The 72,089-nt window shown below is 41.2% G+C and overlaps 3 protein-coding genes across 3 annotated transcripts in view; all 3 read left to right on the top strand.

The window, feature by feature from the left end:
- Positions 1-6,130: 6,130 nt before the first annotated feature.
- Positions 6,131-8,966, top strand: LOC130069425 (macrophage mannose receptor 1-like). The gene is made up of 2 exons (XM_056233300.1): positions 6,131-6,535; positions 7,606-8,966. The coding sequence occupies exons 1-2, from the start codon at positions 6,163-6,165 to the stop codon at positions 7,986-7,988; spliced, it is 756 nt and encodes a 251-aa protein (XP_056089275.1). The 5' UTR covers positions 6,131-6,162; the 3' UTR covers positions 7,989-8,966.
- Positions 8,967-42,490: 33,524 nt separating this feature from the next.
- On the top strand, positions 42,491-51,839 carry LOC130069422 (C-type mannose receptor 2-like). The gene is made up of 5 exons (XM_056233293.1): positions 42,491-42,538; positions 43,191-43,229; positions 44,710-45,093; positions 45,337-45,690; positions 50,556-51,839. Exons 2-5 carry the CDS (start codon positions 43,193-43,195, stop codon positions 50,909-50,911), a joined length of 1,131 nt encoding a protein of 376 aa, XP_056089268.1. The 5' UTR covers positions 42,491-42,538; positions 43,191-43,192; the 3' UTR covers positions 50,912-51,839.
- A 17,833-nt stretch (positions 51,840-69,672) lies between these two features.
- LOC130069410 (C-type mannose receptor 2-like) overlaps positions 69,673-72,089 on the top strand; it is a 30,219-nt gene continuing 27,802 nt past the window's right edge. Inside the window, exons 1-2 of the mRNA XM_056233277.1 lie at positions 69,673-69,732; positions 70,874-70,912. Of these exons, the coding sequence (XP_056089252.1) occupies positions 70,876-70,912 (37 nt within the window). The 5' untranslated portion in view covers positions 69,673-69,732; positions 70,874-70,875. The remainder of the gene's footprint in view (positions 69,733-70,873; positions 70,913-72,089) is intronic.

Below are 72,089 nucleotides of genomic sequence, written 5' to 3'. Positions count from 1 at the left end.
TCAAAAATGTAAAGGTAAAAAGTGTCCCAGTAATCAACTATAGGTGGCAAATATTGCCCCGTAATGATAAAGATAATGTGTGTCATCAATCAGTGAGATGTGAGTTTGAGATCTGAATGTGTCTCTTCTCAGCCGTGGTCAGTTTGTCTGCAGGCGCTTTGCGTCAGTATCACTTTGTGAATCAGGAAAAGAGTTGGACTGAAGCTCAGACACACTGCAGAGAGAAATACACAGATCTGGCCACAATCACTGACACACAACATCAGACCGACGCAGAGCGGGTCATAAAGAGTGTGAACCCTGATCCTGAACGTGTCTGGATCGGGCTGAAGAGCACAAACACATGGATATGGTCTCTGAATGACCCCACGTTCTACACAGCAAACGAGTCCCAGTACAGGAACTGGGCACCAGCATCAGAACAAACACAGTATAAAGCACAACCAGAAGGAGATGGAGACTGTGTTTTTATGAAGAAGGCTGATGGACAATGGCATGATGTAAACTGTAGTTCCACAAGGCCATTCATCTGCTATAATGGTGAGTTCAGCTGTAAGATCACAACACACAGATATGTGCTTTATTAAAGACCATATTGAGTATTTTCATGTACAATAATAATAAAACACTTTTAGTTTTGAATTATGCACCATAATTGCATTTAGTGGATTTGTCTTTTTGTCCTTATGGTCTTGTTTCTGTAACGAATCACAGAGACGGATGTAAATGCAAAAGACTCTTTATTGAAGTGTACACAGACACGAAGGTCAGACACTAGCACAGGTGAAGCTCTCCTCAGGTTCAGGTCAGGCGATCAGCGCTAGATGGTAGGTGACACAGGGACCTCGGTGAGCGACTGGTGCTGGTGATATCCCGTGAAGACCCAGTGAAGTGCTTGGTAATCCAGTGCAGGTGAAGAATCCAGATGAGACGAAGTACACAGGGAATCCACGATCCAACACGAACACGATCCAACACGAACACGGTCCAACACGAACACGATCCAACACGAACACGATCCAACACGAACACGATCCAACATGCAACACGGGAACACACCGGGGAAACCACAACGATCTGACAACATGAGACACCAGTTACTGAACTTATAAAGAGACAAACGGATTGAAACCAGCTGGCGCAGCTGATCAGCAGTGATCAGTGACCACGCCCACAGACACACACACACACACACAACAACACGCGAGACGAGAGAGAGACAGTAAATTCATGAACCGTGACAGTACCCTCTCCCCTAGGAACGCCTCCTGGCGTTCCCCGATGGCCTTACCTGTCGATTGTATCATCGATAAGGGAGTGATCCAGAATGTCTCTAGCAGGAACCCAACTTCTCTCCTCCGGACCGTAACCCTCCCAGTCCACCAGGTACTGAAATCCGCGTCCCCTCCTTCTCGAGTCCAGAATACGATTAACCGAATACGTTGGTTCCCCATCTACGAGACGCGGCGGGGGGGGAACCGGGACCGGCGGATTAATTCGTGAATGAAACACAGGTTTGATCTTTGACACATGGAAGGCGGGATGAATTCTCCTGTACGCAGGAGGAAGTTTGAGGCGGACTGCCACCGGACTAATGATTTTGGTGACAGGGAACGGGCCGATAAATTTGGGAGCAAGTTTATTAGCTACGGACCGGAGAGGAATGTTCTTAGTAGAAAGCCACACTTTTTGACCCACGACGTATACGGGAGGCTTCGACCGGTGGCGATCGGCTTTAGCCTTGGTGCGCGCCCCCACTTGGAGAAGAGTCTCACGGGCTCTTTTCCAAGTGTGGAAACACCTCTGGACGAAGGCGTGAGCGGAGGGGACCGCGACCTCGGATTCCGTACTAGCAAAAACTGGTGGCTGGTAACCTAGACTACATTCAAACGGAGTGAGGCCCGTGGCTGACACTGGCAACGAATTGTGGGCGTACTCCACCATAGAGAGTTGCTGACTCCAGGAGGAAGGATTCCTGGAAACCAGACATCGCAACGCTCTCTCCAAATCCTGGTTGGCTCTCTCGGTCTGACCATTGCTTTGGGGGTGAAAACCCGAAGAAAGACTGACCGTCGCCCCCAGTAATTTACAAAACTCTTGCCAAAATTTGGACACAAATTGGGGACCCCTGTCGGAAACCACGTCCGTCGGGAGGCCATGTAAGCGAAAGACGTGATCAACGACAGTTACCGCTGTCTCCTTGGCTGAGGGTAATTTAGGCAAGGGAATAAAATAAGCCGCCTTCGAGAACCGGTCCACGACAGTCAAAACGACCGTCTTGCCCTGGGAGGGCGGTAATAAAATCTAGCGCAATGTGGGACCAGGGTCTCGAAGGGACAGACAGCGGTTGGAGTAACCCATCTGGGGGTCGATTGGAAGTCTTACCAGTGGCACAGTCCGAGCAAGCCAAAACAAAACTGTGGATGTCACGAGCCATTAATGGCCACCAGAATCGTTGTTTGACCAAAAAACTGGTGCGATTGACCCCAGGATGACAAGCTACACTGGAGCAATGACCCCACCGAATGACGTCGGACCGATACCCCTCCGGCACAAATAAACGGTTCGGTGGGCAATCGGGCGGAGGCGTTACCCCTTCTAAGGCCTTCATTACCTTCGATTCGACCTCCCATCTGAGAGTGGAGACCACTAATGTCTCAGGTAAAATACACTCGGGAGTAGCCGGGCGTTCGGATTGGTCAAAAATACGAGATAAAGAATCGGGTTTGATGTTCTTAGAACCCGGGCGGTACGAGAGAGAAAAGTCAAAACGTCCGAAAAAAAGTGCCCACCGAGCCTGCCTAGAGTTGAGTCTCTTAGCGGTTCTGATATATTCTAGGTTCTTATGATCGGTCCAAACGATAAAAGGTACCCCTGACCCTTCTAACCAGTGACGCCACTCCTCCAGTGCCAACTTGACTGCCAACAACTCTCTGTTGCCAATGTCATAATTACGTTCGGCAGGTGATAAACGATGAGAAAGAAACGCGCAAGGATGCATCTTGTCATCTGAAGGAGAGCGCTGGGATAGAACTGCTCCTACCCCCACCTCTGACGCGTCGACCTCCACCACGAACTGACGTGATGAATCAGGGGCAACGAGGATGGGAGCCGAACTGAAGCGGCTCTTGAGTTTGGTAAATGCAGCCTCAGCTGCATCAGACCACCTGAACGTCGTTCTGGGGGAGGTCAAGGCAGTCAGAGGTGAGGCTAGCTGGCTGAAGTTGCGAATAAAACGCCGATAAAAATTGGCAAACCCCAGAAACCTCTGTAGGGCCTTACGGGAATCTGGACTAGGCCAATCTATCACAGCCTTAACCTTGTCAGGATCCATGCGCATTCCCTCAGATGAGACGATGTACCCTAGGAAAGGAACAGACTGTGCATGAAAAACGCATTTCTCCGCCTTGACAAAAAGCCCATTCTCTAGCAACCTCTGAAGCACTCGTCTGACGTGCTGAACATGTTCCTGGAGAGACGATGAAAAAATCAAAATGTCATCCAGGTAGACATAAATGAATTGGTCAACCATATCTCTCAGCACGTCATTGACGAGTGCCTGGAAGACCGCTGGGGAGTTGGACAGCCCGAAAGGCATGACCAAATATTCAAAGTGCCCCCTAGGGGTATTGAACACGGTCTTCCATTCATCGCCCTTCCTTATGCGAACCAAATGATAAGCGTTACGTAAATCCAATTTTGTGAAAATGGATGCTCCCTGTAACCGCTCGAAGGCTGAAGACATCAACGGCAAAGGATAAGTATTCTTTACCGTGATGTTGTTCAACCCCCGGTAATCAATACACGGTCGCAGAGATCCATCCTTCTTTCCCACAAAAAAGAACCCCGCCCCCGCTGGAGATGAGGAAGGTCTAATGAATTTGGAAGCTAGAGAATCAGAAATATATTTCTCCATAGCCTCACTCTCTGGAACAGAAAGTGAATATAACTTGCCTTTAGGCGGAGACTGACCTGGCACTAAATCTATGGCACAGTCATAGGGACGATGAGGAGGAAGAGAAGCAGCCCGAGACTTACTGAACACTTCCTTCAGATCCTGGTACTCCTCGGGCACGTTAGACAAATTCACTGCCTCCTCCTGAAACACAGACACAGGAACAGACGAACACGCTGACACAAGACAAGACTCATGACACGCATTACTCCACATGGAAACAGAATTGTGACCCCAATCAATTCTGGGATTGTGTTGCAGTAACCAGGGGTGACCCAGCACCAAGGGTGCTAGTGGAGAGTCCATGAGAAGAAATGTTATTGTCTCAGTGTGGTTGCCAGATGTTATGAGTGTGATGGGTTCGGTAATGTGAGAAATCTGGGGAAGTCGTTGTCCATTGAGAGCATTAACGGAAATCGTGTGTGTGAGCCTGGAGATGGGAAGATGAAGACGTTGAGCCAGTCCAGAGTCCAAAAAATTACCTTCAGCTCCTGAATCCACCAAAGCCTCAGTGTCGTGCGTGTGAGTCGCCCACCTTAGTCTTACCGGAAGGAGAGTAGATGATGATGGTGATGATGAAGTCTTCCCAGCGGAGATCCCACCCGATAGTAGCCTCATTGTTACTACCGGGCTCGATCTTTTACCGGGCAAGCGGAGATGAAGTGGCCCGCTTTCCCACAGTACAAACAAAGTCCCTGGGACCTCCGCCGTTCTCTCTCCTCCCGGGAAAGCCGAGCTCTGCCCACCTGCATGGGTTCAGAATCAGAAGAGGGGCTGACCGTGTCCAGATTGTCGACGCGCAGGGTCTCCATGCCGCGAAACGGGTTCCTCTGCTGAAAGCGGCCCATGCGATCCAGTCGTGCGTCTACTCTTAATGCCAGTTCGATCAGTCCATTAAGGTTAGGGGGAAGGTCCAGCATATATATCTCCCTCTGGACACGATCAGCCAACCCATGCAGGAATTGGTCCCACTGCGCCTCCTCGTTCCAACGGCACTCTGCAGCCAGGGTGCGGAACTGAATGGAGTATTCCGACACCGAGCCGTTACCTTGGCGGAGCTCAGCGAGTAGTCTGGCCGCCTCCCTACCCGCTACCGCCCGATCGAACACTCGTCTCATCTCCTCGGAGAGTGCCTGGAACGAGGAGCAGCATGGATCACGGTTCTCCCACACCGCCGTTCCCCAAAGAGCCGCCCTCCCAGACAACAGGGTGAGAACGAAGGCCACCTTGGTCTGTTCCTGGCTGAACGTCAGTGGCTGTAATGAGAAATGCATCGAACAACGAGTCAAAAAGGCTCTACAGTACTCTGGTTCACCTGCATAGCCCTCAGGCGTGGGAAGACGAGGTTCACGTTGCTGGGGCGGCTCCGGTGGAATGGGTTGAACAGGCGGCGTGGGTGGCGCAGTGGGAGGTATGAGTTGTTGAAACCTTTGGGTGAGCTCGGACACCTGTGTCACGAGCGCTTGAATCGCCCGACCTGATTGGGCGATGCTCTCCTCTTGATTATCCATCCTCGAGATGCTTCGAGCGGCGAATTCGTCCCAAGTCGTGGTCTCTGCTACATCCATAATAATGGTCAGATCGTTCTGTAACGAATCACAGAGACGGATGTAAATGCAAAAGACTCTTTATTGAAGTGTACACAGACACGAAGGTCAGACACTAGCACAGGTGAAGCTCTCCTCAGGTGCAGGTCAGGCGATCAGCGCTAGATGGTAGGTGACACAGGGACCTCGGTGAGCGACTGGTGCTGGTGATATCCCGTGAAGACCCAGTGAAGTGCTTGGTAATCCAGTGCAGGTGAAGAATCCAGATGAGACGAAGTACACAGGGAATCCACGATCCAACACGAACACGATCCAACACGAACACGGTCCAACACGAACACGATCCAACACGAACACGATCCAACACGAACACGATCCAACATGCAACACGGGAACACACCGGGGAAACCACAACGATCTGACAACATGAGACACCAGTTACTGAACTTATAAAGAGACAAACGGATTGAAACCAGCTGGCGCTGCTGATCAGCAGTGATCAGTGACCACGCCCACAGACACACACACACACACACACACACAACAACACGCGAGACGAGAGAGAGACAGTAAATTCATGAACCGTGACAGTTTCTTTGTCCTTATATTTTCTTATTTTTTATGCATTTAATTTCTCTAATATTTCACTTCATTAGACAAATGTCTTTCTCTTTTAAAGCCAGCAGTAAAACATGGGTCCCTGTAAATGTGACACAGAATTGGACTGAAGCTCAGAGTTATTGTAGACAGAATCACACAGATCTGGTCAGTGTGAGGAACCAGAGTGAGAATAATGAGACTAAGAAAATCATAGAACAAAACCTAACTACTGCTGATGGAGCCTGGATCGGTCTGAACAGACTCTGGGTTTGGTCAGATAACAGCAGCTCCACATTCACACACTGGCTCACTGGTGAACCCGACAGCAAATCTGGAAGAGATGATGTCTGCACCTCCATTGATATCAAAAACCACCAAGGACGATGGGTAGATGATCCTTGTACAGGTCCTTATCCCTTTGTGTGTTATGACGGTAAGTAGACACTCACACACACACACACACACACACACACACACACACACACACACACACACACACACACACACACACACACACACACACACACACACACACACACACACACACACACAAGTGTGAAACAACACAAACTCTAAATCACAGAATGAGTGCACTACAACTTTAACCAACACTAATCAGTGTTAATTTGTGTAAAAAAAAAAAAAAAATTCAGACAGAAACTAGACGATAACTAAAAAAACGTTTTGAATGATGAATAACAAAAACTATGACGACAATCTATTGACATTTTCATTAACGAATAAAAACTAGATGCAAATGTTAGGTAGGGCTGTTTTTGGGCAGAGATCCAGTCAGAACTGTGTTAGCTGTAGATGCTACACTAGAACACCGCGCTGATCGACCCGGCGGGACACGAGTTGGCATGAACATGAAGCAAAAGAATCCGGTTTGTTCTAGCGTGTGACGCAAACAAGCGTTAGTGTTTCCTTAATGTGATCTGCTCTATTTGGGACAATCATTTTTAGATTTAAATAAAAGCCTAAACTGAATCTGGATTAAACCGCTCGATTTATATGATTAGTTTTATGACGCTATAATGAACGTTCTGGATCATTTCAGTTTTCACCTGAATTTCCAATGGAGGGACAGAAATATCTCAGGTTTCATTAAAATATCTTAATATGCAGGGGTTTGGAACGACACGAGTGCGAGTAAATGATGACAGAATTACATTTTTTTGGAGAAGTATCGTTTAACTAAAAATGTTTAATGTTTTTGTGGTAACACTTTAGTTTAGGGTCCAGTTCTCACTATAAACTAGTGCTTATTAGGATGCATATTACCAGGATATTGGCTGTTTATCAGCACATATTAATGCATTATTCTGCATGATCATATTCTACATCCCTTGATCCACCCAATTCCTAAACTTAACTACCTTACTAACTATTAATAAGCAGTAATTAGGAGTTTATTGAAGCAAAAGTCGTAATGAACAGTTAATATAGAGATTTGGACCCTAAACTAAAGTGTGACCGTTGTTGTTTCTGTTTGTGCTCCAGATAAACTGGTTCTGATCAGACAGAATCTGACGTGGACAGGAGCTCTGAAATACTGCAGAGATGAAGACATGGACCTGGTGTCGGTGGACTCGCCGGAGATCCAGCTTCGGGTGGAGAACGTGTCCTCGATGGCCTCCACCGCTCACGTGTGGCTGGGTCTCCGTCACTCCTGCGTGCTCGGCCTCTGGTTCTGGGTCAACGGTCAGACCCTGTGCTATGAGCGCTGGCATCCGGGTCACGGCACCGGGGAGGAGAACTGCATTACGACAGTGAGATCCGGAGCCATTCAGACCAGCAACCAGACCTGGATCAGCCTTCCTGAAACTGAGACACACAACTTCATCTGCACCAAGGGAGAGAGAGAGTCGAGTGACGGTTTATGAAGATTCAATCAAGCCCTTTGCCGTCACATTATCTCCATTTAAAGTCCATATAACCTTCACTTTTCTGAGATCAATTCATGTGGTGATGGATTCAAACATTTACTGTGTTTTCTTTCATTTTGCTCTATTGGTGTTTTTAGTTTAGTGCATATTATCTAGTACTTTCCATAAAATTGCATGTGATTTTCCCTTATTTGTTAGTCGCTTTGGATAAAATAATCTGCTATATTAATAAATGTCAATAGATAAATGTAATGATCTCATATTGATTAAAATATATTATGGAATATTTGTACTTTTAAAGCACAAGCATTAAAATGAACTGGTGAAGGTTAAAATATGTTATCTTAAATAAAATTGTGATCTACAAATGTTTACAGTGGCATCAAAAAGTATTTGGACACTTTAGAAATAATAAACAATTACAAGAGAAAAGCTCTAGCATCATTTGAGCACAGATGACACTTGGTTTGATATTGAATTTCATCTAGTGCAATGAAATACAGATATTTTCAAGTGTCTTAATACCTTTTGAGGCTGCTGTACTTCCCTTCCATGTACCCGTTAATTTGGGGTATATAATTACCCAAATAACTGTCTGTATTAGGGCTGGGTTGAAGATATGAATTTCTTGATTTTAATCAATTCTCATTTTGATGAACCAATATCGATTCATAAATCCCCGATCTTTTCAGTTGATGCGTGAACAAAACTTCACTAAAAATTATTTGTAGCGAAGAAGAGATTTGTTTTCCTTTGATAAAAATGTACCAAACCTGATATTTTTTAATTAATCGACATAGAGATTGGAATTGAATCAAATTGTGAAATTTATGTCGATACTCAGCCCTAGTCTATATTTACATACATTTTGAATGTCAGTGATTTTCTTCTTTGCTGGATTTCTGTACTGGATTTGTCGGTTTGTGATTCATACTCATTTCTTTCTGAGAAAATAAAGCTTTGGAAGAAATTTCATTTGTCATTGATGTCTTTTGTCTGACTGTCATCTTGTGTGAATCTGATCTATTTTGTCGCATGCTTAACATTTATTCTGACGTCTGAAACTGAGTGTTCTTTAAGATCTTTGAGTTTGCAGCACAGATGCATGATTTCAGAGATAAACACATGATGTACAGGCAGGCCAGCTGACAGTCTTGTCTGGGCCCGGGACAAGATAATCTTAGATGGGGCCCCCCCCACGATTTTTTTTATTTTTATAAAACACCATATACTTTTACCCAAAATGAATAATAAAAACACGTTTAAATGGGTACATTTTCTATAAATGTCTTCATTTTCTTTTCTGACATAGCCTACTGCAGTTCTTGTTAAAACACACTAGACATGCTAAATCTGTGCATTTTGGGCACTTTTTGTGTGAAATCATATTTATTTTTTGTCCATCAAAAGTGTGCTTTCACTTTTAAGCATGAGCAGCGCAGCAAAAATAGACTCGGATCTGACCCATTATCTGTTCACCGATGATGACAGTGATGCATTTCAGCCGGCTTTTTATTTCTCATCTACATAAATAGTAGTAAAGCTAATCCAAGGGCTAGAAATCAATGAATTCTTTGCTAATACTTCCTCGTCATCATGGAGAGCGCAGTTCGCACCGCTTTCTCCTTTCCACAAGCGTTTGCTCTCCCGTGGCGTCTGTCGTTGCTATGCAACAATGAACTTAGCCGCGCCTGTAAAAACAAGCGCCCTGCGTCGCTATTATGAGCTAATATCCAAAATATTTCCATATGTGGCTCTTTTTTTTCATCCTTTCTTATCAACAAGTGGATTTACAGCATACAGCCACCACAGCAGCAGCACCGCCGGTCGCCATGTCTCAGCGCTTTTATGAAGAGGACGCAACTGCACGCGCTTTAGGCATGCACGCGCATCCCGGGTTTGAGAAAACCTGGTACCGTGGCGTGACGTTTAAAAAGAAATTTGTACCGACTTGGCAGGGCCGGCGATTGCTATAGGCGAACTAGGCGGTTGCCTAGGGCGACAAATGTGTTGGGGGCGCGGGCGCCCTCTAGTGTCGCCCCTGGCCTACTTCCCATTAATCATAGAATTAGAATGACAAGCGAAACAAAAACATGTTTATTAAACATGATCATCCTAAGGCGCCGCTTAGCCATACGTTTAATTACTTGTCAACCTGATTATTAGATTGAATGAATGATTATTGTCGATCATTTCCTAAAGGGGGGCGGGGGTTAGTTGCGTTACGTTACGTTCTCTGGTTACGTTAGGCGAGTGCTCAGCTGCTGCGCGCGCTGATCGAAAATGAAGCGGTCTAAACCCTCTGGTGCACAGGGACGAAAACGGAGAAAGCATCAAGATAAAAAGAAAGCCCAGTATAGAGGTAAGTCTTCTCATCTCAGCCATTAAGGTGTCAAATTTCTGGCCATCGGGACTACCGGGAGATTCCCGCGGGCCGACGTGCTTTTTGGGCCAATACATATCTCATACTTTTATTTTTCTATTTTTGTCTTAATGCGCCATAAACTCGTACATCGTGGCCATTCGTATTGTATGTTAGTGGGGGTGGCTTAATGTGGGCGCAGGATACTTTAAAGTTACTTCTAAATTACTTTTTCAAGTATAGACATTTGTAGCCTACAATACTCATGAAAGTTTCCTTTATTTTTCAGTGCATTTTTTTTTCAATATAGCCTATGGCAATTACTGTCATGGGATTAATATTATATCTATTATTATGTAGTAGTGTAATTTAGACAGACACTGTAATTAAAAGAGGTTTGAATTTTTCCTTGTACAATTTGCACACTGAATATGGTTTGCAGCTTTTAGTTTTGAACTCTCAAAGTGCACCAGATTGATGAATTTAACATTAAAATGCACAAAATTTTCTTACGGGGAAATACCCCCGAAACCACCTTAACCATGTAGCAGCCCAATAGATTGTATAAATAGTAGGCCTAGTGGTGGTAGTAGTTGTAATTTATCTACTAAAAGTTATTTATGGTCAGATAAAATATAGTTGTACAATGCAACTATGATACTATGATATAAATATCCTTGAACGTTCTTTGTAGCATTTGTATGAACAATTTATTGTTTAAGTTTTTGAGTAACTATAAGAGCATGTTTAGTTCAATAAATACTTATAATGTTTTAAAGGGGTGGGTGGGGGGCCGGCCCTGCGACTTGGTACCGAAGTGCCGGGTCTTTGACAACACTCATAAACATTGCCTGCGCTGTTTCTTACCTTGCTCTACGTTGACTTTACTAACGTTAGTTCCAGCTTCACCGTCACCACCTTTTTAAAAGGGGGTGACGGGGTTCTTGACCACTATTTCAAGGACAATTAGGAAGAAAACGAATAAAAAGCTTTTATGTAACTCAAATATTAGATATTTTTTCAACAAATATGCCTATTTTATTTATTTTTTTAACAATTATTCCATAATTTAATGAGGGCCCAGTTCTGGGCCCCCCTCCCTACCCTGGGCCCGGGACAACAGACCCGTTTGTCCCCCCCTGTCGGCGGGCCTGTGTACAGGTACCCGAGGGAGAATGAATCAGGACGTCCCGTAAAGACTAGATCGGCTGGAAGGGTCTAAAGCTTGAATGAGCTCACAATGAAGGTGAAAGTGACTGGAAGTATTTATGTTCATTCTTGTTTATGTAATAATTTGGCTTTTCATGGTTCAAAGCAAATAAAATTGTGTTGAATGTTTACTCTGCTCTTTTCCATATGGGAGTTTAATATCAGTAAATTTGAGATATAGCCTAGCATAAAATCAGGCCACAATACTCATAGACAAGTGAAATTACTGAAGGAAAGCACAATATAGACCATTTCAACGGCTATTTGTAGATAGAAGGAAGTGACGTGTTTGGCCCTCAGAAGTTTCCGGTTAGTTAGCGCGCACATTCGAAACAACGGCGGGAGGCGCTTTATTTACTCTTTATATACGGCAATTGTGCGATAATTTTCTTATTCATGCGAATAAAACATGTCAAAATTAAAATTAGGAGCATGTTGTTCAGTGGTTGGATGTTCTCTCAGGCCCGGAACTAACTTTAGAATCAAAGCGTTTAGATTTTCGATATGAATTCGCGCCTGGATTGCAGCAGTGAGAAGAATGGATACTAAGCAACAATATACAGTGTACACATTTGGTACACGATTCTGGTAAGTAAAATACTTATTTTTTTCATTGGATTATTTGTATTTCTCTACTTTAACTGTTTAAGTATGATACAGCATAATTTAAGCTAGCACTGTTGGTCCGACCGTAATTGTTTACATATTATGCACCTAGCATTTTGACGCGTGCGTAGTGAAAAGGGGCAAGTTTTTATTTCCTTTTTTTTCTTCTAAATGTTCTGTGGGCTGTAATTAAGTAAGTTAGGAGTTTACTTTTGTTGTCAAGCTGTCTAGTCAGTTGACAACTGCAGAATTGTGTGCAACAGCTAACTGCAGTAGTTTACAAAATGTAAAGGTAAACATTTTGTCATCACTTATTAAGCTTGGCTAGTGTTAATTCCAACATTTACTGATGTATTACACAATAATAGCATTGTTTTTTTTTTTTTACATATTGTGCATTAACCAGATTAAGTAAAATAATTGTTTCTACTTTTGTCTTCAATAGGAAAGCCATCATCTGTAATTTAAGACGCTTAACACTGCTACAGGGAGACAGCTGATCGTCCTGCAGTGCCAAACCACATGTGACCATACAGTGTGTGCAGAATTATTAGACATGTTGATTTTCTGATCATATTTTTTTTCCCAGACACATTTTTACCAATTCCAAACCACATTAATCTTGATATCTACTATTCATTTTGTATTTAATCATATACAAGTGATATAATTGTTTATGAAGGCTGGAAATGAAAACACCTTATATTCAGGTGGATAATAATGGATAATTATTAGGCATGTTTTCTTTTACAGATAAAATAAGCCAAAAAAAAGAGATTTAACTCAGACTGAAAAGTCACAAATTATTAAATGCCCATGAGAAGGATGCAATACTAGGAATTGCAGTTAAGGCTTGACCCATTGGACAGTGAAATGCTCATTGGGTCAGAGGAAAACAGGTGGAGAAGAAAAGACGCATGTTAGCTGTAAAATAATTAACGTGAAGAATTAAGCGTGAAACCATCAGGAACTCTTTAGTCTCCAGCGCCGCCATTTTCCAGAACTGCAACCTGGAGTCTCCAGAAGAGCAAGATATCAGGATCTCAGAGACTTAGGGTAGGTAAAGAATCCTAAAAAATGATGCCCTCTTAATAAGAATCACAAGCTGAAGTTGGTAAAATACATGAAGACTGTTTTTTTTATAGGCCCTATAGACAGACAGATCGAGAGTGACTCTTGACGGACCAGCACCACATCCTCTTGTACCACTGTTTGAAGAATTCATCTTCCAGAATCTGGCAGTAAGTTTTGGGAGTTAATTTTTAGTCCATCTCCTACCCTGAAGTCCGTTTTGCAGAGATGGACTAAAAATTAACTCCCAAAAGTTACTGTCAGATTCTGGAAGATCATGTATTCTACTACACTTCAGCTAGTGATTCTTATTAAGTGGGGGTCATTTTTAAGGATTCTTTACCTCTCTTTTTTGGCTTATTTTATCTGTAAAAGAAAACATGCCTAATTATGCACACCCTGAATATAAGGCGTTTTTCATTTCCAGCCTTCATAAACAATTATATATCACTTGTAAATGATTAAATACAAAATGAATAGTAGTTATTAAGATAAATGTGGTTTGGAATTGATAAAATGTGCCTGAAAAAAAAATATGATCAGAAAATCAACGTGCCTAATAATTCTGCACACACTGTATGAAGCCCTAGATGTTTTGGAAAACTTGAGGATTGATATTGACCCCCTTTGTTCAGAGACTCATAACTCCATTTCTGTTTGTTAAAAAAACAAAAAAAAAACATTCTGTGAAATGTTTTATGTTGTTGTCTCAGTTGTTGAAGCATTTTGTTCATACAAGTATTTACACATAATAAGAAATTTGCTGAAAATAAAAGCTGTTGAAACTTAGAGGATGTTTCTTTTGTTTATGTATTTATGAATACATGCAGTAGTCAACATTTGAAGGAGACCTAACCCTTTCATCAAAGTTATACATTAATATTGAACAAACCCCATTCTTGTCTTAGGACAACTTTGATTAACTTCTTTGATCCACTTCAAATGTTGACTACTACAGATGAAACTCAAAACATTAGAATATCATGCAAAAGTGATATTGTGATATAAGTGAAAAAAATTCAACTTAAAAGGTGTCAATAATATTGTGAAAACATTTTCATAATATTCTAATTTTGAATTCATAAGCCATAATCAAAATTATAAACAAATAAAGGCTTGAAATATCTCACTTTGCATGTAATTAATCTATATAATATATTAGTTTCACCTTTTAAGTTGAATTACTGAAATAAATGAACTTTTGCATGATATTCTCATTTTTCAAGTTTCACCTATATACATACACACACACAGCAAATCTGTATGTGACTATTTGAAAACCATAAAAGAACATTTTACCTTCAAGGACCTAAAAAGTGTATTCTGTGTGTTTTATTCTTAATTGTACAATTATTAATCTGCATGTATCTATGTTTCTCTTAAATGGCTAATACGGGCACTAGAAAATAAAGACAGCCAGCTTTAAATTGCATTCACCTTCTATTTATTTGTGACCACATGAATGGCTCAGATAGGACATTTAAACCCTCGCACACCGTTCCACAGCAACAACTTCACCTAACTAAACACACACCCTTGGAAACGTATGAAATGAGTAATGGCATATAGCGATTAGTTTACTAGCGTACATTTAGCATTCATATACATGGATGTTCTGTAAAGCTGCTGTGAAACGATATGTATTTTGAATAGCGCTGTACAGATAAATATGAATATTTGCAGATATACAGACTGACAAACCCAGCAATGCAAGTGAAATGCCCACTCGTAACCTCGTCGGACAAACCATAAGTACGTTTTTGACGCTATTTTGACTTGCTTCATCTGCACCAAACAAGACAGGTGTCATCCACATTGTACGAATAAATGTTCCCAACCTTTCCGCTAAGAAATTAATTGTAAGCATCCAGACTGCGATATGCTTTTATCGCATTTCTCGACTCTCGTGTACACGCAAGCAGCCGCAACACTAGGGCTGTCAACTTTAGTCGTTTAGTCGACTAATCGGTCGATGCCGTCTTGGTCGACTGACATTCTTATTGGTCGACCAGTTGTATTTTTTTTTTTTTTTTTTTTTTTTTACCAATAGAAAGATATTTGATATTTATTCCTTTATAAGCAGTTATATATTACTGTATTCTAAATATAATTAGCCTATGGTTTATCCCCAACTTTAAATGCTTTAATTTAGGCTATTTTGTAACAGCGCCACAGTTTAGCGCACACACATAGAACACTCGGTTCCCCCCTGTGGCTGGCTGCGCTGCTGCTTCGTGCTCAGTAAGGAATATAGGTAGTTTAGCTGTATTCATTCAGTTATAATGCTACTTGTTTCGGTTTTTATGTTTTTATACACTATATGTTTTTATCTCGATGCGGCGTGGACGCACTTGGAAAAAAAAGAGCGCGTTGCTTCCATCATGAGCGCGCACACCGCGCGCCTACATTTGAAATCGAACTTGAGCGCGCAAAAGACGTGAGCAGGTCCTTTAACGGCTTTATCATGCTGACTCAATAGATTGTGTTTTCTTGATATGTTTTTGTTTTTATTTGTACACTTGATGCATTTGAAAATAGCCTAAATAATGTAACAAAACGAAAATAAACCTATATGCGGTCCTACAATACAGCCTATTATTATTATAATAGGATTGTTTTTTAGGCTCTTTGGTTTTTTTTGTCTGTTTGTTTTAAAACTCCTAGATCGGCTGGACAAAAGTTAACCCATAGCTTTGAAAGACAAGTAAAGAAGAATATAGGCTACAGCCTGTAAACGAGAGCTTTTGTTAGGATTTTTCATTGTGGCAGATAGCAGTTATATTTTGTGTAGCGTGTGGTGTGGTCAGGTGCGCGATTGTGACTGTTAGCCTACTATAGACCTAGGACAGAGCTCCTAACTTTGCAGTTAAAAAAAAATCACTTAATTTTAAAAGAATTGTATTATTATTATAGTTTTATGTATTTTTGATGTTTTTTCGTTGTTGTTTTATAAATGCTATGACAATTGTTAAAAAATGTTCAATCAAAACATCGTGTCTTTTTTTTTTTTTTTTTTTTTTTTTAGTCGACTAATCGTTGCGCAGGACAGGACTTTGGTCGACTAAGGATTTCTTTGGTTGACTACAGCCCTACGCAACACGCAATCAGATGATCCGTGGTTAGACTATTCAGGTAAAAAGTTAACGCATCAAAGTCTTAAAAGGGTCATCAATTATTTTAATCATCATTTATTTTCACTTCTTGGAAATACTTTAACTTGCCTTTTTGCTAGACTTAAAAAGTACGAGCTTGTTTTCACCTATGGTTTTCACAGATCCGTGGTTCTAAAATGGCGCCACCGGAAACGATTCAGGGCCAGACATGCGCAGTAGCATTCCAACGCGTTTGTTATTGTTTACGTCCTTGAAATGGTCTATACAAGCATTTACTCTTATCTTATGTCTGATATGCTGAAAACTGCTATGCTAATGCTCAACACACACAATCAGGAACTACACTGTGACGAAAAACGCAAATGACATTAAAATCTGAGAAGGTCAAGGTCAGTAGTTTTTTGCATCCCTGGATAAATAATGTCTGTCGTTTAACATTTTTTATCATGAACAGTTGGCAAATATTTTATTGCATTCTCATATTCAGAAAGATTTGGCAGGGCAAGTAAAAATCTGAACCTGTGTTATATTAAAGGCACAGCTAGAACAGATTCTTTACTGTCATTGCTTAATACAACAAAACCCACAGTTTAACAGGAAAGATACTAAAAGCTAAATGTGACTAGATATAATGGTTTTAAGATTGTTTTAAGTTTATTACAATTAAAAGTTTAAATGTTAAAATTGTGTAATGTTGAATGGCTATAATTAAGAAATAAATGTATTAAGTAAAGAAAAAAATCTGGGATTATATTATATATATATAAGAAATTACAAATCTGTCATTAAAGAACACATACTACTTACTATTTGTAACCATGTCCTTTTGTATTGTGGAATCCTATTTATATCTTGGTCGTTTTATACTTTATTGTTGGGGCATTAACGGCACTTTGGTGCAGTTTTTATATACAGTGCTTTATAAATGAATGATTGATTTTATGAAGATTGATGATCTTCGCTTCACTCTCCATCCAGTAGGTGGCAGAAATGCAACATTAAATGGTTTGCCAAGCCCCATTTAACAAACATGAGGTTTCACTAGTAGCTGCTATTATACTGTAAAATGACTTTCATACACTGCTTTTCCACATGATGCATAGAACTAGAATAATAGATGTATATTAGTAAACAGGTCTCAGAGCCACAATGGGATGCCCCTCTCGTAGGTCTGCGTCGAACGGTGTGGTACGAGTTAGATGACAGTTTCCTGACACATTGAGTAAAATAATTCAAAGTAAGGGCGGGGGGGGGGGGGGGGCACATTACGAAATAAATGCTTTTCTCCAAAACACGTTGGCCATAAATAATTATTGGTAGCCCTAGAACTTTTTTATAAGTAGAATGTCTCTGAAGTATATTCCCATTCATCTTTACATTTTTTAGCATGCCAGGGTGACGAACATGACATTTTCTAGCTATGACTATGACAATGAGTAAAACCAACGAATATAGTTCTGATGTGCAGAAAAAGATTGTTGAGCTTCACAAAATAGTAAGTGGCTGTAAAAAAATAGCTCAAGCATTGAAAATCCCTATTTCCACCATCAGGGCAAAATATCAGTTCTAATCACCTAAAGATGCTACGGGTCTGCCTGGAGGAGGACGTGTCTATATCGTCTTAATGCAAGAGTTTGAGTTGCCAAAGACTCTCCAAGGATCACAGATTACTTCTTGTAATCAAGAGTCTTGGGGTCAGAAAGCCTTAAAATGATCAAACAGCCCCTACATCACCACATGTTGTTTGGCAGGGTTTCAAGAAAAATTCTCCTCGCTCATCAAAAAACAAGCTCCCGCATATTCAGTTGTGAGACACGACTTGAATTTCAAAAGGGACCGGATTCTGTGGTCAGATGAAACTATAAAAAAAAGGCTTTTTTGGCAGCAAACCCACCAGATGGCTTTGGTGCAAACAGGGATAAAAAGTAGCCCATGCCTACGGTTAAATATACCGCTGGATCTTTAATGTTGTGGGCCTATTTTTTTGCTGGAGGTCCTGGACATCTTGTTCAGATACATGGTATCAAGGATTCTAGCAAATACCAACAGGTAAAAAAAATCAAACCTGACGGCCTCTGATAGAAATCTTATAATGGGCAGTGGTAGAGTTCTCAACGGGCCTGAAAATTACAACCCGACCCGACCCGGCCCGTAGCTTTTAAAGCCCGGACCCGATGTAACCCGACACATCAACATGAATTATCTGCCCGAACCCGACCCGCGGCCCGACGCCACCCTTTTGATCGGTGAGTGATGTATGTAGAATAGAATGTATTCTATGACTGCTGCGCTTGACGCAGAGAGAGAGAGAGAGCCCCGGCCGCGCGCGCGCGCACTCTCACGTCTCACACATTCCGCCCATCCAGCTGACATAAACCACATTTCAATAAACGAAAAAAACTATCCAGTGATTAAAAGTTTTCTGTATTGACGCAAATCTTGTGCGATGTCCTAAACTGCCGAGATAATCACACAACGTGTCGCGCCGCCCCTGAGCAACGGTGATTTCACCTGCAGCAAGTTTCCTTTTCACCAACTCCATCTTCTTCTCCGGGCTAAAGGCGTGCACGCAGCGGCGTCAGGTCTGCCCTCGCGTCGCGATGCACGTTGCACGCAGCAGCCAGACTTTCTTTACAGTGAACAGCAGCGATGAATAATAAATGTTTTTTTTTTTCTTTCACTGTACAATTCAAAAGATTAAGCCCGAGGTCCGACCCGACCCGAGTCATTTGCAAATATTTTCGACCCGAACCCGCGGGTCCCGTCGGGTTTGTCGGGCCGACCCGACCCGTTGAGAACTCTAGGCAGTGGTAAGATCTTCCATCAGGACAACGATCCAAAACAAACATCCAAAAGCACAAAATGAAGCTTCTGTCATGACTGTTTCAGTTCCCTGACCTGAACCCAATAGAAAATGAGTGGGCTGAAGTGAAGAGAAGAAGCACTAACATAGAGCTGGGAATCTGAAGGATCAAGAGAGGTTCTGTATGGAGGAATGAAGGATCTGGAGGGATTCTGTATGGACGAATGATCTCTGATCTCCAAACTCATCCACGACGAGACCCTGAAGATACCTCTTCGCTCCAGCTCGGCCTGTCGGCCCTGTCTTGGCTCCTCTCACCTTAGGCTCCACCGTAGACCCTCGGACTTGTGGACCGTCCACTGCACTCCTTCCCTCCACCCCTACAGCTGCAGCGGGTTCCTCCCCTCCGCGTCGTCCCTGTCCTCCATCACACCGGCTCCACCTCAGGCCTCGGGTAATCTGGCTTTGCCTTCAACGATCCTTGCCATGGCATCACTTTGGTCTCTAGTACCAGCGATGTCGCTGTGCACCTGTGGATCCATCGGCCTCGTCTCCATCGGTTGACACCACCGTGGCTGCTCCCTCTACTCCGCCCTGGCCTGTCGGCTCTCAAACTGTGTCATTTATTGGCCCTATTTTTTTAATTATTTCAGCTGGTCCCTCCCACTTGGGCGCTAGCTTGGCAGAGTATTTACTCGAGGCAGATGAGAGAGGGTGAGTTTTAATCCAGACTAGATCCCCTGGCTGAAACTGTGCATCCTTCCGTCAGGCATTTTAATATCTAGCTTGTTTTGCTGCACTCCTACAAGGAGCTTTACCTCCTCTGCCATGATTTTCTGTCTTTCAACAAGATTACACGAGGTTTGTTCAGGAGTGGGGGGTTTGAGGATTAATCTCTCTAGTGGACCGTGAAGCTGTCTGCCCAGCATTAATTCAGCAGGTGCCCTACCTGTAGTTTCTTGATGTGCAGTGTTGATAACAAACCTTAGCTCAGGTAACCACTGGTCCCATGTTTCATGATTTTGTCCCACATATGACGCAATCATCGTTTTTTACTGTCCTGTTTATTCTTTCTGTCAGGTTTGTTTGAGGGTGATAACTGGTAGTGAGTTTTTGGATGCTTCCCCAGGACTTGCAGAGCTCTGACAGTATATTGGAGGTAATTTGTGCTCCCCGGTCAGAAATGATGTATTTTGGCACCCCCCCATTGGGTAAAGATCTCTTCCCTGAGAAATTGGACGATCGTTGGAGTCTTACTATATCTAAGGGGGAACATTTCTACCCATTTGGTGTAATAATCGACTATCACCACTAGGTAAGAGTTTTGTTTCTTACTGAGAGGGAAAGGTCCCATAAAATCCATCCCCAAAGTGTGACCCGGTTCTGTCTCTTGCGTATGCTGTAGAAAGCCGCTGGGTTTAGTGTTGTCATGTTTATATTTTTGACAGATATCGCATCCTTTGACGTACTGCCAGATGTCTTTTCGAGCCGTGGGCCACCACGCCACCTCCAATAGCTTCAGCAGGGTTTTTAATCTGCCCAGATGTCCTCCCAGCGAGTTATCATGAAAGTAATGCAGAAATCCAGGTATTAATGCCTGAAGAACCACCAATTGGAATTTATCTCCATTCTTCTTTAAAGGTACCCAGCGATATAACACCCCCTGATGTACCCCGAAGATAATCTGTTGATCTTGTGCCTTTCTTTTTTTTTTGGGTCAACTGTAGGAGAGTAATGGTATGGTCACTACTTTGTGCTTGAGAGATTTCCGCATAAGCTATCACTCTTTCCCCCTCAGGAGTTTGCTAGGTGATGATAGCTCCTAAGCCGACATCACTGGCATCTGTAAGTACCTGGAAAGGTTGATTGAGGTCAGGCTGCATCAATACAGGTGGGTCTTGCAATATTTGTTTGATGTTTTCAAGGCTGGTTTGGCACTCAGGAGTTCAATCCCATTTTACTCCTTTCTTCTTCAGGTGATTTAACGGAGCTGTGATGTCGGCAAAATGTGGAATGAACTTGTGGTACCATCCTGCTAATCCCAAGAAGCGTTGGAGGGCCTTAAGGTCTTTGGGAGGAGGATAGTCGGCGACCGCCAGGGTCTTTTCAGGATCGACCTCCACCCCCTTCTCAGAGACGATGTGGCCAAGGAACTTTAACTGTTTTTTTAAAGAAGTGACACTTCTTCATGTTTAGGGTGAGAGATGCCTGGGTTAATCTTTGCAGAATGGTGTTCAGATGTTGTATGTGTTCTTTTAAAGGCCGGGAATAGATTATAATGTCGTCTATGTACACAAAGCAAAACTTCCCCCTCAATTCTGCTAGAACCCTCTCCATCAGCCTCTGGAAGGTGGCTGCGGCATTCCTGAGCCCACAAGGCATGGAGCGGAATTGGAATAGCCCCTGGGAGGTTATAAAGGCTGTTTTATCTTTACTTCTTTCCTCCATTTCCACCTGCCAGTATCCTGACTGCAAGTCCAATGTTGTGAACCAGGAGGTGCCTTCCATGGATTCCAAGATTTCATGTATGATGGGCATTGGATGAGCGTCAAGTATGGTCTTATTATTAAGCCTCCTATAGTCCACGCAGAACCTGTAGGAACCATCAGGTTTGGGGACAAGGGCTACAGGAGATGACCAAGGCGGGAAAGAGGGCTCGATGATGTCGTCTCTTAGCATTTGTTCTACTTGTTCTTCTATTATCTTTTTCTTGAAAGGGGAGACCCTATAAGCTCTTGATTTAATGGGCATTTCCTCAGAGAGGATGATTTTGTGTTGTTCCACAGATGTTTTGCCCAGGACCTTGGAGGTGGTAAGAGGCCAAGTATCCATCAGCTTCCGTAATTCCTCTTGATTGTCAGAGACCCAGCTGGGAGCAACTTCCGAGTGCAGGGAATTGAGTGGTGGTTTCCAGGTTGGAGGTAAGGCGTAATAGAGACTCACTGCGGGTTAGAAGGACCATTATACCATTGTATTTCTAACCAACTAGCTAGATCTGGTTTTACTGGGGTGAGTGGAAATTTACAGGAGAAGGGACTCTGAAGAAAGGGGGTATAAAGGCTGTCTGTTTTCTGTGTGATCTAGGTCTGTTCATATTGTGAGGTAGCTGTCGTTGTTGTGAACAAGCCTCCTTTAAAAGAATAAAACATCTTCTAAAGTACAATTTGAATCCTGATGTCTCTTATGCTATGTAAGGTCTGGACCCGTCAGACACACACTAATTATTCATATTCATTATATTTAATGAATATAAAGGTCTATGAAACTCTCCCCCAAAACTAACCTCACAAATGAAGTTACTTTGTCAGCCGGGTGTCCGGTTACAGAACACTTTAAGACTGATAACAGACTTTTACGACCGCAGAGGAATGTGGCCACATGCGCCACATGCTTAAGAGAGAGAGAGACAATCTTTAATTAAATAAACTTTGCGGTATTACTCTGATCTATGAAGGAACATGCCTCACAGAAACTGTGATGATTTACTGTCTCGTGTACTATTATGTATAACAACATTGTATGTTTGATTGGGGTGTATGTGGTTGCACAACCACCCAACGGTCAAAATAACCTCACCTGTATCATGCTTCCTACCTAATTTATCCTCATTTAATGACACACACTTTGATGTACATCACCTTCTCTTAGAATGCAATGTGAATTTGTTATGTCTATTTGAGCTTGAATGAACAGTCTAAGCACGCTGGGGACAAAGACCATAAATTAACTAAGAGCCGCTTCCCCTCTCGGACATGTCACCTTACTCATTGGTCCATTCAAACCTTAGGGGTGGTTCTTTCTCAGACTATATCAGGGGCTGGCAACAGTGACCGCCCTCTTCTCTTGGTTTTTCATCCTGCCGCAAACACTGTTTCGGGTGATACGGGGGAACCCCCTCCCCTCCCCTCCCCCCCCCCCCCCCCCCTTCATGGGGGCCCAGAAACCTCCCAGCAGGCCTGGATCGCAACCAGATCCGGCCTCATGGAAAAGAGAGGACACTCTCTCACAAAGAACCAAGGACAATCTCAGGAGTTTGTAACAAGGACTCCAACCCACCATGCAAGTTCATCATATCTTCTTCATCCAACAGAGAAGAAAATGATTGAGACTTCAACATCTGACACTCGCAGAATCATCAACAACTTCAGTTTTCAACAACTTTGATAATAGTGTACGCTACCCAGGCATGCAAGTATACTTTTGATTTGATGCTTTGAAAATGAAATGCTGATGTTCTTCTCATATAGTTACATGGAACTTCTCAATAGTTCCGTTTTCGGTTTCGTTCTATCACTCACCTATTTATGTATTCATGTGTGTATGTTGTTTGGTTTATTTATATTCATATAAATATCTATATTTAGTTAATAAAACTTGTACATAATATGCATTTGGTTTTGTTTTGTTTGCAATACAAAGTCACTTTTACGGTCGCGGTTTTTGCAACTGGCTCAAAATGCTGTACATGCTAAGAAATAATTATTCTTCTGTGACCATGGAAGATACCCTTTTCTTAGAATAAATTAATAATCAAAAGAGTTCGTTGAACGAACTGATTAATTGATTGTAATATTAATTCAGCCACATCAAGTTAATCCAATTAACTGACCCAAATATTCATAATAAATAATAACGAGTTATTATTGATTATTAATATTTCATATAGCTGATCCTTTACATATTGGTGGAGAATGCTGGCATCGTATTAAACTTTGTATGCAAGCAGACAGTAATCAATCATATGTTGTTCCATAAGTTTTTATTAACATCTCATACATGCACGTACAAGTTTCTGAGTAAATCAGCAAAACTATATCCTGAATATGCCTTCCTACGAATGGCAGAAAGTTTCTCAAATGCTATAATGCATATTTAAATCGTACGATAAGAAACTCCTGATATTAGCGAAGAAATCCTAATTTCAGATAGAAGTCGAGCGTACGTTAAGCCTTCTCTGACGAAGAAATCTCAGATTAGCCGCGCGTATAAATGGTACCAGAACAAATTAATCTGATTATGGACGAAGAAATCTCCATTTTCTGCATTTTTGAAGGTGATCTGAGCGATGCTCCTCAGTCACCAATCAAGGCCTTGTTGTTCGTTACGTCATTGTATTCATATTAAACCGCCGAAGCTCTCATATGAAACAATCGCGTCAAATTAGTGGTATGAATTCTAGCCTAGCTAACTAGTAATTTGCCATTGTCTGGGAAAGAACGGTGCTGTTTGATTTGTGAAAGAGTCACTCACATGCAACGTCATGTGCCTAAGCGAGAGACTCAGTGCAAACTTTCAGCACAGCTCGCCCGCTGCTCCGGCCGATCTGTGTTGTTGGTTGGCATTGCGTCCGGAACACGAGCAGGCGTTCCTATCTAGTTTTTCTGACAAACAGCACCAATCTCACAGACCCTCGTGTAAACAAGTGACGGTTGTAGCCAATACTGCCCTACAAAGGCAAAAGACCTTAACTCGCTAGAGTGTGGAACTGAGAAAAATGACTTTAAAGATTTTTAGTTGTCCCGCCAAATTAATTATAGGTAGGACACTGAAAATCTGGCAATTAGATGTTTAAGTAATGAAAATTATCTACATAACAAAATTTTGAGCTCAAACTTGACTTTTGACCACTATTTTAAAGTTACTGTACTCTGCCTTTGTATTGTCAACAAAAAGTGAGAAGTCATGCCAAGGCAAAAGCCAGTAACTTCCACATTATCAATATTTGGTTGCTGATCACCATTAAAAAAATCATTATAGTAACACCTGTATAAAATCTAGTGATCATGGCATTTATTTTGTATAATTTACAATTACCTAGCCTTCTAGTTATTGTGCTTTGGTTGCATTCTGGTGGCCCTATTAATACATTAGACATGACAAAATACCTCCATAGCGGTAAAGACTAAAGAGTATCTTCAAGTGGTACCGAGTGGCATAAGACTTGCTAAACACGCGTTATAGTGTAATGTAATGATCACGATAAAACAAATCCTCGCGCACATTCGACCCGGAGACTGTTTATAGCGGTGCGTGGATCTGAAAGACGAATACTTTCACAGGCGTTTACCGAGATTCGTGTTCGAAGGTGTCACGATCCGTTCACGAAAAGTAGCCTATAATGCAGTGCTTTACCCCTTAAGGACTCAGTAGGGAGCGCGTTCTGGACTACTTAGACGACTAATGCATTTATAGCACAACCTTCTGTGTTCTGCGTCTTTTCAGTATGCGTTGGTTTCAGCTGTCTGCCCTAATATTGTGCGTGCACTTCGCTCGTCCCGCGGATTTATTCCGGACGCTGTGTTTTGTATGCATGCTTTTAACAGCTGTTCTGATGTTGTATGCACCAGCACTTCTTGCTTCATTCTGCTGTATGCGACAATATAACCTTGTTGCTTCATTATTATCACTCTGTGTCTGTGATATTAGTCCCGCGTCGGCTCGACCGTGTTCAAGGCGGAGCTGAAGGCGCCGGCGAAGTTTTGGCACTCTGCCAGCTAGATGCATGATTGTTTCAACTAGGTCCGGTACCCGAACTGGGTGAGGCGGGGCTTTAGTTCGTTGTTGTATTGACCTGCTTCGGTATGTGTAACATTTTTCTGTCAACTCTGCATATATATCCTTCGCAATCGATATCGCACGTTTGTCGATGGAGCGGGTTAAGAGCATACTAAATGTTCTGACCGCATTAGTGCAGGACAAAGCTCTGATGATATCAGAAGTTACAGGGACGGATGGTAGCTGTACAAAGTACACAGGCTATATCGTAATTTTAATTTTAATGGAGAGTAGCCTAAAACAAAGGCAGAACACCGTATAATCTGATAGGTAGCATTATTTGATAGAACGCCAGCACCGTAACTTCATATTGACGCGCGGCTAAACAAAGACAGAGTGCCGTAACTCGATATGAGCGTTCCAAAACTAAGCCAAAGAGTGTTCTGCCTTGGTTTCTCATGGGCTTTTGGAAGTTACGGTTAAGACAAACCATTATTTTCTCGAAAAAACAACGGAATTGACTCAAGATACTTATCCACATGTTAAAGGAGGTCTTGAATGTGCCAAAAATATCAATAACTCATTTTCGACCAAAAACGAAGTTACGGTCTTTTGCCTTTGCACGGCAGAATAGCTCCCTCAATCCTAACTTACACGCATAACTTACAAGTAAAACCCTCTACCTCGAGTGATAGTTTTAGCACCGCCTAAAAACTTAGACACGTTAGAGCGTAAAGTGTAACCTTAAACCAAAGACTATAGATTTTGCGTGATTTAAACTGAGTGATTTGAACACGAGAAATGAGAGTCAAAGCCCTTCGAGGCTTTGAATCAAATGAGTCAACTGCGTCACAAATGATTCTTTGTTTGAAGCGCCCTCGCTGGCGACCCCTGCTGGTCAAAACAGTGTAAGTGTAGCGGAAATCAACGGAACACCTTTTACAAACCAATCGCAAAGGTTTTATCAAAAGGTGTAATCAGGTAATGGCAATCCGCGAGCTACCTAATATCATTTAATATGAGGTGTCTTTCAAGGCACAATATCTTAGTAAACTGTAGGGCTCGTTTTATGAAAGCTTGACTTGAAAGTCAATCAGACCCTTTATCAAATGCGTCATTAAAATGTGTACGAATCTATAAAGTGATACGAGATCACATAGAGACCAGATACACACTGGTTCACGAACCGTTGAAATTTAAAACAATTTCGAAACAGCTATGACGCGTAACGAAGCCCAGTTTAATAAAATCACGTGACCTTAGCAGTGATACACACTCCGAATGATTTGAGACGAATGATTCACCCTGGTGTCAGAGCTTCACGAAGCACGTCTCATAAGAGGGTTAAACCACTCTCTTCTCTCTTTCTCTCTCTTGACCCCTTCCTCTTGGTTTCACTTTCAGATTGAAACCCAGATACTTTGGTTTTCATTTGTGTTTCTTTTATTTCGACCTAAACCTACCCCTATCGTATTCTGTGTCTTCACACCTGTTGAGCCTGAATACTCCTATTCGGTTAAGTTGAATTTAATTAAATTTGGGATTTAATTAAATCAATTTGCTTATTCAATTTCCACGCTAGTTACCAGAGCTATGAGAACACTCGACGTTTACCTTGTTATTTTGATTTTATTTCAATTTATTTTCCTTTGTTTCGACCTGAATTCTTATATTCAGCTAAATAAAGCTTAACTAAATTTTAAATTTAATTAAATTTACTTGCTTCCCTTTCCTTTTAGTTTCTCAGAGCTATAAGGATGTTCTAACTTTACCTTTACTTATTTTAGATCACTAGTCACTATCCTCATCTTCCCTCGCTCTCTATAGGATTACAATATCTAGCGACTGTTGTTTCCTTAGCGAGTTATACAGGTCAGTAATATTCTACTTCCTGTCTGTGTTTCACCCCTCCTCACTCCTTAGCACCAAGCTAAGTACATGAAGTACGGCTAACACAAACGCTCAGTAGGCCGCCGACAGAACTGGAAACACTTCCCGTTGTTTCTTCTTCTGTTGACCCTGATGTTTGATGTGTCCCTGCTAGTTTAGTCTAAACAGCAGCTTACCCATAAGTGACACTGTGTCTCCTAGCTAAATTTAAATAGGTAAACCACTCCTCTCGTCCTCTTCCTTTCTGGTTTCATCCTATTTTTATTTTTATTTTATTTAATTTAAAAAAAATTGTTTGTTTGTCTGTTTCATTCTATTTGTAAACATGTGAGAAGAACCATCAGCATTTTTGAGTGATAGTTGTGACATGTAAAAGCCCAGTCATCAGTCGACGCTGCTTAAAGCACGTCAACTAGGATACTCAAAACATTTTGTTATGAGTAAGCTCATAGCTCACCACCTCAGTAGAAACTTGCATTTGCCTTTGCCCTCTCTATCTCGTGTCCCACAAGTGGGCCAGTAGGCCTCAGACATCCAGCCCTGCCTCCCACCAGGACCCCCTGGAGACCCGGCAGAGCAGTGTCATGGACATCCTTCAGCCTGAAGCAGGCAACGACCTGCCACGGCAGAGAAAGGAACAGTTAGACGACAACGAAAGCGGACGTCCGGCCTGAGCCACCAAGAGCTGACCAGAATTATCTTCTCCTTGGCCGCGCTCCCGCAGGCCTCAAACAGGAGGTAAATGAACTAATGCTGCCAGCCACAGAATTCCAAAAAGAACAAACCCTGCTCAGCGTGAGAGGACACAGGACAGATGCAAGGACCCTGACAGAGCAGAGCAACTGAAAGAGATCATCAGTTTTCAGGCGGACGACAGCTCTGAGCACCTGCAAACCGACGGGTAAAGAACTGTGTCACTTAAAGAACTTAAAACTGGTTGAACTCAAAGAGAGATGCTAAAGCCATCAACGTGCAGCTGAAGTCCGAACACTGACTTAGCGATGCTGTAACATTATGGACGAACTCCATGCGGTCCAAAGAAAACTGCAGCAGTCCAACCAACTGAAAATGGACCACACAAGAAAGATGTACCCTGCTGACCTTCACATCAGCAGCGTAAGCTTCCCCAGCCCTGCACAAAGGGGCGAGGAGCCAAAAGCCCTCGGCTTAACCCTTCACCAGCCAGTGCCCTGAGAGCCCCTGCAGCTGCAGGAGGAAAAGGTAACTCAGACAAACCCTGAAACGACACATGAAGTGACACACAACGAACTCAAGCGAATGGTCAGAAACATCCCTGCCTTCACACCAGAGCTTGCAGGAGACCACACGTCCCTGCCAATCTACGAGACATTGATTTTCACCTGCAGTCTTCGACCGGTGTGACACACCAAGACAGACTCCATCTGCTCTGGACACATCCAGCCCAGCTGGGCCCTGCCCAGACACCAAGCAGGACAGACCTAGAAGTGCTACCACCACAGACTCCGAACGAGCTTTCTGTGGAGCTTACAACGAACCTGTGACGGAGGAGGACACCAGCTTCAAGAAACTTCTCCTCCAAAACCAGTTAGTCACCATATTTTTGCCTGCCCCCACGCAATGCCCACTCAACGATGCGTGACCTGATGCAGAAGGCCTTTAACACAGAAGCCCTCAGAAAGGGTTCCTAAGACCCCATTGACTCTGAACTGCAAAACCAGAAGGCACACAGCATGACCAGAATGCAAGACTCTGCTAAAAGGTCCCTGGTCAGCATAGGACATAAAACTTTTAAAGTAGAGGAAAATGTGTGCTCAAAAAGAAGCAAGACTCTGCATTAGTAAAATTAGAATTTTACTGATTTGAATAAAATCTTGAATGGACGTGTAAGCCTCACGTGCCAAAAGACTCTGCACTGCTTTTTGAAACACAACGACATTGTGACACCCGCTGGTTGAAATACGCACTGCTGCACATTAGTTTCCATGACAATGACTTGTTACAGGAAATACTAACTTCTTATACGCATTTAGGTCACTAGTTGCTTGCTTGTTTAGATGGAGATAAAGTGATCACTTGAATTGACATCTCTACTGTAATTGAAAGAGTCTTAACACATTTTAGCATACATTCAAATGGTATCAGTATAAGTTGAATATGATTTTAGCGAAGAAACCCTAATTTCAGTGTTAAAGCGTAAGTCTGTTTTGACGAAGGAATCTCAGCTCAGCGGCACGTAAACTGTACCAGAAGTGATTATTCTGCTTCGGTTAAAGAAATTCCAATTGCAGTATTGCTTAAACCTGTTCCTGATGAAAAAAAAAAAATTCTCAGTTCAGTGTAAAATAAATGTAGATTTTGGCCCCCCTTTCTACACTGTAAAAGCCCTACACATTATAGTTAGATTAATGTCATTCATCTAAGCTTTATCTGTGCATCTAAAACGCTGAAAAGTCAGTATTTATGCATGAGATGGACGTAACCATGTATGCTTAGACAGGTTTTGACTTACAGCTAATCTACTCCTTTACTCTTTGAACAAATAGAAGTTGTTTTAGAGTAAAGAGAAAAGTACATGAGTAAAATTTGCGTTTTAGTGCTAACTCGTGACGTCAGTTTGTAAACAAACCAGCCTAGGTGGCTAAGCTAACCTAACCTAGCGTCCATCCATCTTAGACTAAGCTAACCTAACCTAGCATCCATCCAGCTTAGGCTAAGCTACATAATAACTTCTACAGTTAGCGGTTAGCATCGTTTACTTGCAGCCTTTAATTACAGCTTGGGCATATTCAATGCAAAGTATTCTAAAATACTTTTCCTTTAACCCCATTTAGGATTTCTTTTTTTTTTTTTTTTTTTACTTTCTCTTTCCTTACTTTCAATTCTTCTCAGCCGAATTTCACCTTCACTAGTTTAGGCATAAGTCCTTGCTGAGCGCTGTCGGCTAGAAAAAAAAGTTATCCTTGCAGTTATCCTGTCAATTAAATCAAAATTTAATTACCTGTAAACTGTGTAGCTAGAGAAGAATTCGTATAGTAATGAGAACTTTCATTAGCACATTGACTAAGCTTTTTGAAGGACACACAGTGTGGTCTTGAACACGCTGCAGCGGTGAACCACTATGGAGTGTTGGTCCAAGCAAATCTAAAGCTTACCAAAGACTATGACAAACCAATGGACACTATGAGAAACCACCCTAACCCCTCCAACCACCCACGAACGCCGTCTGCACCCACCGACAACCGGTGCCCCAGACAACTGAAGTCAACAAGCACATGCTGTGTGCACAGGACAACACTATGTGTTATGCACCTGATGACATCGCTACGCCAAAGCTTGTGGTGCCACAGTGCAAAAGGGGGGGTCATGCCAGTGTATGCCCATGATGCACCATGTGCTGTACACCGCAGCACCAGAACACCGAAGCAAGTGGCATACCGGCGTCCTCGAAGCGGAAAGACTGTCCTAGCCAACAAAGGACGACAGTCGCTGAGATCCTTCCTCCCTTTCTCTCTCCCTCTCCCCTTTGTCTGTTCCAGGATGCTGCTGTGGTTAGTCTTCCTGTGCCTCCAGCCAACCAGAGGACAGCCGCAGTCGGTCATCTCACCAGGTCCGGTATCAGGCAGCATCCCGAAGGAACAACTTATCACCAACTGCAGGACCCACACCCAGCGAGTGTATGTTCGACTCCACTGCCTCGCCCACGCTGACGCCAATGTTGAACACGTGCTCAATCAACTTGAGAAAAGGACTGTCACACAAGCAGAGCGAGATGGACACAACCGCCGCTGCCGTCGGAACTCTGTTAACATTGGCATGTCCAGTGTCAACGACAGCATCCTCCTCCACACCCTTCACACGGGTGTCAATCTGAGGCTCCACAAGGACAGCTGGACGCACCTGCCTCAGAGTTACAGGAGCTGCTGACACACGGAAAATAGCTCCCTGCACAGGACTCACCCGAGGAGTCCTGTAAAGTACAAGCTTCCGACTCCCTGCCCAACCCAGCTTAAGCAAGCTTGCGTCGGCACCACCATAAGGACAGAACAACACTTCAATCCTTCAGACTTCTCGTGACTGAGAGGCTAACAACCACCTTCTGACCTCCTGCCACCAGCACCAGGTCAGCTTGAAAACCTCTCTATGCCACATAGAGCCCTAACCACTTCCTGCAACCACAAGGAAACACCTGCCCCAAAACTAATGGACTCCAAAATGACAGGTGACACCTTGTCAAGACACCTGCTGCCTCAACACCTGCTGCAGAGACGTAGACTTGGCTATTGTCCACATCACCCGCCGTGGAACACCACGGCTCCAGAAGACACGAGCGACCAGAGGCCACCATGGCCTTCCAGCCTTCTATGACAAAGGTGTGTCTGATCTCTCTGCACTTTCAACTTCGCTCGTGGTTGTCCTTGAGGGGGACAACAACGATCGAAAGGGGGGATCTGTAAGGTCTGGACCCGTCAGACACACACTAATTATTCATATTCATTATATTTAATGAATATAAAGGTCTATGAAACTCTCCCCCAAAACTAACCTCACAAATGAAGTTACTTTGTCAGCCGGGTGTCCGGTTACAGAACACTTTAAGACTGATAACAGACTTTTACGACCGCAGAGGAATGTGGCCACATGCGCCACATGCTTAAGAGAGAGAGAGACAATCTTTAATTAAATAAACTTTGCGGTATTACTCTGATCTATGAAGGAACATGCCTCACAGAAACTGTGATGATTTACTGTCTCGTGTACTATTATGTATAACAACATTGTATGTTTGATTGGGGTGTATGTGGTTGCACAACCACCCAACGGTCAAAATAACCTCACCTGTATCATGCTTCCTACCTAATTTATCCTCATTTAATGACACACACTTTGATGTACATCACCTTCTCTTAGAATGCAATGTGAATTTGTTATGTCTATTTGAGCTTGAATGAACAGTCTAAGCACGCTGGGGACAAAGACCATAAATCAACTAAGAGCCGCTTCCCCTCTCGGACATGTCACCTTACTCATTGGTCCATTCAAACCTTAGGGGTGGTTCTTTCTCAGACTATATCAGGGGCTGGCAACAGTGACCGCCCTCTTCTCTTGGTTTTTCATCCTGCCGCAAACACTGTTTCGGGTGATACGGGGGAACCCCCTATATGAATATTTGGTTTATTTATATTCATATAAATATCTATATTTAGTTAATAAAACTTGTACATAATATGCATTTGGTTTTGTTTTGTTTGCAATTCAAAGTCACTTTTATGGTCGCGGTTTTTGCAACTGGCTCAAAATGCTGTACATGCTAAGAAATAATTATTCTTCTGTGACCATGGAAGATACCCTTTTCTTAGAATAAATTAATAATCAAAAGAGTTCGTTGAACGAACTGATTAATTGATTGTAATATTAATTCAGCCACATCAAGTTAATCCAATTAACTGACCCAAATATTCATAATGAATAATAACGAGTTATTATTGATTATTAATATTTCATATAGCTGATCCTTTACAGCTATGATGCTGTTTGTTTAATTATTGTTTTTGCCACAACAGCCGACATCCACGATGGCTTCAGCGGCTCTTAGGAAGTCCAAGCCAGCTATAATGGGAAATGCCAGGTGAGCATCCATCATTATAAGTATCCACTATGCATACCTTATCATGCCACTTAAAACAAACGGTTTTCTGGTTAATAACCTGATGCACCTTTCCATCGGCCATGATGAACCGTTGAGGGGAAACTGGAGTGTCAGATGACGCGTCCCCTCCTAACTGTCTCCACAAGTTCTCCTGAATAAGAGTGTACGTGCTTCCGGTATCCAACACTGCCTTCACTTCTTTACCTTTTATTTTTACAGGTACCAAGAGAAGGGATGTTATCGGTTGGGGTTGTGCAATGGATAATCCTGCCAGATTTTTGCAGGAATGACGTTCAGGCGTTTTTTTATTGACCTTTTCTTTACCATTCTGATTCCCAACTTTCTGCCAGTAATCCTTCGCCCCCATACAGTCTTTTTCCACCTTAGATCCCAGTCTTTTTCACCAGCTGTTCCACTGATTTCACCGTCCCGCTCAGACAGCCCGCAACCCGTGGATTGATGTTATTCAGGATTCTGCTCACCATCTCCTCTTCAGTGATTTCAGGCTTCCATTTGATGCAGAGAGCTCGGTAATCATAGGCGGAATCTCTCAATCGCTGACATGGCTGCTGCACCAGGGACCTCAACTTATCTTCCACTTCAGTGAGGTAATCCTCTGGAAGAAAAGCAGCCATAAAAGCATCTTTGAAAGATGGCCAATCTGTTACCTTGGTCTTCTCTACCTTCCACCAGCTCAGAGCAGGTCCTGTGAGCACGGTACTCAGCGTGCCAATGAGCTCCACACTGGGAAGAGGCCTGATGTCCAGATAATTTTCACATTGCTCGATGAAATTGAGCACGTCCGATGTCTCACATGACTCCCCAAAGGTAGGAAATTCCACCCGGATCGGGGGTCTCCCACAGAAGGATGAGATACTGGGAACAACTGGAATGTTTGTTAGTGGAGCTCCATAAGAGACATCATATGTAGCGTTGACTGAATTGGCAGGAGGGACTCTCGATGCTGGTATTGGAGTTCTCACATCTGTAACCGCAGGAAATGGAATGTGCAGGAGTATAACGGCAGGGTTTCCCATACATTCATTAATTTGTGGCGGCCCGCCACAATATCAACGCTGACCGCCACGGATTGATTTTCAGATTTTTACTATTTAATACGGGTAAAATTGTATTTTATTGTCGAAATTCGGCACAACACAGGCAGGAATCAAGCGCGTCTCCCCTGGAGTTCTGCAGTCAGCCTGCCACTTATCAGCCAATCAAAAAAGAAAAGAAAGGGGCTACAATAGCCAATCAGAAAATATCACTATTGTATCTGGGTAAGATTTAATGCAACAACCAAAGGAAAAAAAAGCATATCCAATTGTTCATGTGATTCTGTCACTCCTGCTGCCTGTCTTCAAAACTTTAGAGCCCTGCTATATAATTGAGCATAGTACATACCAGGAAAGTATAAATCAGGAAGGTATCAATCAGGATTATGAGTTATTTTTATTTTTTATTTTTTGATTAATCACTTGGATTAATCATTCATTTTGACAGCACTAATGTTTAGTGTATATAGACAAGACAACCATTCAAGAGTATTTGTTACTAAGCCAGCCCAATTAATGGGTACATCAATTTTCTTGCCCGTTGCACTCACAGATTCCTGCAGCTAAGCTTATGTACATTTATATTCCAATAAAGGTTATTGATAACATGCCTCTAAAGTTTGACTTTTTTGCACCATTATTTACAATACATATAGGCCCCTGTGGCGCGCCCCCCCCCGGTCCCCGGTCCCCGGTCCCCAAACACCACACCACCGCAAATATAATCTAATTCTGTGGGAAACACTGAAGGGGGTGTACAAAAGCGAGAAGGGGTACTGGTAAATCGTATTTTTTTCATTTGACTCTCCCATCTAGCATCTCTCCGCAAGAAACAGTCAGTCACAGCTCTCTCCAACTTCTCTATGGACCTTTGGAAATAATCTTCCAAGTCTGCCAAACCAGCGTCCACTGCCTCCCTGAAGCTAGTTTCCCGATTAAGTGAACTCTAGCACTAAGGGCCAATAAATACACCTTGAGTTTATCAATCTCAGTCTGCATTGTTTGTACAACATTAACATTCATTACCATGTTTTCATTTTCATCGTAATCCTCATCATCACTTTTTCCTTCATCATCAGAAATATACAGTGAACTTAGCATAGATGTTATGTCAGCAGCCGGATTTCGTCTAGTGACAAAAGGACCTGCTGTAAAATCTGGTGCTTGGGTCTCATCTGATTTATCTCTTAACTCATTTACTTCCGTCTCTGTCTCATCAGTATTTACATTCTGATTAATAACTCCTCCATTTACCTTTATCTCTTCCTCCATATTTCTGGACACACAAAGAAAACAATATAACAAAAGGAAACAGCACGGTCCCCGTACGGGCCACCACTATGTAACACTCCACTAGGGTATGGTGGAGTGTTACATAGTGGCTGAAACGATATGGCTGAAAACTGTATCACGATATCAGTGTTTCATATTGGTCGATATCGATAATTATTGATTTTTTTATGACCCATTTAAAATAAGGACCAGGAGAAAAAATATATTACATTTAAACATTTTTATTTTAAACTTAACCTTCCTCTGATTACAATCCCAAGACAGAAATGTCAACACAACCATGGAAAACTCAAATAATTAAAATGTAAACATAAGTCTAAATTCACAATCAGACCTGCAAACTCCTCAGAGTAAAAAAGGTGACAGTGGCGCGGAGGGACGGGTTGCCAACTGTCCCGAATTAGCCGGGACGTCCCGATTTCTGGGCCTAATTTATTTGTCCCGATCGGGACCTCTCTTGTCCCGATTATTGAGTGCTACGCTGATCTGACTGATACAACAGCAACACGACCCGTAAATTAGTTCAAATCTCCTAGAATCTAGAGCTGCGCATGCGAGACAGAACATGTGCGTCAGCGCCAAATCGTGTAGCGCGGAGAGAGAGAGGGAGAGACCTTGCCTGCGAGATACACCCCCCCACCCCCCCATCCATCTTTTTCTTTTCAGAAGTTGGCAACCCGGTTACAGTTTGACAAGAAATACAGTGTGATAAAAGCACACTGATAAACTGATAAAAGACTGAATGATGTCCTGTATTAACAAAATGACGGAGTATGTTTTTATGTCTCCACTGTTCGATCGCGCCCGCGTGTCTCTCTCTCTCGCGCGCCCGTGCCTACTCTCTCTCTCTCTCTCACACACACACACACACACACACACACACTCCAGCATTGCAATCTTGACATCGCAGCCTGTTCATTATGATGTGTTCACATCAAACGCGAATAGAGCGAATTATCCAATAATGTTTCGCAATTCTAGCCTGCATGGCATGCCAGATGAAGGGCACTCATTTTCTGCTTATCAATCGCCGGTTACTGAAGAGGAACCCAGCAGCACGAGACAACGATATGGCGCAACCAAACTGACACGTTACATGATTGCCTGAGCGTGTCACTCCCTTCGTTGCTAGGTTACCAGAGAGCGAGTGCCTTTGTTAATGCAACCAAACTTGCTTCGCAACCTGTGGTTTCTTCCGACGAAGAAAAAAATATCGAACGTTTTATCGAACACATTTTTTATTGATATCGATCACGTGTCTATCGCGATACATATCGTTATCGTTTTATCGTTATATTTACAAGAATATGTACAATAATATAACGTTACAACTAGGGGTGTAACGGTACATGTATTCGTATTGAACCGTTTCGGTTCGAGGCTTCCGGTTCGGTACGCATACAAACCGAACGATTCCTTGAACCACTTTTCCTGCCGACAAAATTCGCGCTGGCGCGATCACCACAACGTTGCGCAACATGAAATGGCAAGCGTAATGAAAGCGGAACGAAACTCCGCTACTCATTATGTGCTTCACGGATCGTTTATAAGTTCGGACCAGCAACATCTGTGTAGCGCGAGCCGATCTCGATCAACCGACACTGTCACAACACAGCGCTAAGATCCAGTGAAGAAAACATTTGAATTCGCCACTGAAGTAATAACATCGCTGCGAGATCTAGTAAGAAGCATTCACATTTCTCCGTTATTAACCGTAGATCTCTATTAGATCAAACAGCGCTGACGTGGACACCAGGAGAAATATTGTGCCGTGAATGAACTAGTAATACTTTACGTCCACAGACCAGCAACATTCACCATGGATTTAATGTAGTAACACTAACTGTTTGGCTGGAATAGTGAAATGCTTTCAAGTACTTCACACATCTTTTTCCAGCACTTCAAAACTCAAATAATATATAAATAAATATATATTTAAATGTTATTTTTAATGTGATGACCAAAACATTATTTGTTCATCCTTCAAAGATGACCCCCATTTATAAACCTGAAAGTTTCAAGATGTAGGAAAACTCAGTTATTTAAAAATAGTTTTTCTTTTAACAAATAGGAAATTTCTCTGGCATTTCTTTCTTTTTGCTGTATCGAAAACGTACCGAACCGTGACTTTAAAACCGAGGTACGTACCGAACCGTGATTTTTGTGTACCGTTACACCCCTAGTTACAACGCTGTATCTCACAATGGTATATAGAGGTGAATGTGTGTATGTGGGGGTGTGGTTATGTATAAAGTCTTTAAGTCCAGCGTGCAATAACACAGAGTCAGATCCGCCTCACCGGCAAGTTTGCCCCATCAGGGAGCAGGATCAATGTTGTGATGTGACTGTTATAAGTCCAACGAGATGAGTAATCCAAACAAACGCTATACTCCTCCAAGGATCTGCAGCTCAGCGCTCCAAAAACAGCCAGCAAAAAAGGTAATCCACAACGACTCTGCAAAGTTTGTGAGTGAGAGTAAGCTCTCCCGAAGACCAGAATACCGGTTCCTTATATGGAAAAACACATAGTCTTTTCCTGTTCCATGACGTGTCATCACGTGACGAGAAGTTCCGATAAGTGATCGCGAGGTCATATATTGGGGTCAAATTCACAACAGTAAGGGCAAATACAAAATACCGGGCAAAGCAATACAATAATTGACAACAACAAACTTATTCTCGGTCAATTAATATAAATACGCTTTCCCTTATGTGGCAACGCTACAACACTATCATCATTCCTTTACCTGGTGGTCCTGCCATCACCAGCCATTTGCAACATCCTTGTCCTCCTCCAAAACCCGCCATACTTCCCTCTGTCTTCCTTTTGCTGCGGCGGGAGGTCGGTTTCACTCCCTCTACTCCGCCGTGGGCTGAAGGCTCTGGGTCTGAGTCATTGGACTGCCTCCAGCAATACCACCCGGGTCTCGTCGTTCCACCATCACCATCCCTTTACCTGGTCATCCTGCTATCACAAGCCCTCATATGTGTCAGCTGTATGTGATTAATTGTCCTTCTTAAGTTGTTCCTTAACTTGGTTTATTGGTGTCTGCACGCTGTTTCGAAAGTTGGCTGTTTGGATTATTCTAATAAACCTTGTGCTATATTCCTCATCTTCATCTTTATTGAACTTAAGCGTTACACTCTACTAATGTCTCTACTGCTAAAAAAACCTTAAAACCACAACAAAATAAACAATTCATCTGACTCTCGCGCACTTTTCAAAACCTTCTCCTCTCTTCTTAGTCCTCCCCTTCCCTCTGTCATAAAACCAAACTGCTGATGACTTTGCCACATTATTTATAAACAAAACAACAACCATAAGCAGCCAATTTCCTACACAACAAATCGAACAGCACATCTTAACAGCAAACACTCACATTCTCTCCTCCTTCTCTCCAGTCAGAAGTCTCCAAACTCATCCTTTTTCAATCACCCTACTACCTGTCCGCTTGATCCTATCCCAACTCGCCTTCAGGGCATTTCTTCTTCAGTTGTTCCCACACTCACTCATATAATCAACACCTCTCTTTACACTGGTATCTTTCCCACAGCATTTCAGAGGCTCTGATAACCCCACTGCTTAAGAAACCCACTCTAAATCCAGCACTACGAACTACGGACCGGTATCCCATCTTACATAAGACAATTGAGCGATTCGTTTTTAATCAAATTCTCTAAATTTCTTACACAGAACAACCTCTTGGACAACAACCAGTCTGGTTTCAAAAGTGTCACTCAACTGAGACGGCCCTGCTCTGGGTTATTGAAGCTCTGAGACTGGCAAAAGCAGATTCCAAATCCTCAGTTCTTTGACACAATTAACCACCAGATCCTCCTGTCAATCCTCATGACGGAGGGCATCTCAGGATCCGCACTCCAATGGTTCAAGTCTTCCCTCTCAGTAGGTCCTTCAGGGTGTCGAGGAGGGGTGAGGTGTCTAAGACCCAACATCTAGCTACTGGAGTGCCTCAGGGCTCAGTGCTGGGACCACTTCTCTTCTCCATCTACATGTCATCAGTAGGATCTGTCATTCAGAAACATGGGTTTTCCTATCACTGCTATGCTGATGACACACAACCTCTCATTCCAGCTGGATGATCCGACGGTAGATGCTCGCATCTCAGCCTGCCTGAAACATTTCTTACTGGATGAAGGACCACCACTCTCAACTAAACCTCCCAAAGACAGAACTGCTTCTGTTTTCGGCCAACCAATCACTTCATCACAACTTCTTCATTCAGCTAGGTTCATCCATCAATAACTCCATCCAGAACCTTTGGTGTTGAGATTGATGATCAGTTGAACTTCACAGAACACATTGCTAGAACTGCCCGGTCCTGCAGATTTGTCTTATTCAACATTAGGAGGATCAGGACCTTCTTATCGGAGCTACACATCTCCTTCTCCAAGCTCTTGTTCTATCCAGACTGGACTATTGTAATGCTCTCTCCTTCCAGCATCACTGTCAAACCTCTGCAACTGATCCAGATGCTGCAGCAAGAGTGTGTTTATCGAGCCGAAGAGACACACGTCACTCCTCTCCTCATAAACTTGCACTGGTTTCCAACAGCCGCTCGCATCAAATTTGCTCTGCACTGTACCTAAACTCACTACTCCAGACCGATGTGTCTCCAGAAGCTTGTGTTCTGCAGGTGAACAGCGTATTGTGGTGCATCATCCCTAAGTGACACAGAATCACCTTCACAGACCTTCACCTGGACTGTTCCCTTCTGGAGGAATGTCCACGGGTACTGGGCTGGACTAACTGGGACTGGTCACGGCACTTGCATATTGTTGTCCTATGGATAGTTTGATTGCTGCTAATGCTATTGCTCTCCTCATGTGTAAGTCGCTTTGGATAAAAGCGTCTGCTAAATTATTAAATGTAAAAATGTAATGTAAATGTCAATTCTTTTTAATGAAAAAGATTTATCAAAATTAAGCGAGTTTATGCTTAAACCATGAACAAATATATGCCAATGCGGCATATATATTTACATATATATTTATATATAAACAAATATATTTTTGATCAAAAAGACTTAACATCTTAAATCATTTTGCGTCTCAAGTAAATGCATATTTACGGTACTTTTTAACATCATAATACTGGAAAGATTTTTCATGTAGATCACTGTAATATAATCTATAAATGATGTGCTGCCGTCTCATATTTGCATGTTTAAAAGGCTACACAAAGACACACTTCACTACAACTGAATTTTATTGTGACATCATAGCAACAGTGATGCAAATAAAGCAGTTGTTTATTATACCCTTCGTTCTCCAGTCTCCAATATTCTCCATCATCAACCCAAAGACTTTCAGTTTGCACTATTACTCTTCAGTTTAAGACTCAAACGCCACCATTTCATGCTCACCACTTCCCTGCACATTTACTGTACCTGTTCCCCTCAGTGCTGCCGTTCCATCAACATCAGTGCTGTTCAATAAACTGTTTTGGGTTCAATTCTATCATCCTATCTGAGTCTCCATAACAGATATTGCATTTCTGCTTTATAGCTGAATTGAACTCAATTCATCATTAGTCAGTAATAAAGAGACACAACACTCACGTTAACATGACCGCTCCTGGTTTCCTGGATAGATCGTGTTTTTTTCCACATCATTACCATCTTGAGGATCAACGGCACACATTCAAATTCTGTCCTGAAGATTTAATCTGAAGCACATGTGAATGTTCATCACTGAGGGACAATGGGACACTAATGATTATTATCTGCATCAAACAAATAAAGAACATATACAAATGAAAAGGGAATCCAAATTCAAATGTGACACTGACTCAATGACTCAATGTTTTCTTTTAGAGCTGAAATTAACTCTGTTTGCATCAGTGCATCATTTTCCTGTTATGACTGTCACGCTACTTTGACACATATTGTATGTGTATTGTTTAAAGCATTTTATAAATAAAGGTGACTTGACTGAAAATATACTTGTGCTCTTTCATACCTCAGCAGATTCTTCTTCATGTCTAATAGAAGAACTTCATGTTTCTTCTGAGAGTCAATCTGATGAGAAATTGAGTTGATATTGAAATCTCTTTAAATATGAAAGATTTTTCCAGGGTTTTTCCAGAGGTGATTTTGGATCTCTCTTTTTATTGCTCCATAAATCACTGTCAAAAAACCCTGTAAACAGAAAAAAAAAAGTAAATCACCATGTTTTTAGGAAAAAAAATATTATATAAACCAGATCAATTAAATATATGAACAAACCTTCAAAATATACTTGTGAATAAAACTGTAAAGTTTGGTGTCTGTAAAGCTGCTGAAGTGGAGAAAAACTCAAATTGAAACATACATACGCAAAAAAGCACAATAAAATAAACTCTTAAATGTGTACTTTAGATGTTTTTCCTCACTAGTCTGAATGAATACCTGATACATATGAAATATATGAAAACCCAAATATCCCAAAATTAACCAGTGCATGAAAAAAACAATGTTTTTGCCTATAGTATACACACACACACACACACACTCTCACGCACACACACACATACACACACACATACACTCTCAAGCACACACACACACACACACACACAGATACACAGACACACACACAGACACACTCTCTTTCTCACACACACACACACACAAACACACAAACACACACACACACACACACACACACAGACACACTCTCTCTCACACACACACACACACAGACACACTCTCTCACACACACACACACACACACACACAGACACACTCTCTCTCACACACACACACACACACACACACACACACACACACACACACACACACACAGACACAACAGTAAATGGACATCACACACTTTCGGTCAGTAAATCGCCTTAGGGCAAGAGAGGAAACAAATAAACCACAGACGGGAGTTTTCTCTCCAGGAAAACTAGAGCTGGGAGGAGCAGAAGGAGAGATATCAGTCTGTCCTGACAGGGAAACACACACACACACACACACACACACACACACACACAATCGCACAGAAATCCCAACATCCACAGGTAAGAAAAAGAGTTTAAGACAGTTTTAACTTTACACTGATTACAATAGGATTGATTTAACTGTGTTTTGTATTAAATTATGCTCGGTTGTATTATTTAGTAAAAACTAAAGGTTCTTCATTGACATTTCCATTAAGAACCTTTAACATCCACATAATCTTTTACATTGCACAAAAGGTTCTTTATAGTGGAAAAAAGTTCTTTAGATTTTTAAATGTTTTACACACTAAGAAAACATGGTTCTTTTAAGAACTAAAAATGGTTCTTCTGTAGGATCACTGAAAAAAAACACAAAACAAACAAGTGTACAAGAGCAAAATATAAAAGTAAATATTAAAATAAAAATTGCGTTTACAGTAATACACTGTAGAACAGCACTGTAATTCCAGATCTCAATTTCTATGAGACAGAGTTTTATCCTGAAGGGTTTAAAGTGGAAACGTGCAGCATAAAACAGTATTTTAACACTGCACTGACACGCTTCAGCTTTAGGAGCTTTGTCTGTGTGTTTATAATTGATGCGGAAGCTAATAAGCAATGATAAAGTAGGAATGACATGCTCTGAAGTTCTGGATTCTGTACGAACTTCAGCTGCAGTATTTCAAAGCAAATGAAGCTTGTTTGTTGAGCCTGTGTTCTGTCTTTCCCTCAGGAATGGAGAGAATCACACTGACGTCTCTTCTGCTCACAGGTGAGTGAGTGTTTAATGCAGTGCTTCAGTTCTAGTGCTCGTAGTGTTAGTGCTGTGCTGAAAGTGTTCAAGCTGAGTGTGAAAGTGTGTTATTGTGCTATTGAGGAGATCAGACGCACAGCTTTACTCAAACACTCATTTTGCACACAGAACATTTGCGACTGAAAATGACTGAGGAAGACTGTGAAATATTTAGGCGAGTGACTCGATCGAAGCTCATGAATACAATCCTAATCAAAAACCACAACTCCCAGAATGCATCTCCTGGATTTCATGCCTTCAGGCAACAGAGCAAGCGTGAAAGTGTGACGGACACTTTCACGCGAAAGATATAACGGTTTTTCTTTTTTATGTTTACATTTGTCATGTTTCTTATATAATTGTTGATTATAGTGGAAATCCATCTTGTAAATCATGTAAACTTGATTGACTGCTTCATTTCCCCTTTAAAGCGCCCGCTATGGCCCGATGTCCATAAAAGTTAGCATGCTTCTTATGAATCATGTGCCGCGTGTGCTCACCAAATGATAGGAAGTTGGACTTGGCCACGCCCCTTTTCTAAATGACCCAGCTATAGCCATCCAAAGGCCAAAGATCAGCTTTTTTTTTTGGATAATTATTGACATTGAGTCCTGAGAATTGTGCCGCAGGGGTTTTATCGCGGTTGAGCCAAAAACCTAGGACTAGTTCGCCAAAGTTGTTTTTTTAAATAATCCCCAATATTTAACGAACGATTTGATTGACAGCTGCGGTCCTAGAGGCAAAGTTGCTCAGAATGAGGAGATCTATCATCCGTCATAAATGTCGTGTGTGAAAAATTAACCATAAACCTTGTCTGTTAGCTGCTCAAACTTCATTGGCCGTCGCCGGCCAGGTTTTTCGAGATATGCGAATGTCCTCAAAGTCAGTCTTGGCTCCTTGGACGAAGACACCGCATGCCAATGTTCAAGTCAATCAGACTTAGGGTAGCGTAGTTATAACCATATTTATGTTTTTTTCATGTTATAGCGCCACCAGGTGGCCAGTCGCTGTCTTACAAATGTGAAAATATCTCATTCCATTCACGAGTTATAGCCATTTTATAAAAAGCGGCTCCTCCCACTTCGGTGAATCAAAATTTCAACTTTTTTTATAATTATTGATAATTACAGGACAATCATTAGTGAAAATCTAAGACTAGTTCGCCAAAAATAGTTTTTTTCAAAAAATCCAAATTACCCATTATTCGCTAGCTTTGCTCCTGAATGAATCAGCCGTTTGAACACATCGGTTGAATGACTCACTCACTCACTCATTAACACTGCCGGTTTCATATTTAAAAATATAATTTCATTTAATATTTCTTCATTAAAAATTGTAAAGGTAAAAAGTGTCCCAGTAATCAACTATAGGTGGCAAATATTGCCCCGTAATGATAAAGATAATGTGTGTCATCGATCAGTGAGATCATCGTTTGAGATCTGAATGTGTCTCTTCTCAGCCGTGGTCAGTTTGTCTGCAGGAGCTTTGCGTCAGTATCACTTTGTGAATGAGAGAAAGAGTTGGACTGAAGCTCAGAAACACTGCAGAGAGAAATACACAGATCTGGCCACAATCACCGACACACAACATCAGACCGACGCAGAGCGGGTCATAAAGAGTGTGAACCCTAATGCTGATCATGTCTGGATCGGGCTGAAGAGCACAAACACATGGATATGGTCTCTGAATGACTCCACGTTCTACACAGCAAACGAGTCCCAGTACAGGAACTGGGCACCAGCACAACCAGAAGGAGATGGACACTGTGTTTTTATGAAGAAGGCTGATGGACAATGGCATGATGCACCCTGTAGTTTCACAAGGCCATTCATCTGCTATAATGGTGAGTTCAGCTGTAAGATCACAACACACAGATATGTGCTTTATTAAAGACCATATTGAGTATTTTCATGTACAATAATAATAAAACATTTTTAGTTTTGAATGATAAACTATTATTGCATTTAGTGGATTTGTCCTTTTGTCCTTATGTTCTTGTTTCTTTGTCCTTATATTATATTATTTTTTATGCATTTAATTTCTGTGATATTTCACTTCATTAGACAAATGTCTTTCTCTTTTAAAGCCAGCAGTAAAACATGGGTCCCTGTAAATGTGACAAAGAATTGGACTGAAGCTCAGAGTTATTGTAGACAGAATCACACAGATCTGGTCAGTGTGAGGAACCAGAGTGAGAATAATGAGACTAAGAAGTTCATACAAAACAACCAAATTTCATCTGATGAAGCCTGGATCGGTCTGAAGAGACTCTGGGTTTGGTCAGATAACAGCAGCTCCACATTCACACACTGGCACACTGGTGAACCCAACAGCGGATCCGAAAGACAGGATGTCTGCACCTCCATTGATATCAAAAACCACGGAGGACGATGGGTAGATGATCCTTGTACAGGTCGTTATCCCTTTGTGTGTTATGACAGTAAGTAGACGCTCACACACACACACACACACACACACTGACCCAACCCCTGAACCTACCCATCATACACACACTAACCCGAGTCCTAAACCTACCCACACACACACACACACACACACACACACACACACAATCATCTAAACAAATGCAACTCTACATGTGAAACAACACAAACTCTAAATCACAGAATGAGTGCACTACAACTTTAACCAACACTAACCAGAGTTAATTTGTGTAAAAAAAAAATTCAGACGGAAATTAGACGATAACTAAAAAAACGTTTTGAATGATGAATAACAAAAACTATGACGACAATCTATTGACATTTTCATTAACGAATAAAAACTAGATGCCAATGTTAGGTAGGGCTGTTTTGGGCAGAGATCCAGTCAGAACTGTGTGAGCTGTAGATGCTACACTAGAACACCGCGCTGATCGACCCGGCGGGACACGAGTTGGCATGAACATGAAGCAAAAGAATCCGGTTTGTTCTAGCGTGTGACGCACACAAGCGTTACTGTTTCCTTAATGTGATCTGCTCTATTTGGGACAATCATTTTTAAGATTTAAATAAAAGCCTAAACTGAATCTGGATTAAACCGCTCGATTTATATGATAAGTTTTATGACTAAAATATCTTAATATGCAGGGGTTTGGACGACACGAGTGCGAGTAAATGATGACAGAATTACATTTTTTGGGAGAAGAATCGTTTAACTAAAAATGTTTAATGTTTTTGTAGTAACACTTTAGTTTAGGGTCCAGTTCTCACTATTAAAGGAGAACTCCGGTAGCCTGGCAAGCCAGACCTACATCAAGATGTTAGGTCTGGGAACCCACAATTGGCATACCTCAATCCGAGGGGCGGATAAACGGTTGTCTTTCAATATCCCTCGGCACGCAATAGGACAGCGCTACAACCAACCAGAGCAAGGAACGGCTGTGGCTGAGTCAGTCCTGTGCGTTTTTCCACCAGTGAACCAGCTAGTTGGTATATTAAACTTTTGCCGTATCCGGTCGTCAAAACTCGGAACACATCTTCTTGTGACGTTCTCTTAACTCCAAGTCATCCAGAGTCGCGTTTGAGAACTTTGTCAGTGTCCAGACAGTTTAATAAGAAGATATTTTAAACATACAGTCAACTTCGCGTATACAGGCAGAAGCCATCTTTGAAATACAGCCTTTACCAGTCGATCTACGAACGCCGATCCAAGTGCGCTGGTGAGATGTGAACGAGCTATAAGTTGTGATAAGGTGAGCGCGAACAGCAGGCTTGGATCGGCGTTCGTAGATCGACTGGTAAAGGCTGTATTTCAAAGATGGCTTCTGCCTGTATACGCGAAGTTGACTGTATGTTTAAAATATCTTCTTATTAAACTGTCTGGACACTGACAAAGTTCTCAATGCTTCGGTTTGAAGGTAGGGACCCTCATTATGCTACCGTGCTAGTGTGGGGCTATTTTGAGCCTTGTTAGTGGTATTAACAAGCGATTTTTATTTGTCATTACTCTATGCCCAATATACTAGCGTTATACTAGCATTATAGGCTAAACTGTTTTAGAGATAAAACTATTTACATTCGATAATCATGAAAACAAATCTCAGATAACGGTTGACTAGGTAACAATGTGTAATTAGACCAAAGGTTCATTTTGCGCCAGAGTTCTCCTTTAACTAGCTGCTTATTAACATACATATTACTCAGCTGTATATTTCTTCACGCCTCGACGAAACTTACCAATTCACAAAATTAACGGAATGCATAGCCGATATAAAAAACTGGATGACTAGTAATTTCCTACTACTAAATTCTGAAAAAACAGAGATTCTAATTATTGGACAAAAAACATCCACACGTAATAACCTAGAATACTGTCTAACACTTAATGGCTGCTCTGTCAAGTCTTCGTCGTCGGTTAGGAACCTGGTGTGTGTGTGTGTGTGTGTGTGTGTGTGTGTGTGTGTGTGTGTGTGTGTGTGTGTGTGTGTGTGTGTGTGTGTGTGAGTGTGTGTGTGTGTGTGAGTGTGTGTGTGTGTGTGTGAGAGTGTGTGTGTGTGTGTGTGTGTGTGTGTGTGTGTGTGTGTGTGTGTGTGTGAGTGTGTGTGTGTGTGTGTGTGCTCTTTGATACCAATCTCTCATTTGAAAGCCACTTGTCTAGTATCTGTAAAACTCCATTTTTCCATTTTTAAAAACATATCTAAATTACGCCATATGCTCTCATTAACAAATGCAGAACAATTAGTTCATGCGTTCATGACCTCAAGGCTAGATTATTGTAATGCTCTACTGGGTGGTTGCCCTGCACGCTTAATAAATAAACTACAGCTAGTTCAAAATGCCGCAGCTCGAGTTCTTACCAGAACCAGGAAATATGACCATATTAGCCCGGTTCTATCAACACTGCATTGGCTCCCTATTAAACATCGTATACATTTTAAAATATTGTTGATTACTTACAAAGCACTAAATGGTTTAGCTCCCAGTACTTGAGCGAGCTCTTAACGCATTATAGTCCTTCACGTCTATTGCGATCTCTAAACTCCGGCCAGTTGATAATACCTAGAATATCTAAATCGACTGCAGGCGGGAGATCCTTTTCCTATTTAGCACCAAAACTTTGGAATAGTCTTCCTACCATTGTCCGGGAAGCAGACACACTCTGTCAGTTCAAAGCTAGACTAAAAACACATCTCTTTGACCTAGCATACACATAATACATTATAGACTTCGATAATTCAATGTTAGGCTGCATAGATTAGGTCAGCTGGAACTGGGAACACTTCCCTTAAATCTTGATGTACTCGCTACATCATAAGAAGAATGGCATCTACGCTAATATTAGTGTCTTTGTTTATCCCGAGGTTTTCCTGCAGCCTGCCGGATCCAGGCCGAATCCAGATCTGACGAAGGAGATTCGCCTGGACCCGATGACAATGCAGTGCTGAAGTGTCCACTATCCTCTCCCTATGGAGGATCCCTTTCCCACTCTACAGATAAAGCGTTGTTGAAATCCGGTTCGCGTACCTCGAAGTGATCAAATAAAATTCTGTATCAAATTTATAGGCAAGACAAGTAGTTTAATTAGGCATGGTTTGTAGGGAAATTACAAACCTGCGCACACATATTCAAACGAATATAACTATAGAATCAATTCTTAATGTGCATGTGAACGCCATCAGGTCACAGGTTCACGTTTAAAGTCTGTTTAGAGAGAACGCCGTCGTCTTAGTGGCCCCTAATGTAATAACAAATGATAATTTTGCTGGAAGTGAATCAATCAAAACCAACTTTAGCCGGAAATAACATTATTCAAAATCGCTATAAAGCCAAAACAATCTCTGTTACCGTAAATTGTATGTTTATCTCTGTAAAGCTGCTTTGAAACAATCTCCATTGTTAAAAGCGCTATATAAATGAAGATTTACATTTACATTTAGTCATTTAGCAGACGCTTTTATCCAAAGCGACTTACAACTGAGGACTAAACCAAGCGAGTCATCGTGAAGAGGCAAAAGCAACGCAAGAAGTGCTCAAAATACAAAGTTCAGACATAGCTCCGAGTAGCATAAGCCAGGCAAGCGAGGATTTAGAGGAAAGGATTTTATTTTTTATTTTTATTTTATTTTTTTATGTTAAGTGCTCCCGGAAGAGATGAGTTTTCAGTTGTCTTTTGAATGTTGTCAGGGATTCTGCATTCCGGATGAGGGTGGGGAGATCATTCCACCAGCATGGAACCGTGAATGAGAATGTTCTGGAGAGTGATTTTGTGCCCCGCTGTGATGGTACCACGAGCCGTCGCTCATTGACCGATCGTAGGCTTCTGGTAGGGATGTAGACTTGTAGTAGTGAGTGGAAGTAGGAGGGAACTGAACCTATGGTCAATCTGTAAGCAAGCGTCAAAGCCTTGAACTTGATGCGAGCAGCGAGTGGTAGCCAGTGCAGAGAGATGAGCAGAGGAGTGACGTGGGCCCTTTTGGGCTCGTTGAAGACAAGACGAGCTGCAGCATTCTGGATCATTTGTAGAGGTTTAGTTGCACATGATGGAAGTCCAGCCAGAAGAGCATTGCAGTAATCAAGCCTAGAAATGACCAGGGCCTGGACGAGAAGTTGTGTTGCATGCTCAGTTAGGAAAGGCCTGATCTTCCTGATGTTGTGCATAGCAAACCTGCATGATCGAGCTGTCTTTGTAATGTGGTCTGTGAAGGTCAGCTGATCATCAAAGATTACTCCAAGATTTCTGACCGACCTTGATGGGGTGATTGAGGTGATTGAGGATGAATCTAGGATGAGGATGACTTGACTTGACTAACTCTCACTAGAGTGTTAGTGGAGTATTAGTAGACTGGAAGGGTTAGGGATAAAAAAAAGTTGACATGTAGTTGCAAAGTTACTTATAGTCAGTAGAATGTCTGTTTGAGGAGCATTACAATAAAGAGTTGGCAGATATTAAGCAGACAGTCTACTAATACTCTAATGAGAGTTAGTTGACATGTAGTTGCAAAGTTACTTATAGTCAACAGAATGTTCAAAAGGGACCATCAAAATAAAGTGTTACCAAAATGTTTAATGTTTTTGTGGTAACACTTTTGTTTAGGGTCCAGTTCTCACTATTAACTAGCTGCTTATTAACATGCATAATTACTAGGATATTGGCTGTTTATCAGCACATATTAATGCATTATTCTGCATGATCATATTCTGCATCCCTTGATCCACCCAATTCCTAAACTTAACAACAACCTTACTAACTATTAATAAGCAGTAATTAGGAGTTTATTGAAGCAAAAGTCGTAATGAACAGTTAATATTGAGATTTGGACCCTAAACTAAAATGTGACCGTTGTTGTTTCTGTTTGTGCTCCAGATAAACTGGTTCTGATCAGACAGAATCTGACGTGGACAGGAGCTCTGAAATACTGCAGAGATGAAGACATGGACCTGGTGTCGGTGGACTCGCCGGAGATCCAGCTTCGGGTGGAGAACGTGTCCTCGATGGCCTCCACTGCTCACGTGTGGCTGGGTCTCCGTCACTCCTGCGTGCTCGGCCTCTGGTTCTGGGTCAACGGTCAGACCCTGTGCTATGAGCACTGGCATCCGGGTCACGGCACCGGGGAGGAGAACTGCATTACGACAGTGAGATCCGGAGCCATTCAGACCAGCAACCAGCTCTGGATCAGCCTTCCTGAAACTGAGACACACAACTTCATCTGCACCAAGTGAGAGAGAGAGTCGAGTGACGGTTTATGAAGATTCAATCAAGCCCTTTGCCGTCACATTATCTCCATTTAAAGTCCATATAACCTTCACTTTTCTGAGATCAATTCATGTGGTGATGGATTCAAACATTTACTGTGTTTTCTTTCATTTTGCTCTATTGGTGTTTTTAGTTTAGTGCATATTATCTAGTAATTACCATAAAATTGCATGTGATTTTTCCCTTATTTGTTAGTTGCTTTGGATAAAATAATCTGCTATATTAATAAATGTCAATAGATAAATGTAATGATCTCATATTGATTAAAATATATTATGGAATATCTGTACTTTTAAAGCACAAGCATTTAAATGAACTGGTGAAGGTTAAAATATGTTATCTTAAATAAAATTGTGATCTACAAATGTTTACAGTGGCATCAAAAAGTATTTGGACACTTAAAAAATAATAAACAATTACAAGAGAAAAGCTCTAGCATCATTTGAGCACAGATGACACTTGGTTTGATATTGAATTTCATCTAGTGCAATGAAATACAGATATTTTCAAGTGTCTTAATACCTTTTGAGGCTGCTGTACTTCCCTTCCATGTACCCGTTAATTTGGGGTTTATAATTACCCAAATAACTGTCTGTATAGGGCTGGGTTGAAAATATGAATTTCTTGATTTTAATCAATCCTCATTTTGATGAACCAATATCGATTCATAAATCCCGATCTTTTCAGTTGATGCGTGAACAAAACTTCACAAAAAATTATTTGTAGCGAAGAAGAGATTTGTTTTCCTTTGATAAAAATGTACCAAACCTGATATTTTTTAATTAATCGACATAGAGATTGGAATTAAATCAAATTGTGAAATTTATTTCGATACTCAGCCCTAGTCTATATTTACATACATTTTGAATGTCAGTGATTTTCTTCTTTGCTGGATTTCTGTAAGTCTGTGATTCATATTCATTTCTTTCTGAGAAAATAAAGCTTTGGAAGAAATTTCATTTGTCATTGATGTCTTTTCTCTGACTGTCATCTTGTGTGAATCTGATCTATTTTGTCGCATGCTTAACATTTATTCTGGCGTACGAAACTGAGTGTTCTTTAAGATCTTTGAGTTTGTAGCACAGATGCATGATTTCAGAGATAAACACATGATGTACAGGTACCCGAGGGAGAATGAATCAGGACGTCCCGTAAAGACTAGATCGGCTGGAAGGGTCTAAAGCTTGAATGAGCTCACAATGAAGGTGAAAGTGACTGCAAGTATTTATGTTCATTCTTGTTAATGTAATAATTTGGCTTTTCATGGTTCAAAGCAAATAAAATTGTATTGAATGTTTACTCTGCTCTTTTCCATATGGGAGTTTAATATCAGTAAATTTGAGATATAGCCTACCATAAAATCAGCCCACAATGTAGACAAGTGAAATTACTGAAGGAAAGCACAATATACAAGCATTCACTCTTATCTTATGTCTGATATGCTGAAAACTGCTATGCTAATGCTCAACACACACAATCAGGAACTACATTGTGACAAAAAATGCAAATGACATTAAAGGGGTCATGAACTGGCTTTTTAATTTTTTTTATATTGTTGTCTGAGGTCAACTTATGACGTTCGCTTGGTTTTTACATTCAAAAACATAAAAATGAATAAGTAATAGGCTATTTTCTACCCTAGTTTTGAGCCTAGCTCAAAAACGCTCGGTTTTTATGGGCGTCTCGCATTGAAGACTTGGAAGTAAACACTGCTGTGAGTGGATAACAGTTTTGCATATTATAATGAGTTTCGTGTAATGCGCGAATCGGTGGGCGGGGCTAAACCGGCCGTGTTGAAGTAGGCGTTGATCTTCTTCTGCGGGGGTGTGTTTTATCCTCTGTGTCGTCATAGTTCCCCGCTTTGAAAAACGAGTCGTTTGCTGAGCCTGGTGTCAATAAAAGCTTTTATTGGACTAACAAGGACGTTTTCAGTTCTGAAACTTACAGGATATTCTTATAATATGATGACCTCTTAGAGGTCAAAAGCTCAAGGAAAATTTGATTTCTCAGTTCATCACCCCTTTAAAATCTGAGAAATTCAAGGTCAGTAGTATTTTGCATCCCTGGATAAATAATGTCTGTCGTTTAACATTTTGTATCATGAACAGTTGGCAAATATTTTATTGCATTCTCATATTCAGAAAGATTTGGCAGGGCAAGTAAAAATCTGAACCTGTGTGTTATATTAAAGGCACAGCTAGAACAGATTCTTTACTGTCATTGCTTAATACAACAAAACCCCACAGTTTAACACGAAAGATACTAAAAGCTAAATGTCAATTATAAACTAGATATAATGGTTTTAAGATTGTTTTAAGTTTACTATAATTAAAAGTTGTGTTTTTAAAGACCTTTAAATGTAAAAAAATATGGCTTTTAATTATTGTGTAACGTTGAATGGCTATAATTAAGAAATAAATGTATTAAGTACAGAAAAAATGTGGGATTAGATTATATATATATAATATAATATATAATCTAATCCCACATTTTTTCTGTACTTAATACATTTATTTCTTAATATATATTTCTCTATATATATATAAGAAATGACAAATCTGTCATTAAAGAACACATACTAAATATTTGTACCCATGTCCTTTTGTATTGTGGAATCCTTATTATATCTTGGTTGTTTTATCCTTTATTGTTGGGGCATTAACAGCAGTTTGGTGCAGTTTTTATATACAGTGCTTTATAAATGAATGATTGATTTGATGATGATTGATGATCTTCGCTTCACTCTCCATCCAGTAGGTGGCAGAAATGCAACATTAAATGGTTTGCCAAGCCTCATTTAACAAACATGAGGTTTCACTAGTAGCTGCTATTATACTGTAAAATGACTTTCATACACTGCTTTTCCACATGATGCATATAACTAGAATAATAGATGTATATTAGTAAACAGGTCTCAGAGCCACGATGGGATGCCCCTCTCGTAGGTCTGCGTCAAACGGTGTGGTACGAGTTAGATGACAGTTTCCTGACACATTGAGTAAAATAATTGAAAGTAAGGGGGGGGGGGGGGGGGGCACATTATGAAATAAATGCTTTTCTTCAAAACACGTTGGCCATAATTATTGGTAGCCCTAGAATTTTTTTATAAGTAGAATGTCTCTGAAGTATATTCCCATTCATCTTTAAATTTTTTAGCATGCCAGGGTGACTAGGAACATGACATTTTCTAGCTATGACTATGACAATGTAGCCTGGATGCCAGCCGAACCCCGCCCACAACATTTTTGGGTCGGGAAGTTCGGTCTGGACTCGCTCCATTGAGGAGTAATTATGATCAGTTAAAAAATGTTCGGGCCAATCAAATTGCCAGGGCGGGCTTTATACGATGATGGACACAGGTGATCTGCAGTTACGTAATCATCACGTTATCAAAGAGCGCTTGGGTTGAACTGGTTTCCCTCACAGACGACTGCAGCTGGAGAACTGAGATGTAGAGATTCCGCTATCGCGTCTGTCGTAAAAGAAATCGACAGCGCATTCATTTTAATAGACGAACATAGAACTGCAATCAAGGCATTTGTCGATCGGAAAGATGTGTTTGCCGTCCTTCCTACGGGATTCGGCAAAAGTTTAATTTATCAGCTGGCTCCGATGGTAACTAAGAAGATGGGACGCAATGAAAACCCTGTGGTCGTTGTAGTTTCTCCTTTGGTCGCACTCATAGAGGGCCAAGTAAAAGAAGCAACACTCGTTATTTTACTTCTTCCAGCGTGCGTGCATTTGAGTTCTGTAGTTGACAACTGTGCTATGCAAAGTAGTTGACTTACTGCGTTGCTCTCATTGGTTCTAGGTCTATCCAATTGAGTGCAGAGTTTTTTTTTTCCTGGTTCGGTTAAGACACGCCTCATAATCAAAGCCCTATGGAGCAGTATCAGACTCACATTCTGACTAGAATATGAGTATGACGAAGTCAGGCTAATGACAATGAGTAAAACCAACGAATATAGTTCTGATGTGCAGAAACAGGTTGTTGAGCTTCACAAAATAGTAAGTGGCTGTAAGAAAATAGCTCAAGCATTGAAAATCCCTATTTACACCATCAGGGCAAAATATCAGTTCTAATCACCTAAAGATGCTAGGGGTCTGCCTGGAAGAGGACGTGTCTATATCGTCTTAATGCAAGAGTTTGAGTTGCCAAAGACTCTCCAAGGATCACAGATTACTTCTTGTAATCTAGATTAGCTACCTCTTGTAATCAAGAGTCTTGGGGTCAGAAAGCCTTAAAATGATCAAACAGCCCCTACATCACCACATGTTGTTTGGCAGGGTTTCAAGAAAAATTCTCCTCGCTCATCAAAAAACAAGCTCCCGCATATTCAGTTGTGAGACACGACTTGAATTTCAAAAGGGACCGGATTCTGTGGTCAGATGAAACTATAAAAAAAAGGCTTTTTTGGCAGCAAACCCACCAGATGGCTTTGGTGCAAACAGTGATAAAAAGTAGCCCATGCCTACGGTTAAATATACCGCTGGATCTTTAATGTTGTGGGCTATTCTTTTGCTGGAGGTCCTGGACATCTTGTTCAGATACATGGTATCAAGGATTCTAGCAAATACCAAAAGGTAAAAAAAATCTAAACCTGACGGCCTCTGCTAGAAATCTTATAATGGACCGTGGTTGGATCTTCCATCAGGACAATCATCCAAAACAAACATCAAAACGATTAACAATGCAGATTTATTTTTACAGCCATCTTTGATCATATTTATCAGGGGTGCCAATAATTCTGACCACAACTCTATTTATTTTCTTTTTTATTTGTAATTTTTTCCCTTATCATCATTATTTCCCATCTCTTACTATTCTTTCTTTTTATGTTGCTTTTATAATAAACACAAATATTTTGCATTATTTCTATCCTCATTTTGTCTCTTGCCATCCACACACACAAACAATTGATATAGATTGATTACCCTCTGGGGTCTGAGGTGTTTTCTGGGCCCTGGAGGTGTTCAGACATTTGTGCTTATTTCTGTTACTTGTGACATTTTCATGGCTAAAGTCTCATTACACTGCATTCAGCACAAACTCTGCCACAAAAATATGTCAGCAGGATGTACGTAAAAGTTTGTAGTTTTGAGGTAATGACGTTTATGCGTGGTTTGTGGATGAAAAGAATTGTCACTGAAATAAGGTCATGAAACCCATACTGATTATTTCCTTCACAAGACCTTTGAAAATTGTATCATATAGCCTAAAATATTTGCTCCAAAACTATGCGAAAATCATCCTGCATACTCATTCAGATAAAACAATATATTGATTTAAAATTTGTAAGACATGTTTTGTGTAAGAAAGCTTTGTGCAAGGAGGCGTGAATGATCATGAATATTGATGTGTTTCACACCTGAGAAAGACAAAGACCCTCCCCTAATGGCCCTATCAGGTGCTATCAGGCCCTATCATTATGAGGAGCCTTGCACAAACAATGAGGAGAGATTTAAAAAAGAATGGCTTTTTGATTGTTTGGATTTATTTACAACACAACATACGCCAAAGATACACAACAAAGGACAAAAAAGCTCGTTATTGAACACACTGATCTAAAGACAGAGACTTGAACAGTCACATAACGTTGTGCCATTGCCGAAACATACGCTGCGTCCCAATTCGCCTACTTATACTACGCCCTAAAAGTATGTACTCTTTTTGTGAAGAAAAAGTACATACTTTTGAGTGTGTAGCAAAAGAGTAGGCAAGCTTTGGGACAAACTACTTCGCCATCTTTAACGGACGGCTCTGTCCCGTGCATCCTATCACCGTAAACTGCCCTGTCAATCATCTAGTCATAGTTAAAATCCCCCATTCAATCTAATATAATTTCTTACCATTTCGGAGAGAAATGTAGCACGTTCATCTGCCAGTCGTGGGTCTGTCATGCGGACGTAACACTCACTTGAATGTAATGATGCATTTAAAAGTTAATGGCTAAACGTATCTTTACAAAAGTTCACAATGCTGCTGCAGATGCAATAAAATCTAGCCAACATTGAATAAAGGTTCGATAAAGGTTCGATGCAATAAAATCTAGCCAACATTTTCGTCAACATTTTTACTGATAATTAATCACTCAAACCCCTTTATCTAAACCTCTCTACACAACCATCGGACACGCGCGTCCTCCATGTCTGTAGTTTTTGAACACTTTTCACTCGTGTTTGTAGTTCAAACCGAATCCTCGTCCAGTGTGCGATGGGTTGTGGGCAATATCAGCCGTTAGAGTGCGCATCGATCTGCACTTCGGATTCTGACCGGATATAGTAGACCATCCGGGTCTCTTTGGGACACTCATTTCAACATACTACGATTTGGGACGTACTAATTCTATTTTCGAATAATATTTAGGACGGATAGTATGCGAATTGGGACGCAGCATCAGTGTCATGAACCAGAAGGTTTCCTCCTTTCTCTCTCTCTTCTGATAATTATCTCTCGCACACACCCTCACTCATTTACTCTCTGTCATTCACGCACTCTCTCTCTCTCTCTCTCTCTCTCTCTCTCTCTCTCTCTCTCTCTCTCTCTCTCTCTCTCTCTCTCTCTCTCTCTCTCAGCTGTCCCTTGTTGCAACCAGCAATCGCACTAAGTTTCCACACACCTGTTCTCTCTCCCGCTGATTAGGTTAGCTATTTCATGCTTTCCCTTTTCTCACCTCTTTGCCAGATTATTCCGTGATTCTCTCATGCAAGAGTTCGCTATCTATTCCTCTCGTGCCTGTCTTGTCTGGGCGGCGTCTAATACAGGTATTACTTTATGTTTGCTGTGAATACGCTTACCCTGTACTCTGCCCAGCTACCCTGCTGCTGAAGACCGGTCAGTGCCTGATTTCCGCTGCCTGTCTTCTTATGCTTCTCTGAGAGACCTGCAGCCAGTCGCCACCCTTTCCCGGGTTTACACGCCGTTTCTGTTCGGTGATTATTCAAGGAGAAGATTTCTGTTATATTGCCTGGTCTACCGGCTGTTTCTGTTCGGTGATTATTCAAGGAGAAGATTTCTGTTATATTGCCTGGTCTACCGGCTGTTTCTGTTCGGTGATTATTCAAGAAGAAGATTTCTGTTATTTGACATTTTTGCCCACATTGGTGGATTCCTTCTTGCATTTATTAAAGACATTATATTCTGCAATTCGCTCTTGGGTGCTCTCTTACCTCTGTGACACATAGTACATACCTGTCATTTCCATGGTGTTTGATTTTTCATTTTACCATGTTCATGTACAGAGTCTCATAATGTTTAAGTCAGCAGGACTCATCAGTGGCATCTGGTCCCTGTAAAAAAATAAAAAACTGAACATGCTGATATCAAGAGAAACTAATAGGGGTGCACGATTTTGGGAATACATTTTAGATTTTTCTATATATTAGTAATTTGAACACCAGGTTTGTTGTGCCTTGTGGTATACATGTAGGGCTGCATAAAATAATAATAACAATAGCATATAGCATGCGGCCTATAAATCGTTAAAAAGGAACACTTCAGTACACTACACTAGAGAAAAATATATCGTCGCTGCCCGATGAAACTCACGTATGTCCAAAACGGTTACTTTTCAGGAAGTGAAAAAAACACGTAATTTCAAAAGCAGTTGAACGTAGCGTTGTCATACTTGGTACGACAACTTTAAATGTAACCATATTCTTGCCAGTGTAATGATATAATCCACATTTGACCAAAATCGAGTTTAAATGGACATACGTGCATATTTTACAGTAACGGTGGTCGATACGCGTTTTTCCGATCATTAATTAGAATGACCCAGTCGCGTTTCATATTGACAGATGAATAGGCTACGCTCAGTTTATTAAATAGCCTACGTCTCAGATTATTGATACGCTCAGTTTATTATATGTCTCTTGCAAACTATGAAGGGACAATGAATCAATACACTGACATGGCAATGCTAGACTGATAGGGGGAAGCACAGGCGGAGCACTGCTACTTGGGCGCAGAGATAGGCTATCAAGCAACACCTGAAATAAAGCTTGCAAATTTGTTGATGAAAACATTGATTGAAATGAAGATACAATTTATACAAAACGAAATTTTCAAGCAAAAATAATATTCGAAGATCGTTATTTGATTATTAGCATGTGAGCAAAGCGGAGCGGTGTGACGCTTATAAGTTAAAAAACTTGAACATACGTTTCATATTTATGTTTAAATAATATAATGTTATTTTTTTTTATTTCATCTATGTTGATTATATGAAAACGGAACCGCATGAGATGAGTAAGATAGGATCATAAGATGACCAATAGGCCTATATCGGAAAACATTTGGAATGGGTCAGATTTTGATCTACTAAGTTTTGTTTTGTAGAAAGCCTTTCTTTAAATTTTATTTCGTTTTGTATAAATTGTATCTTCATTTTAAACAATGTTTCATCAACAAATTTGCCTGGATTAATAAAAAAGAAGCACTTCATATGAAGTGTGCATTTCTCTCTATAGGCGTGTTCACTACTGCGAAGATGGCGAGTCTGCATCGTCAACTTTATCAACAATTCAAATGTTTCATGCATAATCATTACTTTTGCCGGTTATTTGTGGCAAGCTTTATTTCAGGTGTTGCGTGATATCTCTGCGCCCAAGTAGCAGTGCTTCGAATCTTCACGAGACCGGCGAGATGCATCCACAGGGTGGGAGATACGTGGCGTGATTGACAGCTTTGACACCAAATGGATATACGTGAAAATCAGATCACATGATTTCACAACTTTTCATTGGTCATTTAGATAATGTGAAGCATGCTGTATACGGAAATGAACCTGGACATTCTATCCGTCAAAAAATCTCAAAATCGGCAAAATGGACATACGTGGTTTTCATCGGACAGCGACGATATGGATTATCATATGTAACTTCAAATGTTTCCATTCGTTATGAAATGAGATTGTAGTAAAAACATGAAGCCTATTGTTTGGCGCATTTTGCTTTTTAAACGCACAGCGTGAGTGACTCAAACTCACAGCGCGTACAGAGAACATTTACTGAAGCAATCGAGCCGCTCCAAACTATGAAACATTATTGTTACATTATACATGTCTACGTTTGAGCAGATATCCACAAAAAAAGTATTTAACAGTAAACACTGGTCTAAACATTATAATATTCACATGCTTACTATTAGGAGTGGAGATATCTTACCTTAAAAATCTTTCTCAATCAAATCGTGTTCTTCTAATTCTTCTGAGGTAAATCCAAAATGCACAGCACAGCACAAACACAGTCTTCCAAACTCTATGAAAATCAGAGGACTGATGAAGTCTAGAAGAATCAGCACCTCCAAATCCGAGGCCATGGTTCTCGGTCGGAAAAGGGTGGCTTGCCCACTTCAGGTTGGTGGAGAGATCCTGCCTCAAGTGGAGGAGTTCAAGTATCTTGGGGTTTTGTTCACAAGTGAGGGAAGGATGGAACGGGCGATTGACAGACGGATCGGTGCAGCTTCTGCAGTAATGCGGTCGATGTACCGGTCTGTTGTGGTGAAGAAGGAGCTGAGCTGCAAGGCGAAGCTCTCGATTTACCAGTCAATCTACGTTCCTACTCTCACCTATGAGCTGTGGGTCATGACCGAAAGGACAAGATCCCGGATACAGGCGGCCGGAATGAGCTTTCTCCGCAGGGTGGCTGGGCGATCCCTTAGAGATAGGGTGTGGAGCTCGGTCACTCGGGAGGAGCTCAGTGTAGAGCCGCTGCTCCTCCACATCGAGAGGGCCAGCTGAGGTGGCTCGGGCATCTGTTCCGGATGCCTTCCCGGGAAGGTGTTCCGGGCACGTCCCACCAGGAGAAGGCCCCGGGCAAGACCTAGGACACGCTGGAGGGACTATGTCTCCTGGCTGGCCTGGGAACGCCTCGGTGTCCCCCCGGAAGAGGTGGAGGAAGTGTCGAGGGAGAGTGAAGTCTGGGCGTCTCTGCTTAGACTGCTGCCCCTTGCGACCCGGCCCCGGATAAGCGGAAGAAGATGGATGGATATATGGATGATGAAGTCTAATGCTTTGTTTAGAGGTGAGGAGGGCCTTTACAGGTCTGCGTTCCTTCATGTGGACGATTTGCATGTCAATTGCTCTTGCGCGCGTGGGTGTGGTCACATTAGAGCTAATGAGCACGGTCTGGAGAAACTGTACATGTCGTTGCTTTCATACGGATTACTTAAACAAAGAATATTTGTTTTTGATAAGATTTAAAGCATTTCAAAATAGAGACTTCAAGCTTTGTAAAGACATTAGTTTTAAGTCTGTGTGAAACATTTCGCTGAGTTACAGGTCATTTTCTGTCACGTTTCAGAATGAACTTCACATTGAAAGAGACGGCAGAACGCGCATTGTTTATTTTCTTTATTTTACGAAAAACACAACATTTTTTATTATTAGTGTACACAACTAAAGGAAGACATTTAACAGTTTTGAATGATGTATAAAACTTCCCTGTATGACAAAAATCGACTTAGTTATCTGGAGCAGAGTTTCCGCTAGAAAAAAATGGTGCCGGTCAAAGTGACCGGCAGAGATTTCGTTTAAAAGACATTTTGATGATATGCTGGTCAAATGTCGCCTCTTAATTAGTCAAGTTGAGGAAAACTGGAGGCAGGCTATGTAACTTAAAAAATGACATAATCAGGCCGCATAGAATGCAACATGTTATTATTAGCCTAACTTTCAAATACACGGAAAAAAACATGAACGTCCGATTGGCGTCAATCAACACCAATTGTTTTTTACTATGGTTTCACACACATTCACTTTTTGAAACATTGAGGCACGGATGTACCTAATACAAATAAATAAAACATCTCCAGTTAACTAGCAGATCATTCGTTTAGTTCGCTATTAAATAAGAGATCTAGCCCTAAAATCAGTTGTTTTTGAAATCAAGCTGAGCGCTCGTGTCCGCTGCTATCAGTTGCATGGACGACGCGCTGCGCGAATTGCGCAATCTTCACTCGGACGCGCGTTTCAATCTATCGCCGCTGCGGACAGGCGAATAGAGCAGCACAGGCGAATTACAGGCGAAGCACTGCTACTTGGGCGCAGAGATATCACGCAACACCTGAAATAAAGCTTGCCACAAAGAACCAGCGAAAGTAATGATTATGCATGAAACATTTGAATTGTTGATAAATTGATAAAGTTGACGATGCAGACTCGCCATCTTCGCAGTAGTGAACGCGCCTATAGAGATAAATGCACACTTCATATGAGGTGTGCACGTGCCGGCGCCTCCGTGTCCTGATTATATTGTCCACTATATTTGCTTCTTATTTATTAATCCAGGCAAATTTGTTGAGGAAACATTGATTAAAAAGAAGATACAATTTATACAAAACGAAATAAACTTTAAAGAAAGGCTTTCTACAAAACAAAACTTAATAAGTGGTCAAAATCTGACCCATTCCAAATGTTTTCCGATATAGGCCTATTGGTCATCTTATGATCCTATCTTACTCATCTCATGCAGTTCCCTTTTCATATAACCAACATAGATGAAATAAAAAAATAATAACATTATATTATTTATAAATATGAATCGTATGTTTAAGTTTTTTAACTTAGGCTATGATAAGCGTCACACCGCTCCGCTTTGCTCACATGCTCTGGTGTGTAGTCTAATGCATGTGGAGGGGTGGAGGGGTGCGATTTTCGAATAATAATCAACCCAGCGATCTTCGAATATTATTTTTGCTTGAAAATTTCGTTTTGTATAAATTGTATCTTAATTTTAATCAATGTTTCATCAACAAATTTGCCTGGATTAATAAATAAGAAGCAAATATAGTGGAAAATATAATCAGGACGGAGGCGCCGACGCATGCACACTTCTCTCTATAGGCGCGTTCACTACTGCGAAGATGGCGAGTCTGCATCGTCAACTTTATTAATTTATCAACTTTATCAATAATTCAAATGTTTCATGCATAGGCCTAATCATTACTTTCGCCGGTTATTTGTGTCAAGCTTTATTTCAGGTGTTGCGTGATATCTCTGCGCCCAGTGCTTCGCCTGTGCTTCCAAAAATGCATTTGCCCACCTATCTAAATGTAGGGGAGACTGTGAATAACCCCAATTTTTAAAAAAACGGTGGAGTGTTCCTTTAAGGCTAGCCTGCCTGGGCCTGGCCATATCTGAAACGTCTCACTCAATCGTTCGTTGTTTAGGTCTATATTACAGCCGTTTTAGGCGTGCGCTTTATTTGAAATGCAGCATGCGATGTTGTTTAATAACTTTCAAATGGTAGAGGCTGTTCCTTTATAACATAACCAAAGGTCGGTGTATTTTTGCTTTATACATTTTAGGCTTATTCTCAAATTCATATTGTGTTAGGGGGGCGGGATTATTACGCAATTTTAATCGGACGATTTGACCGGAGAGATTTAATTTTGTCAGACATTTAATTTTTTTCCCGGCCAATGTCCGGTAATTACCGGACAACGGAAACCCTGATCTGGAGTCGTAACAGAGGCCATCTAATAATTACATTTTATCATAATTATTAACGAAGAACAAACAGTTGTGAAGTAATAATGCAATCTCATTTCTATTACAGGTGTCACAATTATGCTCTGTCAAGTCTGCACCTGTTTTTGTTAGTCCCTGATTTGTCATCTTCCTCCACCTGTGCCCAGTTAGATCCCTCATTTCATCCTGTGTATTTATACTCCCTGTTCTGTTCAGTCCCTTGTCGGTGTTTAACGTGCTTGTTTCTGTTCTACCTTCTAGTTCTATAAGTAAAGACTGTGTGTTTAACCCTCTCCTTCATTGTGTGCTTTCCACAACCACCACACCGTTACAGAAGAACCAACCTCTCAAAAACGAGAAAGAAGATGGACTCACCAGTGATACGTCTCCTCCCGGAGAACAGGAAGCATCTGAGATACTGGGCCTGGTTACTCCAGAATGGCAGCCTCTCCTTCACAGCCAGCGAGCCTGAGGTACCCACCGAGGAGCAGGATGACATCAAAGCCCCGGAGACAACGCGCGCTGATCAGTCCTTCCCAGAGCCAGGACTGGACCTGGACCTAGACCTGATAGACCATCCCTTTACCTGGTCGTCCTGCCATCACCAGCCATTCTGCACATCCTCGTCCTCTTCCAGAACCCCCCCATACTTCCCTCTGTCTTCATTTTGTTACGGCGGGAGGTTGTGCGGGAGGTTGTGCCTTGCACGCTGTTTCGCATGTTGGCTGTTTGGATTATTCTAATAAACCTTGTGTGCTATATTCCTCATATTCATCTTTATTGAACTTGAGCGTTACACTCTACTAATGTCTCTACTGCTAAAAAAACGTACAACCACAACAAAATTAACAAATCTTCTGACTCTCGCACACTTTTCAAAACCTTCTCTCTTCTTTGTCCCCCCCTCCCTCACATAACCGCTGATGACTTTGCCACATTATTTATAAATAAAGCAACACCCATCAGTGGCAAATTCTCACACCACAAATCGACCCGCACATCTTAACAGCAAACACACACATTCTCTCCTCCTCCTCTCCGCTCTCGGAGTCAGAAGTCTCCAAACTCATCCGTTCCAATCACCCTACTGCCTGTCCGCTTGATCCGATCCCCACTCATCTCCTTCAGGGCATTTCTTCTTCAGTTGTTCCCACACTCACTCATATCATCAACACCTCTCTTTACACTGGTATCTTTCCCACAGCATTTCAAAGGCTCTGATAACCCCACTGCTTAAGAAACCCACTCTAAATCCAGCACTTCTGGAAAACCACGGACCGGTATCCCTTCTTACATTCATTGCTAAGACACTTTAGCGACTCGTTTTCGACCAATTATCTACAACAACCAGTCTGGTTTCAAAAGCGTCACTCAACTGAGACGGCCCTGCTCTCAGATATTAAAGTTCTGAGACTGGCAAAAGCAGATTCCAAATCCTTAATACTTTGACACAATTAACCACCAGATCCTCCTGTCAATCCTCATGACATCTCAGGAACCGTACTCCAATGGTTCAAGTCTTACCTCTCAGTAGGTCCTTCAGGGTGTCGAGGAGACCAACATTTTTTTGCAGTGTAGCTACTGGAGTGCCTCAGGGCTCAGTGCTGCGACCGCTTCTCTTCTCCATCTACATGTCATCATTAGGATCTGTCATTGGAACTCCACCGAACACATTGCTAGAGCTGTCCGGTCCTGCAGATTTGTCTTATTCAACATTAGAAGGATCAGGCCCTTCCTATCGGAGCTACACAACTCCTTGTCCAAGCTTTTGTTCTATCCAGACTGGACTGTTGTAATGCTCTATCCTTCCAGCATCACTGTCAAATCTCTGCAACTGATCCAGATGCTGCAGCAAGAGTGTCTCTATTGAGCCGAAGAGACACACGTCACTCCTCTCCTCATAAACTTGCACTGGTTTCCAACAGCCGCTCGCATCAAATTTGCTCTGCACTATACCTAAACTCACTACTCCAGACCGATGTGTCTCCAGAAGCTTGTGTTCTGCAGGTGAACAGCGTATTGTGGTGCATCATCCCAAAGTGACACAGAATCACTTTCACAGACCTTCACCTGGACTGTTCCCTGCTGGAGGAATGTCCACGGGTACTGGGCTGGACTAACTGGGACTGGTCACGGCACTTGCATAATGTTGTCCTATGGTTGGTTTGATTGCTGCTAATGCTATTGCTCTCCTCATGTGTAAGTCGCTTTGAATAGAAGCGACTAAATTATTAAATGTAAAAATGTAATGTAAATATCAAGTCTTTTTAATGAAAAAGATTTTGCTTAAACCATGGGTGTTGGAACCATTGTATATGGGTGGGACAATATCTACCCACTTTTTAAGACCAATGATATTGGACCCACTCACCTTTACTGTCTCTAATTCAGCACATACGTCTGCTCACTTTTCAGTCACTTGCAGTGATCTAATTACTATCCCCATCTTAATAACGCCGTTACCGCCAAAAAATGCGTTACTGTATTTGATAGGGCTGTGTAACGATACACCAAACCCACGATTCGGTTCGTATCAAGATTTTTGACGCACAATTCGATACAAACCTCGATTCTTTTGGGGGTGTGGTGAAAAGCGCGAGTCTCAGGTTCCTATGGGACATCATACGAAGTTTAAAACATTTAAATAGACACATCATGTAGTAATTAATGTATATGAATCTTAGTTGATTATAGGCTATTAGAACTGGTTGCTGAGACGGAGAATTAACGCGCTGTTTGATTTGTGATCGCGCTGTGCTTATTCAATTCATTCGAATAGCCTGTATATTGAACAAAGCTTAAATCGTTTAAATATACATACAATAACATACAATATCCTATTTGAGTTGATATTACTCTTGCCAAGCTGTGGTTTCTGAGAGATGCACGCATCCTGCGCTCGTTTCATTTTTACTCTCACTCATTCACTTCACTCATTATTGCATAGATATTTTAGATAAGGTAATTGGCTTCAGGAACACCCCTAATCTACTCCAAAAAAAAAAAAAAAAAAAAATCTGGAGGATGACCCACCCACATTTTTTTTGCTTCCGACGCCCATGGCTTAAACCAGTGGTTCTCAACCTTTTTTGGGCCAGCGCCCCCTATCCAATATCCAGGTCCCCGACCGCCCCCCACCCCCAAACTAATGAGCGAGCAGGAACGAGTAACACATGAAATAAGTACAAAATTGTCATTTATTAATACAATCGCACTATCCTCCACAGTGATTAATCCAAAAAACAAGCTATAAACTGCATTGAATAGCAATAGCAGTGTTTCTCACAGGATTTTTGGTCAATCTGTGGTGGGTGAACCTCGGGCCTTCTAGGGGGGTTCAGGGGCAAGCCCCCCGTAAGAAAAATGTGTGCATTTTAATGTTAAATGCATCAATATGGTGTACTTTGAGAGTTCAAAATTAAAAGCTCCAACCCATATTCAGTGTGCAAAATAAACAAAGAAAAATTCAAACCTCTTTTAGTTGTGTTCGTCTACATTACACTACTACATAATAATAGTTATATTATATTAATCCCATGACATAGCCATATATTATAAAACAAATGCACTGAAAAATAAAGGACAGTCAATTAAAGCGGTAATGTTTGCACGTAGGTTTTATTACGCATTTAGGAGAGTATTGCAAGAAGCTGCTTACATTAACCTTACTTTCGAAAAATAAATAAATACAATCATGATTTTTCATGAAAAAAATATGTTAGAATTGTAGGCCTAAAATACCTTGGTATCAGGTATAATTAATACAATTACAATTAATTTGGTTTGTCATGATTAATTTGTTTTCATAATCAGTAAAAAGAAAAATCTTCTAACAAGAATAAACACATATGAACAATTCAATTATTATTGTATTATTAATTGTTTTTATATCTTGAAACTAACGTTACCCAAGCAGCGTTTCGCTCTCAGATGTTATGGCAAATGAATAGCCTACATTACCAAAATGTGATTGCAGAATATATTTAAATATTAATATAATATAAAAATTATCCATCAAATTGTCATTTTCAAATTGAGTTAACAATAATGCCTGACCAGTAAATTACTTGGTGAACAAAGAAAACATTTTGGCATTAGGCATTGGAATTAGTTAATGCCTAAAAAATTTAAACTTTTACCTTATACATAGAATTTAGTTTAATTTTGAAATTCGTAGCCGGAGTAAATGGGAACATGATTTATTGAAAATATTTGAAAAAATAGAAGTGTTTCTTAAGTCAATACTTTTTAATGGCTTGTCAACTTTCCATTCCTGAGAAGCCCATGCGTGATTCTAGCCAGCGCTGGATTGTTGTCAGCGCGAAACACACGAATGCAGATTCTTGTCAGTGCTGGATTCTAGTCAGAGCGCTGGTCTATAACTGGAAAAATAATAGAGTCGTTGCAAAAGTAACGATACATAGCTTAGGCTACATGTACATTAAACTGGAACACTCATTTAAACAGCATTCACACCACAACATGACTGCACATTATATTTTTGACATTATTGATACTGCTTTCAATCGTAATGCAATAGAAATGAACACAAAAAACCTGCTAGTATACTGACGGTGGACTTGCGGTCAGGAGTAGGCTAGAACGGCCGCGGACGAATGATTTTCTTTTTTTTATTTGAGCGCTGCCGACGTTTTCTTTCACGCGCACCATAGACGCGCACGCACACACAATATGACATCACAATCTACGCATATGTTTTACAACATAATTTACCATATATGGTCCTAACACTTTTTAAATAGCCCAAAGTGTTTATTACAAATAAATTACTAAATGCTTAAAATGAATCACAGTAAATGAACACAAATTTGCGTTATTTAAACTCGTGAAGTGAACGCCCCCCATTAACACCTGAACGCCCCCCTTTCAAGACTCTTGCGTCTAACGCCCCCCGTTGTTCTCTAAACGCCCCCTGGGGGGCGGTACCGCCCCCGTTGAGAACCACTAGCTTAAACCATGAACAAATATCTGCCAATGCGGCCAGAAAACTAATATCGTTTTCCCTTCAATTTTTATGACCCCATTGGCAGATATTTGTTCTTGTTTTAAGCATAAACTCACTTCATTTTGATCAAAAAGACTTAACATCTTAAATCATTTTGCATCTCAAGTAAATGCATATTTACTGTACTTTTTTGACATCATCTTAATGGAAAGATTTTTCATGTAAATCACTGTAATATAATCTGACTGTAAATGATGTGCTGCTGTCTCATATTTGCATGTTTGACAAGCTGCACAAAGACACACTTCACTACAACTGAAATGTATTGTGACATCATAGCAACAGTGATGCAAATAAAGCAGTTGTTTATTATACCCTTCGGTCTCCAGTCTCCAATATTCTCCATCTTCAACCCAAAGACTCTAGTTTGTGTCAGTTTACACTATTACGACACTAATCCTTCCTAACTTTACTGACCCTCTTCAAGCCACTGTCTCTCACTCATTCAAAAGGACTGTTGTTTAACCTGCCATGTTCACCCGCTTGCGTTACTCTACAGTTTAAGACTCAACGCCACCATTTCATGCTCACCACTTCCCTGCACATTTACTGTACCTGTTCCCCTCAGTGCTGCCGTTCCATCAACATCAGTGCTGTTCAATAAACTGTTTTGGGTTCAATTCAATCATCCTATCTGAGTCTCCGTAACAGATATCACATTTCTGCTTTATAGTTAAATTGAACTCCATTTATCATTTGTTAGTAATAAAGAGACACTCACAATAACATGGTTTTGCATATTACCTGAAAACCGCCCCTGGTTTCCTGAGTAGATCGTGTTTTTTTCCGCATCACTAATTTAATCTAAACCGCATGTGAACTTTCATCCCCGAGGGACAATGGGACACTCAAGACTATTATCTGCATCAAACAAGTAAAGAACATATACAAATGAAAAGTTAATGTGTAAATGAAAAATTCAAATGTGACACTGATGATGAAAACAGTGACACCGTTTTCTTTTAGAGCTGAAATTAACTAATTTCCCTGTTATCACTGTCACGCAACTTTGACACAATCTGTATTTAATAAACGTTTTATAAATAAAGATGACTTGAATAAAAATATACTTGTGCTCTTTTTCCCAATAGACTGAAAGAATATTTTATGAAAATCCAAAATCTCAAAATTAACCAGTGCATAGTAGATACCACTCTCTCACTCACTCTCTCTCTCTCTGGCTCTCTCTCTCTCTCTCTCTTTACATTAAATAGACAAGACAACACACTTACTGGTCAGTAAATCTCCAGATACACACACAATCGCACAGATATCACCACATCGACAGGTAAGAGAGTTTAAGACAGTTTTAACTTTACACTTATTATATAGGATTGATTAAGCTGTGTTTTGTACTAAATTATACATTATTAAATTATAAATTAGTTGTATTATTTACTCAAAACTAAAGGTTCTTTATTGACATTGATGGTTCCATGAAGAACCTTTAACATCCATATAATCTTTTACATTGCACAAAAGGTTCTTTATAGTGGAAAAAAGTTCTTTAGATTTTTAAACGTTTTACACACTAAGAAAACATGATTCTTTTAAGAACTGATAAATGAAAGGCAGAGGAACCAAAAACAAGAAAGGATCTTCTGTAGGATCACTGCAAAATTTTATTTATTTATTTTAAATTGGGTAACGCTTCCTTTTACAGTACAGTACTTGCGTGTACTTATGCCGCGTTCCAGGCAACATGTAACCCGTGTTTTTCCAACCTTATACCCGTGAAAGTGCACTGGAACTGCAGTCAAACTCGTGACTTCCCACCCGTGAACTCGTACTAGATCGATGTACTCCTAGTTACGAGCTCTGACGTCACATAGCCTGCGAAACCATACAAAACAACTATGGTTTGTTTACATCTAGCTACCACAATTCCTTGCGCTCAGGTAGTTTGGCGTGACTGGCCTGGAACGCTACAAAGTCGTGAGTCGTGGTTTGAAGTCGTGATTTACGTCCTCAAAAACCTGCCTGGAACGCAGCATTACAGAAAGTACTGGCTAATATAAGGTAAGTACATGGGTTAGGGGTAGGTTCAGGGTTAGTACCTAGTTATTACCCAGTAATTGTAATTACTATAATAAGTACATATTAAATTGCGTTAAATAAAAATTGCGTTTACAGTAATACACTATAGAACAGCACTGTAATTCCAGATCTCAATTTTTTATGAGACAGAGTTTTATCCTGAAGGGTTTAAAGCGGAAACGTGCAGCATAAAACTGTATTTTAACACTGCACTGACACGCTTCAGCTTTAGGAGCTTTGTGTGTGTATTTATAATTGATGCGGAAGCTAATAAGCAATGATAAAGTAGGAATGACATGCTCTGAAGTTCTGGATTCTGTACGAACTTCAGCTGCAGTATTTCAAAGCAAATGAAGCTTGTTTGTTGAGACTGTGTTCTGTCTTTCCCTCAGGAATGGAGAGAATCACACTGACGTCTCTTCTGCTCACAGGTGAGTGAGTGTTTAATGCAGTGCTTCAGTTCTAGTGCTCGTAGTGTTAGTGCTGTGCTGAAAGTGTTCAAGCTGAGTGTGAAAGTTTGTGCTTCAGACACCAATGATTCCTCAAATCATGTGTAATTGAGGAGATCAGGCGCACAACTTTACTTAAAGGTTTTTTATTCTTTAATTATTAGGCAATTATTAGCTATTAGGCAAACTTTACATTCAGTTTGCCTAATAGCTGTTCAAGAAGGAAAGATGCTCCCCAAATTAATAAACACTATGTTCTTTTTTATATTCCCATGAAAAGAAAAATAATTGTCAACACCCAAAAAGTAAATACAAGAAAAAGAAAAGCAACTACAATAAACAAAACAATGTAACGGATGGGTTCTTTACAGGAATTGGTCATTAGGTTGCACAATTCAATAAAGTAAAAATTGATGTGTGTAAGTCTTATCTGATGATATCCAAGAAAGCGTTTAAAAATTTCGGTCTCTTTCTTGAATTGAGTCCGGATTAAGTCAGATCTCTTGAAACGGATTTTGAGCCATCTACAATCTGCTTCGGGCTGAAGCGTGCTTACCTGTTGGACTTTGCTCTACCCCGGGTCGTCATCCACCTCGCTTTCGCTTTCGCTTTGGGAAGCGTTTGCGGTAAACTACGGCAAATCGGACTGTTGGCTGTTGCGCTATAAGCGTGCTTACTTGTTGCATGGTTACGGCTTGACATCTTATCGTCACGTTGTTGCTTTGGAAAGCATTGGCGTTGAACAACAGCGCGGAAAGGAACGGCAGCTACTTGAAGAACCCCCGATTTCATAAATCATCTTGGCGGTGGGGATTATAGCAGTCAAGGTCGGTGATGTTTCTTGCCTAATTTAAACTCTCCAACAGCTGATTGCCCGTAAATAAGACTCATATCCTCCACAATATCGCTCTGCCCTTTGCCCTTTTGTCGGGGTTGTGGAGCTGCTCGAGCGAGCTTAATTTTTGCCTCGGATTTAGTCTGAACGTTTCTGATTTCAAACGCTGATAATATGAAGATGTTGCTTTTCTGTATGGTAATCTTCATGCTTGGACTATGGGACACACAAACAAAAACGGAAGAAAAAGCGATGTATCTGTCGCGTTTCCATATGTTTCTTCCCTCCAAATGTACGGACACTACTTTTATATTCCGGGCTGTT

The sequence above is a fragment of the Rhinichthys klamathensis genome, unplaced genomic scaffold, assembly GCF_029890125.1.
Source record: "Rhinichthys klamathensis goyatoka isolate OS25496 unplaced genomic scaffold, OSU_Roscu_1.1 h1tg000366l_1, whole genome shotgun sequence".
Classification (NCBI taxonomy): domain Eukaryota; kingdom Metazoa; phylum Chordata; class Actinopteri; order Cypriniformes; family Leuciscidae; genus Rhinichthys; species Rhinichthys klamathensis.
This window is presented reverse-complemented; position numbering and strand designations above follow the sequence as displayed.

Excerpts from the sequence above, each read along its gene's own strand:
- LOC130069425 (XM_056233300.1), top strand. The coding sequence starts at position 6,163 with ATGTCTTTCTCTTTTAAAGCCAGCAGTAAAACATGGGTCCCTGTAAAT. Across the intron at positions 6,536-7,605 it reads TCCCTTTGTGTGTTATGACG|ATAAACTGGTTCTGATCAGA; the intron begins GTAAGTAGACAC and ends TTTGTGCTCCAG.
- LOC130069422 (XM_056233293.1), top strand. The coding sequence starts at position 43,193 with ATGGAGAGAATCACACTGACGTCTCTTCTGCTCACAG. Across the intron at positions 45,094-45,336 it reads GCCATTCATCTGCTATAATG|CCAGCAGTAAAACATGGGTC; the intron begins GTGAGTTCAGCT and ends TCTCTTTTAAAG. Across the intron at positions 45,691-50,555 it reads TCCCTTTGTGTGTTATGACA|ATAAACTGGTTCTGATCAGA; the intron begins GTAAGTAGACGC and ends TTTGTGCTCCAG.